This window comes from Coccinella septempunctata, chromosome 9, assembly GCF_907165205.1.
Source record: "Coccinella septempunctata chromosome 9, icCocSept1.1, whole genome shotgun sequence".
Taxonomy (NCBI): domain Eukaryota; kingdom Metazoa; phylum Arthropoda; class Insecta; order Coleoptera; family Coccinellidae; genus Coccinella; species Coccinella septempunctata.
The window spans coordinates 7,185,173-7,254,712 of record NC_058197.1 but is presented as its reverse complement, the minus strand read 5'-3'; the positions used below and the strand labels follow the sequence as shown (position 1 = coordinate 7,254,712).

Below are 69,540 nucleotides of genomic sequence, written 5' to 3'. Positions count from 1 at the left end.
TTCAGCTCTAGAGCCAGCTGATCCCATTTATCCTGCAAATAAGTTGGTCCCAAGGTAGGATTAATTGTATTGCTTCGGAGAACATAATCGTTCTCCATCGCTTGTAGATAAATTTCCATCTGCTCACGACTAGTATTTTTGGTGCGTTTTCTTTTAGTGCCTATTGAAATATCAACGCTGAAATGTTGAAATAGCAATAAGTATCACATAATGATTAATCACGAATAAACTTACCATGGACTAGACATTTTTTCTTACCTATTTTTGATTAACAAAGAGACGAAACAACTGGTACTCAACAATAACATTCAAATTGAAATCATAGACTTAAAACATATGGGTTCTATGATCAAAACTTACGATTGCAGGTTATATTTATCGATAAGTAGTTCAAAAGTAACACTGTAACTGAGATAGTTACAGGAACAATTCCAGAATAGCAATATTTACGAATCTGTAAGTGGGCCATTTACAGATCGATCGTACGCTACAGAATCGTAGCTTACAGATGAAAAGCAGAATACCACCATTAAATCTCCTCTTCTGGATTTTGACATTCCGTTACAACCAGACTATTATCGTCAGGAATTATGTCTATGTCTTTTATCTGTTCATGCTTTTTGAAAATGACGACATCTCTGCTGGTGTGTACTTTGCCCGTTCTTGGATTGTATAGCCTGTATCCCTTTGTAGTTTCTGGAAAACCCACTAAAATTGATTTTTCTGACTTTTTATCCCACTTTCCCCTTTTTTCTTTCGGTATGTGGGTTATGGCAGTGCTTCCGAAAATCCTAACATGACTAACAGTCAGGTTTTCGTTTGTAGAAAATTTCATATGGTGTTTTAGGCACATTTGCCACAGCTGACCTGTTTCTTAGATAGCAAGCTGTGTTTATCGCCTCTGCCCAGAAGCGTTTATCCAAACCTGCTTCATATTATAAACACCTGGCTTTCTCTATTGAGGAACGATTCATTCTTTCAGCACAACCATTTTGTTCTGGGGATAAGTATTAGATGTTTGATGGACTATCCCCTGATTTTTCAAATATTGCTTGAATTCAGTACATACTTTCATTTCACCGCCATTGTCTGTGCGCAGGATTTTGATCTTCTTATTCAGTTGGTTCTCAACTAAACATTGAAACTCCCTGAACTTCCTAAAAGTTTCATTCTTTGTTTTCATAAAGTAGACAAAACACATTCTACTGAAATCATCCTGAAATTGAACGTAATATTTGGATCCGCCAATGGAAGCAGTCTCCATGGGTCCTGCAACATCACTGTGAACCAACTCTATCAATTATGTTGCCCTATTACCATTAATTCTGAAAGGCTGCCGTGTTTGCTTACCTCCACAGCAAATTTCGCAGTTTTCACTCTGCGTGTTCCCATTATAAGTAATACCCTGGACCAATCCGTCTTTCATCTTACTCAGGTAATTGTAGTTAATGTGTCCTAACCTTTTGTGCCAAGTTTCACAAGTTTCCACTGCATGAGCTCCAAACACATTTTTATTTGAGACATCTAGCTTATATATCCCATCATTTAAGAAGCCACCAGAACCTTCTTCGCATTGTATATTTTGCAATAGTCCATGTCAAATTTAACAAAGTTTTCATTTTTTATAAGTTCAGTTACACTTAACAAATTCGTAGTTAATTGAAAACATAATGCACTTTCTGTACATCCACTTTGAATTCATCATTTCCAACTTTGGTGGTGAGTTCAACTATTCCACTATTTTCAACTGGAATTTTTGTGTTATCTGCTACGGTAATTTCTCGAATCAATGGTTCCATTTTATTAGTTAGCCAATCCTGCCTGCACGTCAAGTGCACACTGGCGCCAGAATCGAGGTACCAATCCTTACTAAGAAAAACTGCTGTGAGAGCACTTTTGGATTTATCTTCGCCTCTATTCTGATTCTGATTGTTTCTAGGGCATTTTGACATGTAATGACCCGGTTGTTTACACATGTAGCAGATAATTTCACTTTTGTCCTTGTTTTTGATGTTTTTGTTGTCAAAATGACGGCGACCTTTCGGTTGACTTTGACATTTCGATGGTTGATTTGATCTACTCGCAAAAGCGCCACCTGTCGAGTTGGTTTGAGTGCTACCATCTTCCTGCATAACAAGAAGTTTAGTCTTGATTGCTTCAGTAGTAATGTCGATTCCGCCATGTTCCAAGGCCATCACCATAGGGGCAAAGCGTTCTGGCAATCCCGCCAAAAGCAAATTGCCAACTAACATCGAATCGAGTTCAAGACCCGTCCTTGCAAGCTTCTGCGATGTTTCAATTACAGTATTCACATATTCTTGCATAGATGAACAGTTTTCAAGTCTCAAATTAATCAATGCCCTGAGTAAACCAATTTTTCTTGTAACTCCTTTGTTTTCGTAAAGTTCTTTCAGTGTATCCCAAACTTCCTTCGCAGTTGTGAGATCCCTCACATGAACGTACGTGTATGATAGCACAATTTTGGCCTTTGTCTTAGCTATTGACTCCGCTTCGGTTTCTGCAGTTAGTGTATTTACTTAATCTTTCCAGCACTAGAACGTTCTCCATTGCATAAGACCATTCTTCATAATAAGATAATTGACGGCCATATTGGTTTTCACTCCCGCACAACTGTACTGTTCAATCAAAAAAAATAAAAATTTTTTTTATCAGTAATAAGGTTAACTAACACTTTGTCTATATCTGCGTAGCAACACGGAACTATCTTATTTTTTACACTTTTCACGTCCTGAGCACCATAACCTATTAAAAATCTAGGATCGGGTGGAATCAGATCCGAATTGCTATCTCGCCAAAGACTAATATTAATAATAAAAGTTTACTTTTATTCAAGTGGAAGCATGGACAACCAACAAAACAATGACAAGTCATGGTTTCCCACATAATCTCACAGATGGCGTTACATTACAAATCAAATTAATTTTTGATAATGACAATATGCTCTACAAACAAATGGACACATGATGCAATGAATAAGTGCACAATTCATTTGAATCTCCACTTGAAAATTATCCAATTTACGTAAACAGTCGTCTTTTAGTTTTCGGTCAGTTATGGTATCAAACAATTGATTTGGCAGGATCTCACTATTTTTGTAATATGTGATATTTCTGTATCATTGTCGGAGATTTAAATGGTTTTTTTTCCCATTTTTGGGGCTTTAAGTGAGCTCGAAGATGAACCATAATCCTCAGAAAACAATTTTCTTTTATTTTGTTTAACATTCAAACGTTGTTCCAAGCATTGCTTTTTCTTATGCTGTTTTTTTCCCTGTAAGTATTTTTTGCAATGCTCTGATGAAATTTTCAAAAGTTTTTTATGTCCTGGTTGTATTCTAAACAGTTCCATGTTTCCTGAAAATATTCCGAAAATTTCTTTTTTTTTGCATCTTCCTTCATCATTTTATCCAATGTATTTTTTGCAAATAATTCCATTTCTTCGAAATCTTCTTCGGTTAATGACGCTAACGCAGGAACATTGTTGGAGCCGGCATAAGTCAAAAGTTTTGAAACGCAAATTGGTAACTGAAATGCTTCTTGCCCTTTTCTTCCCAACATTTTGCCCAGTTCTGTGTCTTCCATTTTTATTTTCTGAAACAATTATGTAAGTTATCTTTCTTCTATAACCTCTTGGAAACATTCTAATGGGTTTCTTTGAAGATCAAAGTTTTTGTTTCCCCAAATACTTCGCTGTGGATATACATATTGTTTCATTAAATATCAAGTATCGTTGGGTTTCTTATTTTTCAGGTTATATTTCGGAAATCTGGTAATTAAGATCACAAACCGAAATGAAAAAATACAATGTTACCTCCCTGTACATTTCCGAAATCACTCGGCAAACTAGATGACGCAAATCAACGCCTCGTAAAACGCATTCTAGGGATTCTAATATCTTTAAAACCATTCAAAACTGAATAACATTTTTAACTCTCAGTATGTCGGTAACGAAGTGATGCGACTTATTTCGACATGAAAAATATAAGCCGAAAATCTTGTTTCTGAAATTTTAGACACCCTGTATATTATGGAAAAACCTATATTAGACTAAACAATTACAATAGTACAATAATTACTTCTTTTCGCATTGATGATAATTCGTATTTGTGAATATCCATCACTCAATACCGGTAAAAAATTTATCCATTACTTCTATTCAATAGAATGATTGGAAACATTAAATTGTAAATATGTACTTACTTCATAAATAGTTCACACCAGTTCACACTTTTTCTAATTATTATTTTCATTTGATTCACTCAAGAAAGAGACAAATCGCGGTAAAGTGTTACATAACCTATGAATATACAACGCAAACGTGGAGCATGGACAGCATGCACGAGACTGAATAGGTCAGTGCGCAGACTCTATTGATTGCGAGAAATGCGATTTTGATGATTGCGGGATTTCGGTGTGGATTGAGAGATTTCGGAATTGCGGCCTTCAAAGGTACATCGATTTCGGAAGTGATTACCCCCTCGATTTTCTCTAATATCTCGTTCAATTTGCAATGTCTTAATTTCTTAATAATTCTATGCTCTCATTTTCGCACTAATTGATTATCCATAATATTTTATTGATAATAATCTTGATATTATTGAACAATTTGATTAGAATTGTAGAAGACATTAGGCCAGATAGCAGTAGGTCACATAGTAGTAGTTCCGTCATACTTACGCGGAGATGCCCGCCTTAATGAACGGGGGAATCAGTCAGGCTTGGGAGAGCGTCAGGCTAGGTATGTAAGCTGATTGTAATACGATTGTGTGAGTCTCAATAAATGTGTGAAGTACAAAGGCATTTTATTTAAGTAAGTTATCTACAGTATATATCTTCACATTTCAATACCTCATGTAAGGTGCCATACTGCTTCAGAATTCTTATTTTAAAGATTTTTGCTCTTCTTGTACATGAAAAACCTTCTTTTGTGAGGGAGATGTTGCCACCCATCATAAAAAGGCCCCATTGTTAACACATTCTTGCTCAAGTCAGCATTTTCCAAAACAATATATAAGAAGCAGCATGACACTCTCAGTTCAGTTCTGATTATAATATCATCATAATATAATCACTGATACTTTTGCTTTTCTGAATGAATATTGAAGGAGTAATAGAAAATCATTGAATGGACATCTTCGGAATGAGTTCCGAACCACATTACCAACTCAGCAATGAGGAATTCGAAATGATTTTGCGTATGGGAGGAGCCAGAGTCGTTGCTGAATCGAACTCATAAATTAACCTATTTGATTCTTGCTTGTTTGACATCTTAGGAATGAGTTCCGAACCACATGACCAACTCAGCAATAGGAATTCGAAATGTTTTGGCGTAAGGGAGGAGCCAGAGTCGTTGCCGAATCGAACTCACGAATTAACCTATTTGATTCTTGCTTGTTTGACATCTTCGGAATGAGTTCCGAACCATATTACCAACTCAGTAATGAGGAATTCGAAATGATTTTGCGTATGGGAGGTGCCAGAGTCGTTGCTGAATCTAACTCACAAATTAACCAATTTGATTCTTGCTTGTTTGACATCTTCGGAATGAGTTCCGAACCACATTACCAACTCAGCAATGAGGAATTGGAAATGACTTTGCGTATGGAAAGAGCCAGAGTCGTTGCTGAATCGAACTCACGAATTAACCTATTTGATTCTTGCTTGTTTGACATCTTCGGAATGAGTTCCGAACCATATTACCAACTCAGTAATGAGGAATTCGAAATGATTTTGCGTATGGGAGGAGCCAGAGTCGTTGCTGAATCGAACTCATAAATTAACCTATTTGATTCTTGCTTGTTTGACATCTTAGGAATGAGTTCCGAACCACATGACCAACTCAGCAATGAGGAATTCGAAATGTTTTGGCGTAAGGGAGGAGCCAGAGTCGTTGCCGAATCGAACTCACGAATTAACCTATTTGATTCTTGCTTGTTTGACATCTTCGGAATGAGTTCCGAACCATATTACCAACTCAGTAATGAGGAATTCGAAATGATTTTGCGTATGGGAGGTGCCAGAGTCGTTGCTGAATCTAACTCACAAATTAACCAATTTGATTCTTGCTTGTTTGACATCTTCGGAATGAGTTCCGAACCACATTACCAACTCAGCAATGAGGAATTGGAAATGACTTTGCGTATGGAAAGAGCCAGAGTCGTTGCTGAATCGAACTCACGAATTAACCTATTTGATTCTTGCTTGTTTGACATCTTCGGAATGAGTTCCGAACCACATTACCAACTCAGCAATGAGGAATTCGAAATGATTTTGCGTATGGGAGGAGCCAGAGTCGTTGCTGAATCGAACTCATAAATTAACCTATTTGATTCTTGCTTGTTTGACATCTTAGGAATGAGTTCCGAACCACATGACCAACTCAGCAATGAGGAATTCGAAATGTTTTGGCGTAAGGGAGGAGCCAGAGTCGTTGCCGAATCGAACTCACGAATTAACCTATTTGATTCTTGCTTGTTTGACATCTTCGGAATGAGTTCCGAACCATATTACCAACTCAGTAATGAGGAATTCGAAATGATTTTGCGTATGGGAGGTGCCAGAGTCGTTGCTGAATCGAACTCATAAATTAACCTATTTGATTCTTGCTTGTTTGACATCTTAGGAATGAGTTCCGAACCACATGACCAACTCAGCAATGAGGAATTCGAAATGTTTTGGCGTAAGGGAGGAGCCAGAGTCGTTGCCGAATCGAACTCACGAATTAACCTATTTGATTCTTGCTTGTTTGACATCTTCGGAATGAGTTCCGAACCATATTACCAACTCAGTAATGAGGAATTCGAAATGATTTTGCGTATGGGAGGTGCCAGAGTCGTTGCTGAATCTAACTCACAAATTAACCAATTTGATTCTTGCTTGTTTGACATCTTCGGAATGAGTTCCGAACCACATTACCAACTCAGCAATGAGGAATTGGAAATGACTTTGCGTATGGAAGGAGCCAAAGTCGTTGCTGAATCGAACTCACAAATTAACCTATTTGATTCTTGCTTGTTCAACATCTTCGGAATGAGTTCTGAACCACATTACCAACTCAGTAATGAGGAATTCGAAATGATTTTGCGTAAGGGAGGAGGCTTACTGAACTGAAAATCTGAATCTCATTCCAGCAGAGCGATTCGGACTCAGAAGAGATCACTCAACAGAACAGCAATTACTGAGACTCACAGAATACATAACAGAAGGATTCCAAAATAAACAAGCAACTGGTCTTGTACTACTAGATGTCGCCAGAGCATTCGACAGAGTATGGCATGAAGGATTGATTTACAAAATGAGATATGCTGGACATTCAATCAAACTGTGCAAGTTGATTAGGAATTATTTGAGGAACAGAAGATTCTACGTGGAAGTGGAAGGAGAAAACTCCACAACCAGATATATGGAAGCAGGGGTGCCTCAAGGGGCCGTTACTGTATAACATATATATTCACGGTATACCAAAATTTCCAAGGACTATGCTGACACTATATGACGACGACATGGGCATCGCAAGCCAGAAATCATAAAAGGAATATTACAAGAAGCTATAGATGAAATAAATGACTGGTGTATTAAATGGAAAATAAAGCTCAACAGACAAAAGAGCCAAGTGATATTACTGCAAAAGAGGAGGCTTAGAACTACAACAAATCTAGAGGTACATGGAGAAGAAATCGAATGGAAAAACGAAGCGAAATATTTAGGTATCGCCCTAGACAAAGGTCTAACTTGGAGAAGCCATATCAAACAAGCCGTTGACAAAACCAAGGCAGTGATGAATATGCTCTACCCGCTGATAGGTAGAAAGAGCCACATGTCAAATGAGACAAAATTGAAAATAATCAAAGCCGTTGCTATACCGCAACTGCCTTATGGATCAGGTGCTTGGGGATTCGCGGCAAAGAGCCATATACAAAGAATTCAGGGAACATAAAACAAGCTACTACGATGTGCCATAGATGCGCATTGGTTTGTCAGGGACAAACAGAAGTGGGAAACCATCACCGAATTTATGAAGGGGAAAGCTGAAAAGTTATTCGAAACAGCGAAGGAACATCCAAACGAAGAACTCAAGAAGTCTCTTGAGGATCGTAGTCCACTAGTCAGTGGACTACGATCCGGAGGAAGACAGAGGTAGAATGAGAATTTACAAAAGGAGACCACGAGATCAATTGAGGAGAAATTAAAATGAGAAAGGAAACTTATTGAAACTATACTAAGAAGAGATATCCGAAATGGACGAACATGAAAACCCAAGCACGACAATGTGCAAAAAGAAATTAACCGATCAAGGGATAATTTATAGGCAAATTCCCGGAACCAACAAAAAGCAGGTTAGGTTTAGTGGGTCTCGAACTCGGAAGAGTGAGTAACCCCACAGTGTTCCCTAGAAATGGGTTCCTCTGGGCGAGAGATAGAGCCCCGTGTTTTTCACGGTCGCAGATTCCCCCTGCTATATAAAAAAAAACATCATCGGAATGAGTTCCGAATTACATTACCAACTCAGCAATGAGGAATTCGAAGTGATTTTGCTTATGGGAGGTGCCAGAGTCGTTGCTGAATCGAACTCACAAATTAACCTATTTGATTCTTGCTCCTTTGACATCTCTAGAATGAGTTCCGAATCACATTACCCTCAGTAATGATGAATTGGAAATGACTTTGCGTATGGAAGGAGCCAGAGTCGTTGCTGAATCGAAGTCACAAATTAACCTATTTGGTTCTTGCTTCTTTGACATCTTCGGAATGAGTTCCGAACCACATTACCAACTCAGCAATGAGGAATTGGAAATGACTTTGCGTATGGAAGGAGCCAGAGTCGTTGCTGAATCGAACTCGCAAATTAACCTATTTGATTCTTGCTTGTTCAACATCTTCGGCATGAGTTCCGAATCACATTACCAACTCAGCAATGAGGAATTCGAAATGATTTTGCGTATGGAAGGAGCCAAAGTCGTTGCTGAATCGAACTCACAAATCAACCTATTTGATTCTTGCTTGTTCAACATCTTCGGAATGAGTTCCGAACCACATTACCAACTCAATAATGAGGAATTCGAAATGATTTTGCGTATGGAAGGAGCCAAAGTCGTTGCTGAATCGAACTCACAAATCAACCTATTTGATTCTTGCTTGTTCAACATCTTCGGAATGAGTTCCTAACCACATTACCAACTCAATAATGAGGAATTCGAAATGATTTTGCGTATGGAAGGAGCCAAAGTCGTTGCTGAATCGAACTCACAAATCAACCTATTTGATTCTTGCTTGTTCAACATCTTCGGAATGAGTTCCGAACCACATTACCAACTCAATAATGAGGAATTCGAAATGATTTTGCGTATGGAAGGAGCCAAAGTCGTTGCTGAATCGAACTCACAAATCAACCTATTTGATTCTTGCTTGTTCAACATCTTCGGAATGAGTTCCTAACCACATTACCAACTCAATAATGAGGAATTCGAAATGATTTTGCGTATGGAAGGAGCCAAAGTCGTTGCTGAATCGAACTCACAAATCAACCTATTTGATTCTTGCTTGTTCAACATCTTCGGAATGAGTTCCGAACCACATTACCAACTCAATAATGAGGAATTCGAAATGATTTTGCGTATGGAAGGAGCCAAAGTCGTTGCTGAATCGAACTCACAAATCAACCTATTTGATTCTTGCTTGTTCAACATCTTCGGAATGAGTTCCGAACCACATTACCAACTCAATAATGAGGAATTCGAAATGATTTTGCGTACGGGAGGAGCCGGAGTCGTTGCTGAATCGAACTCACAAATTAACCTATTTGATTCTTGTTTGTTGTCTTCAAAACTTTCAATCTACTCTGCTATAGCCTTCCTCCACAGATCTGCATCTGCTCTTAACATAGCTTGCTACACAGATTCTGGATCGCCATTTATGTTGAAACCAAAATCTTTTACACATGCATAGGTAACATAGTCGTCAAACTGTTTTGTCTTAATTGTCCTTTGAGACCTTCTAATTCCCAAACTATCTGTTTGTAGGGAATTGTCAGTTATGTCCATGACAAAATCTTCATCACTTGAGTTGTCTATCTCATCTCTATTTGAGTCTAATGCTGATGAACCCCGAGGAACATTGCTTGAACTTGAAGAGGTTTCAGTCACATTTTGCGGACTCTCTTCATCCCCCAGTGAATCAGTTGATTCCAGAGATTCACAAGATAGAACTGTTTCGGTTTATCTCGTTCTTCAACAACAACTTCTCTACTTGGTATTATCGTTCTTTCATCAGGATCATACATTCTCTATCCTACTGAAGCCTACTTAAATCATTCTTTTTGACTTATTTTCCCACTTCAGACGTTTTTCTTTTGGAATTAGGACCATACCTTTGCTACCAAATATTCTTATTTGACTCACGTCTGGTTTTCTATCGTACCACTTTTCATAAGGAGTTGTTTCGAGTCCAGAAACTGCAGAACGATTCCTTAGGTACACGGCAGTAGCTACAGCTTCAGCCCAAAAAATTGTTCCAAGGTTTGCATCATATAACAAACATCGAGCTTTTTCAACCAAAGTTCGGTTCATGCTCAGTCATGCCATTCTGTTGCGGAGTATATTTATAGAAGTCTTTGAATTTTTTGCAGTTAAATCACTCTTAGTCAACGAGCCTTTGAATTCAAGTCTCGGTAGTTCAGGTGCCCAAATCGCCTATGCCAGACTTCTTTAGAAGCTATAAAGCCTGCCAAATTCAAGTGTGGTTTTTAAAGTCGAATTAATGAACGTTATTTACCAAATCAGCCTTGGCAATCAATTGTCCATTTCTGTCATGAATAGTACAACCATTTTCCTTGAAAATTACTTTGTTATGGTTCTAAAGGCGGAAACAGATTGCTATCACGTCACGTGATATCATGGAAAGTCACGTCACGTCAAAAAAGTGTTGTTCAAAGTAAGTCTATTCCCCGGTTTCACAAAGCTTGATCGAGGAATCAACGCTTGATTGCCGGATTAACGTCAATTTGTTTTCAATCGATAATTCAGTCATAAACATTCAGAATATCATTGTCGCATCAAATAATGATCTATATACGTTCATTCAATAATTCTCAATTGATACTTCTTTAATACATTCAAAAATTAAAAAGTGTTAGTGATTATTTTTGGAAAATCGAGTGACTGTCAAATCGTGGATTTGGCAATCAAAGTTTTGTGAAACCCGCCATATGTATTTTATGGGTAAAAAATTGTCCAGAGACACACTGACGGTACCTCACACTATCATATTCACTCACGTGAGGAGCACGCGTGATATGACGTGATAACAAAGTTGTAAACAGACTACTATCACGTCACGTGAGCTCACGTATTATCATGCGAAGTCACGTCACGTCAAAAATATTGTAATAAAACACACTATAAGATAGTTAATCTATCGGCTCTCGATTTCGGCGTTACGCCATCATCAGGCCAGCTGAAAAATATAATTAATGTAGTTTTACATATTCTACATATGATACGATCTCTTTAAAATTGTCTCTCAATAAACTAAATACAATAAAACATACAACTTTTTCTCAAAATATTCTAATTTTTAGGTTAGGTCAGAGGTATGCTCACCGTCTCTGTAGTATATTATTCTTCTTAAACAGTGAATTTATTGTTCTGAATTATGTTTTTCTTGATAATGTCCAGAAATGAAAAGGTCCACAATCAAATTGAAATTTTTATGATATACTTTTCGTCGTCTATTTACTGCGTCGTGAATCGGAGAGCGCTATGGAAAATCATGGAACGTCTTGGAGTACCCGAAAAATTCTTAGCAGTGTGTGAAAGCCTTCATACCAACAACACCGCTAGAATACAGCATAATGGCTCTACAACCGACCATTTCTCAACAAACTCCGGAATAAAACAAGGCTGCGTATTAGCGCCTTTACTGTTCAATATTTTCGCCATAGCTGTATCGATAATTGCAGATATGAGTATGCCCGTAAGAGGTGTCGGGATAAGATTCAGATTTGATGGAGGCCTGTTTAACCTAAAGCGCCTCAGAGCAAAAACCAGTACCAAGTTTATCACTGAACTTCAATATGCAGACTACTGTTCACTCATCGCTAGCAGCTCAGAGGATCTACAGATAATGATGGACACCTATAAACATATATGCGAAGCCTTAGGCCTTAGACTCAATATCGACAAGACCAAAATCCTGATAAGTCCGCCAGAAAGCCTTCAAACAGATTTCAGCCTGGAGGGCGGATCCAGGATTCTTTTCTGGGGGGGCACAACGGGCAGACGAGCAAGAAAATCAACAGTAACTGTGAGAAATGAACATCAAGTTTATTTTTAAGAGTTTTTAAGTATGCATAGAAAGATCCGTCCGTCTATGGGGGGGGGGCTCCATTATAACTGTGTACCAAAGACCTCCACTGTGACCTGTCTAATGCTAGTTGTTCCCAGTTATGATTGGCATTAACTAATTTTAGGGATTGATGTAGTGTATCCTTGAAGCGCTTGTACTGGCCTCCTGGTTTCCGGGCTCCCTCAGTGAATTCGCCATATAGAGCTATTTTGGGGAGTCTTACATGACTATGTCTTGCATCCTCAGAATGTGGCCGCTCCATCTGAGTCGGGCCCTCGTTACTTGAGTCTCAATTGTTGTACAACTCGCGCGCTGCAAGACTGTTGGCAAATAAGAACGCAACCATGTTTATTTTGTAAGTTGGCAACATTGATCATTTTACTTTACTGTGTGCATATGGTTGGTAATAATACACTTCAGTTTTTGTAACCTATGTGCCAAGAATATACGATCGTTGCATTTTCATAGTAATCATTATTTTATTTCCACCTAAATATCAACATGGTAGCAGAGCGTGGTTGATTGCCACTTGTGGAAATAAAAAAAAAGTAAAAACAGTGAAAACTAAGAAAAACGGCCGGCGTTTTTTGTCTGTCATACATTTTGAGGTTGCCGGGGCGGCGTGCTCGGTCAGAAGAAATCACGTAAAAGCCACAAATACGCATAGAAAATGTCGAATTCGGGGTACAATCCATTCCATATCGACAGACTAGTTGGAAGAGATAACTATGCCAGTTGGAAGTTTGCAGTCCAAGCATATTTCGAACTCGACGATTTATGGGGTTGTGTCACAGGTACCAATACCGATCAGATAAAAGAAACCAAGGCGAAATCTAAGTTGATTTTATTACTGGACCCTATCATTTACGTACATGTACAGAATGCAACTACTTGTAAAGAAGTCTGGGAGAGTTTGGAACAGGCTTTTGATGACATCGGGTTGTACAGGAGAGTAGCCTTGTTGAGAGACCTGATAACAACTACATTGGAATCTTCTCGAAGCGTAGATGATTATGCGAATAAAATAATGTCGACTGCCCACAAGCTCAGGAATATTAACTTTGACATTGATGACGAATGGCTTGGTACGCTCATGTTAGCTGGCCTCCCTGAAGTCTATAAGCCCATGATCATGGGGCTGGAGAGCTCTGGCATTAAGATAAGTGCTGATTCTATTAAATCTAAACTCCTGCAGGAAGTACAATGCTCAGATAGTTCAGCATTCTTCACAAGGAAAAAGGTCACTCAAAGAAATCAAAATGAATCAACAAAGGTCAACAAAGGACCCCGATGTTATAATTGTAACAAGCATGGACACTTTGCTAGGAATTGTCGTGCTCCGAAAAAGAAGAATACAGAAAATAAGGAAGAAAATAAAGGTTTTGTTGCAGCTTTTTCAGCATCTCCTCAGACAATGAATCCGGACCTGTGGTATGTGGACTCAGACGACTCCATGCATATGACAAATAGATGTGACTGGATGTATGATGTTACAAATCCACCGATACCCACCATAACTGTTGCCAGTAAGACACCGCTACCTGTGGAAAGTATGGGAAAGGTCAATTTATTGCTAAATGGTAATAAACTTGCTGCAAACCTCCTGTCAGTCAGTGCTATGGTGAAAAGTGGCTGTAATGTCAATTTTAGAGATGAAGGTTGTGATATCTATGATAAAAATGGCAAGCTCCTGTGTTCAGCCACACTAGTAAACAATTTATATTTACTAAATACACACAGAGAAGTATTTTCTAACCTGTCTTGTTCAGATAACTTGAACGATTTTGTCCTGTGGCATAGACGCATGGGACACCTGAATTTTTCAGATGTTAACAAGCTTCCGGAGTGTGCAGAGGGAGTTCAGCCATTTTCAGACAAAAATAAAGGACCTATCACATGTGCTACCTGTCTCTCGGGGAAACAGACCAGATTGCCCTTTAACAACATTGGTTCAAGATCTTCACAACCACTGCAGCTGGTCCACACTGATTTATGTGGACCAATGGAGCAAGAATCTTTGGGAGGTATGAAATATTTTATCACCTTTATTGACGATTACACAAGACGAGTTCATGTCTATTTTTTGAAAAATAAATTGAATGTTGTAGAAGTTTTCAAGGATTACAAAAACAAAGTAGAGAATGAACATGAAAGAAAAATAAAAGTAATTCGTTCTGATAATGGAGAAGAATACTGCAATAGAGAATTTGAAAACTTTTTGAACAAACACGGGATTGAACATCAAACAAGTGCTCCGTACTCACCCCAGCAGAATGGTCTTGCTGAACGAATGAACAGGACCCTGGTGGAAAGAGCAAAATGTATGTTGTTTGATGCTCAGCTTGCAAAACAGTTCTGGGCAGAAGCCCTTGCAACGGCAGCATATACAATTAACAGGTCACCTACAAAATCAATTGATGGTAAAACCCCTATGGAGATGTGGACTGGTAAGAAACCTAATTTGTCTAATTTAAAAGTATTTGGCTGTGAAGTAATGACACAAGTTCCAAAGGAAAAACTCCTCAAATGGGACTCCAAATCCGGAAAGTTATTATTCGTTGGTTATTGTGAATCTACCAATGGATACCGAATATTTGATCCAGTTACCAATAGAATCATAAAAAGTAGAGATGTGGTATTTTTAGAAAATATGAAAAAGTATGATAATAATATATACTTACCTTGTACATCCAACAGCAGCAGTCCAGAGGTACAGTCACTCGAAGCCTGTAAAGAAGAATTAGACGACAGCACGGACCATTTTACTGGCGAGTCAAGCAAAGGCTATCAGTCTGGCGAGAATGATGATCCATCTTACATACCAGAGGAATCCATTGATCATGAGTCACTGATAAGAGACCTAAATTTACGTCCACGGAGACCTGTTCGGTATGCAGAAACAGATGAACATGATGTAAGTTACTTCTGTCCAATACCTAATTTAAATGATCCTCAAACAGCAGATGAAGCATTATCATCGTCTCATGCTGACCAATGGAAAAGGGCGATGCAAGAAGAGTATGACTCTCTGATCAAAAACAAAACTTGGTCACTGGTTGATGCACCGTCTGGGAAATGGGTCTATAAAACGAAAACTAATGAAAAAGGTGAGATTATCCGTTTCAAAGCAAGACTGGTTATCAAAGGGTATGCTCAGAGAAAGGGATGTGACTATGATGAGACCTATGCTCCTGTTGTACGATACACATCTGTTCGATTCTTACTTACACTGGCTTCAAAGTATGATTTAGAAATGTTTCAGATGGATGCCATAAGTGCTTTTCTTCAAGGTGACATGGATACTGAGATATACATGTCACAACCAGAATACTACAAAAAAAATGATCAAGTATGCATTTTACATAAATCAATTTATGGACTCAAGCAAGCTAGCCGGCAGTGGAATCTTAAATTGAACAATATTTTATTAAAAATTGGCTTACAAAGATCACATGTAGATCCATGTATTTATTATTTGGTAAATGAGTCTACAACTATATTCATTGCAGTGTGGGTGGATGACCTGTTGATATTCACAAATAATAAGGATAAAACAACAGAGATTAAAAAACAAGTTGAAAGGAGAATGCAGTATGAAAGACCTAGGTGAAATGAAGAATTGTATTGGCATAAACATAAATAGGAACCGAGAGGCAGGTATGATCATGTTAGATCAAGAAAAGTACATCAACCTGATATTGGACCGCTTTAATATGTCTGATTGCAAACCAGTTTGCACCCCGATAGAGGTAAATGCGAAATTTGAGAAAAATCCTGGAGATGTAAACAAAAATATCCCATATAGGGAAGCAGTGGGATGTCTGATATATCTGGCACATGATATCACCTATGCAGTTAATAAATTGAGTCAATACTGTAATAATCCAGGGAATCAACACTGGCTTGGAATAAAAAGGATTATGAGGTATCTTTAAGGAACCAAGGATCTAAAGCTATGCTATGTCAAAGATGATTCAATGGAAATAACTGGATATTGTGATGCTGACTGGGCGAGTGACCCTGTAGACAGACGATCGTGTACGGGTTATACTTTTCTGTTTCAGAATGCCTGTTTGTCTTGGAATTCGTGTAGACAGCAAACCGTGGCACTCTCTACGGCGGAGGCCGAATATATGGCGATGGCGGCGGCGACCCAGGAGGCCTTGTGGCTGCGGCAGCTGCAGGCCGAACTCATTCAAGGCGAAGCCAGCGCGCTACTTATCCACTGTGACAACCAAAGTGCAATAAGACTGGCATCAACAGACTGTTATAAACCAAAAACCAAACATATTGATATTCGTTTGCATTTTCTTAGAGAAAACATTGTTAATTCTAAAGTTAAATTTAAATTTGTTAATGGTTGTAACATGGTAGCTGATAACTTGACTAAAGGCACTACTTATGAAAAACATTTGTTCTGTATAAATAAAATGGGTCTGCGTTCTGTGGGGAGTGTTGGCAAATAAGAACGCAACCATGTTTATTTTGTAAGTTGGCAACATTGATCATTTTACTTTACTGTGTGCATATGGTTGGTAATAATACACTTCAGTTTTTGTAACCTATGTGCCAAGAATATACGATCGTTGCATTTTCATAGTAATCATTATTTTATTTCCACCTAAATATCAACAAAGACTTCTGCATTTGAAACTTTGTGGAACCATCTTATGTGCATTATCTGTCTTAGATGACGTTGTTGCGTTTGTTCAAGCTGTTTGATATGTCGCCTGTAGGGCGTCCAGCTTTCGCTTTCGTAAAGAAGCGTTGGGAGGACCACTGCTCTGTAAACAGCTGTCTTGGTCTTCAGATTGAGGTCGTGATTTTGAAACACTCTATCTTTTAGCTTCCAGAATGCCGTCTAGACCAGGTGACTTATCATTTTTCATATTTTTAATCGCACTTATGATTTTCCGACATTGAGATTTCGTCATCAAGCGATGTCATCGGACTATACGAGGGGAGCAGGTCTAAAATAGACAAATCCGAGTCGTTATTTTGATTCAAGACCTGTGAGTAATGCTCCTTCCATCTTTCGAGAATTTTTCTGTCATCAGTTAGAATAGCTCCATTAGTATCTCTTATAGGAAAGTTAGCTTTTCTGCTTGGACCATAAACAGTTTCAATAGCTTCGAAAAAACGCCTGTAATCATGGTTATCGGCGTAAGCTTGTATTTCCCTAGCTTTTTCTTTCCACCAGCTGTCCTTGATTTTTCTTATTTCTTGACGGACCTCGCGTTTTATGTTATTAAAACATTTTTGGGCTGCAACATCGCTAGGCTTGTTAATTGCTGTTTTCATCGCTTTGTGTTTTGCCTCCAGAAGGGGTGCGATATGAGTTTCTTTCTCGGCGAACCAGTCTGGGGATTTTCGGGAGCGTTCTGTGCCCAGTATTTTTTTCGCTGAATTTGTAAGAGATGATTTGAAGCGGAGCCAATGACTCTCAATGTCGTCGTCATAATCCGGTGGTGTTAGGCTATCTTTGACGGCAGCTGTGAAGCTTTCCTTTGTAGAAGGGTTATGTAGTTTCGAGATTTGAAGGCGCTCTCTTAGTAACTTTGGCCTGCGTTGGTATTTTGGGAGCATTGAGATCTTCATTCTCGAGATTACCAGCCTATGATCAGTCCAGCACTCCAGATCTGCTCTGGGTTTAGTGACCAACACCTCTTTGAGATCTTTTCTTCTCACGATCACATAGTCGAGAGTATGCCAATGCCCTGAGCGCGGGTGGCGCCAGGTCCCCCTTGAATTGGGTCTCGTAATAAAGAAGGTGTTCGTTATACAAAGGTTGTGTTCTGCACAAAGAGCCAGCAGACGTTCTCCGTTCGAATTAATGCTATCTGTGCCGTGTTTCCCTATTATTCCCGGCCATAGTTCTGTGTCTTGACATCTGCCCACTCTGGCGTCTCCAAGTAGGATAATACGTTCCCGTTTTGGTATTTTACTTAATGTAGCAACGAGTGATTCGTAGAAAGTGTCCTTTGAGTTGTCAGAGGAGTTCAAAGTGGGTGCGTATACTGCAATGATGTTCACAAACGTGTTGTATGCTGCAGGAAAGCGTAGAGTCATTAAACGTTCTGAGATGCCAACTGGATTTTCGGTTAGTTTGGCGGCCAGGTCGTTTCTAATGGCAAAGCCTACACCATGTTATCTCATTTGGCCTTCTGGCAAGCCCTTCCAGAAAAAAGTATACGCTTGTTCTACCAAGCTACCTTCGTCCGAAAAGCGTGTCTCGCTTAAGGCAACTATTGCAATGGATGTTCGTTGCAGTTCCTTATCGATTAGGGCAGTACGCCTCTCTGGTCGGTCGGCCTTGGGGTTGTCTAGCAAGGTTCTGACATGCTGCAAAAGCTATGTGCTTTTCATTGGTATTTGTTCGATGATTCACTCGCTCAGGCACCCTCCCCCGGAGATCCGAATGGGAGGGTATTTTACCTCCGGATACAAATTTTGTCCTGTTCGACTGATCCATCTTTTTGTAGGAGCTGCGTTAGAAGGTGTTTTAAAACTGCACTGGTAACGCTGTCAGTGCAACTTTGGTTGCGGTTGCGACTAGATTATCTTGTGGCACAGGTAACCTGAGACGACAAGGTCTGAGACGTAACTTAAGCAACGCAGAGAGCCATTTCCTGCTCAAGCCAATATTTTGGCTAGGTGATTGTGGAAAACAGAGATATACCGCTCATGTTCGGTCGCCAGAGCCTCGTTCGTAAGAACAGGGTGCACCGCGAGAAGGTGAGGTTGGCATTTGAGAGGAGAGGCTATAAAACGCATCCTTCCCCTTACATATAATGCACATCAGATGGTTCCACAAAGTTTCGAATGCAGAAGTCTTGCAACGGGCGAGTTGTACAACAATTGAGACTCAAGTAACGAGGGCCCGACTCAGATGGAGCCACATTCTGAGGATGCAAGACATAGTCATGTAAGACTCCCCAAAATAGCTCTATATGGCGAATTCACTGAGGGAGCCCGGAAACCAGGAGGCCAGTATAAGCGGTTTAAGGATACACTACATCAATCCCTAAAATTAGTTAATGCCAATCATAACAGGTCACAGTGGAGGTCTTTGGTACACAGTGAATGAATGAATGAGCGTCGTGGAAACTTCTCTAGAGGGAATTTCGGAAAAGGAAGGCGGGGGAAGGCAGTCGATGTGTCAGTGCTATGTAGAAGGCGTGAAGTTTGAACTGATCAATGGTGAATCTATAATTTTGAAAATGTTTACGTTCCCGTCGAAATCCGAGAGGTCGTTCAATAGATGTTGGTTGTTTCTATGTTTGATAATTTCATGTTGTTCAAGTAATGTAAGTTTTCCGAAATTATTTCCCTTGTGGAATATCTCCAAGTTGTCCAGTGCTGTCCTATGGTGTTGTTCCATCAAATGGTTTCCCAACGCGGAGTTTGGTCGGTTCTTTTGATGTTTAATGAATCTTTTCCTCATGGTTCGTGTCGTCATGCCAATATAGAAACAGGGGCAATCTGAGCATGTTATTTTGTATATGCCACTAAGTTTGTCTTTTTCAATTTTTGACTTGTTGTTGATCAGAAAGTTTTCTAAGGTTTTGTGTCGCCTGTTTACTACGCTGTAATTGTATTCATCCATGATTTGAATGAACTTTTTGTTGAATTTATGATAGAAAGAAATGGAAATGAAGTGCCTTTGAACTGAATAATGGGGGTATACTTTGTTGATAATATTTTTTCTTTTTATTGAAGTAAGAACATCATCTATGAATTCTCTGGGATATTCGTTATTCTCACCGATTTGATAAATGATCTTGAGCTCTTCATTATAATTATCTTCTGAGAGTGGGATGTTGAGGAGTCTGTTAAACAAAAACCTGAAAACCGTTCTTTTTATTGGGGGAGCATGGTACGAGTGAAAGGGTATTATTGTGTCTGTCTGCGTGGTTTTTCTATAAATATCGTAGGAAATATTACATTCAGTGTAATATTGAGATCTAGGAAGTTGATAGAGTTATTAATCGCTTTTTCAAGGGTAAACTTCCTCGTCAGTTCTTGCCCATATGCAGAAAATGTCGTCCACATATCTTTTCCCAACAATGATCACTTATGCATGGATGGTGAATAGAGATATTCATTCATCTTTTTGACAAAAACCTCTGCACGTTTAACTGAAAATCTTTTTCGTGGAATTTGTGAAATTCTTCATTCTCGCATACATGATAGAACACAATTCAGACCAGAATTGCCCTAAAAAATGGTGAACAAGAAAGTCAAGTCTTATACATTTCCGAATTGATGCGAAAGATTTCAATGGGTGATTCTTTAGCGGAAATTAAGAATACTCTTTCATGTAACTTTTTCCTCCAAGTTACAGCCATTTAAAATTGGCTAAAAATTGTTTTTATTCAATATATCCACTTTGGAAAAATTCAGAAGAATGAAATTCGGCAGATAACTGATGCTAATAAAATGGCAGTTTTTGAGTGATTTTGTTTCCCTGAATTGTAATCACAAGGGGCTGAGAAAAACGACCCCTATAATATTTTGCTGAGAACTTTTCAATGCGCCTATATGTTCCTATTTAAACAATCGATTCAAAAAGTCAAACACAGTCTGCAACTTTTTTATGTCTTGACTTTTCATCCTACATTTGTTAGCTTGATTGAAAAAGAATAAAATACTGCTCAGACTCTTTCACCATAAATTCAGAGTCAGAGAGGTTGTCATATATATAGAAAAAAAACAGTAGCTGCTGTCAAATGAGAATAGTTATTTTCCTATCAAGTGCGGAAAGTGATACTTGCCCGCACGAAACTGCCGTTGCCCGAACGATGCGAAGCAGAGTTCGGGTAAGCAGTTGAGTGCGGGCAAGACACTTTCCGCAAGAGTTTGGAACAATATTTTTTCTACAAGCGCTTGAAATATATAAATATATCAATTGCACGATACAAATCATATCTCATTTGATTAATTTATATAAAATGACAGACGTAATTCTGCATGTCGTTACCATGGGTTACTCATCGTTGACGTTCGGTGCATAGAGACATGATAGAATTTAATTTATTCTATAAGATTTGCGTGCGGGAAAAACCCCTGCTAATCCATTCCCGCACGCATTTGCGTGCGAGAAAGAAATAGCAGGCGTTTTTCCCGCACGTTTTGGAAAAGTGACTCTTTGCAACTTGAAATGCGTGCGGGAAAAAGGTTGAACGCGCACGCTTGTAGAAAAATACCTTTATTGTACTGATTTCATCTTATTTTTAAGGTGGTATATTAAATAAAAACTATTTTTTTTGCCTAATTTTAAAAGGCTATAACTTGGAAGGAAAAGGGTGCTGAACAAAAAAAGTTATATGTTATATGAAACACCCCCCTTAATTTTTGCCAAAGAATCGCCCTTTGAAATCTTTCGGATCAATTTAGAAACACTCTGTGTAAGCCGTACACATCCTTGGTACTTGCAGATCAGACTCTCCCTGAACACCTCAGGTATATTTGTACCTGTCAAGAGGCAGGTAACAGGTCACAGTAACAAGTAACAGCAACTCATTTAGAGATGAGTTTCTGTTTCTCCGAATAGGACCTTCAAATGGGTGTTCCATAAAAGCATTGAGTATTGAACCCCTTCATGGTAATAGACTTTTGAAAGATGTTCACACAACAATGTCATTTTGATGATTGCCAACTGAAAGGTTACTTGTTTGGTACTCATAAAGTGATTAGGTAGATTTTGAGTAATTGATTATTGAAACGATTTTAATGAAGGTTATTATTTATGCTTATGCAGGTAGTGTAGCAAGTATTTTCAAGAAGCGCAATACTTTCCCAAGCTAAGGACTAAACTTTTGTCAATTTTTCTTATACCAAAGAGATGATGATTGAGCCTCACCAACTTTCATAAATAACCATGAATTTCATGGAATTTTTCCTAACAATCTCAAATATTGCATGGATTATTTTGAGTCTTCATTAAAAATTCACTTAATTTCACCAGCATCTACACAAAAAACTAGCCACAGGTTTCATAAAGCTTGATCAGGGAATCAACGCTTAATTGACGAATAGACGTCAATTTATTTTCAATAGATATCTCATATTTCTTTCAGAATATCATTCTTGAATCAAATTATGTTCATAGGTGCATTCATTCATTCTCAATTGCTATTTCTTCAATATTCAGAAATGGAAAGGTTTCAGTGATTTCGTTTTAGAAATCGATTGACTGTCAAATCGTTTATCGGACAATCTTAGTGTTATGAAACCCGCTGTTAAAGTATCAAATCCAGTGGTTTCGCTGCATTCATCCTAGATGAACGCAAAAGATGAATAAATTATTCGGAATATCAGAAAATTTAAGCAGAATTTATAATATTTATGGGACTCATTGAATAGTATTTAGATTCAAATATTGATTCTAGGTTTCTTGTTACTTCCATCCAAAAAATTATTTCCTGATTTTGAATTATTCGAAATAAGTCTTCTTCTATTCAATTTCAAGGGTTTACGTGTAACTGTAAATTGATTATTGCGATCATCTGTTTTTTTCCCGAAAATATGTCAGACACATATAAAAATGTCAGGGTTCTTAGTAGAAACGGGACAAATTAACTAAAATAAATTGGCAATCAGCTATTATTGGGCTTCTTGTTTGTTTCATTTCAATTTTTATTTTATAATAACTCTAAGTTTATGAATATGCTATTATGAATGCCTAAATTCAATTACCTACTCCTGCAGATTTCTCGGCCACAATTTCCAATGAAGCATGTATCTCTCGAGATTTCAAACTGAAAATTTTTGGTTTTTTAGCATCTTATTTTTCCAATTGAGTTATATCAATAATTTCATTTTTGTGCAATGTCCGAATTGAATATTTAAGTCTACTGATGATTCTCTTCAGTTACATTTGAAATTCTTCTTCTTTTGTTGTTATTCCTCGAGCCTTATATTCTGTGGTCCCAAATTTATATACCAATGTTCGATAGGTTTGCTTATCATTCTTGTCCTGACTTCCAACGGAGAACCTAGTCTGTTGTTAAGTGACGGTTAATTTGGTTTTACTCTAGTGACTGCTAAAACTGTTATTACCAGTGCTGAAACATTTGTTTGCCACAGTCCTGTATATCAACACAAATCCTGCCACTATGATTGCTGATGAAGAATATTTAGGTGAGTAATCAAATACTTATGTTCGTGAATGTATAATAGCTCAATATAGACTATACAGAGTGAGTAAAAATTTTGGTACAGAATTAACATTTTCGGTGTTGACTATTTTTTTGAAAATCTCTGAACATTGATTTTTTTGAATGGAAACTCTAACGCTTTGTGCCAAAAATGGATAGAACTTCTGTTGTTTAGGATGATTCGGTCTTTGGTGAGGCTTTTTATGTAGCCTTTTTTTATTGTAGGGATGAAATGGTTAAACTTGAAGGGTATTTTTACTTTCTGTTACTTTGTGTTATCGAGAACATGCCATTTTCTAAGGAAGTACCTACTTCAGGAAATATCAAGGAACATTCCAGATAATTAATGAATTACCACCCTACAGAGAGTGCTTATTTTTGACAATCACTTCTAAAGCGTATGTTATCGACCTCAAAATCCCTAAGAATGTGGAGTTTTGAGTTCAATAAGTTTCATCAATGTTATAAAAGAGGCCTCTACAAGAAAATTCCATCAACAAGCAAATAATCCTCATATTAACAAAATGTCTATTCATGTCTGGTATAAAAAGTTATGGTTGCAATTTAAAAAAAAATCAACTTCCCTGTACCCATCATCCATGAAAAAATCTCAATTTATACCATGAAAATTTGCGTATTTCAAAAAAGAATTGTCCAGTATTTTTCTACAAAATAGGTAATACCGAAGGTATGAATTTTGTCCGTTACTCCTCTGTAATAACATCCTGAAATTCAATCAGGTTTTTACATGAATGAATCTTTTCCCATCAATTTAGATGTTAAGTGTACCAAATAAAACATTTAATATTTTCAGATGATAATGTGGCTCAAACTATTATGAAAAGCATAAGGAATGCCATGAAATGCTGCTGTTGTGGAAAGACCATGGAACTACCAATATGGACTTGTTTGTCTGGCCACAATATATGTTCCAAATGCACTAAATCGAACGAAGTATGTCCGCAATGTTTCGGTAATACCAAGGAACGTTTGAGGAATTTCGAATTAGAAAAAATCTATAATATCTGCATAGGTAAAAGTGAGTAAAATAATAATTTTTTTAATTAGCCTTAGCCATATCGTTTTATACTATAACCTACTAGCTAGATTTTAAAATCAACGGTATTATTTGAAGCATTTTCAATTCCAAATTTTTCACCATTTTTGAAAATAATTTCCTCCTCAACCTTTGCTTCGAACATTTTCTCTCTCTACCTATAATAGTAAGGCGAAACTGGATTCTACTCAGCGCCATTGTTTATGAATTCTGTATTATACTCTTGAGTAACAACTGCAGAAATAGTATAAAAGATATTGAATTCCGAAAAAAAAAGATTTTAAGAAATACAATAAATATTTATCATTCAATAATTTTTCTCGAAAATTTTGAGCAATAGACCTATTGTTCAAAAATTCCATTATGCACTTTCTATTCCAGTATTCAAGGAGATAACCAAAATATTACCCTTTAAATTTTTTTCCAGGTCCAACATTCTTTGAAGAAGAATAGAAGAGAGGGTTTAATTCCATGTTATCACTGAGGCTGACAAGGAGCAAGTTAAAACTGTGATTAATTTTCTGTGAATACCACTATTTATAGAAAAGATTCATTTTATACATACGTATAATGAAAGAAATGTATTTAATATTTCAAAATATAAAGTTTCGAGTAACTCCAACCATTTATCACTAGTTAATCCCAATGAATAAAAAAATTACAGGAACATAGGAAAGTAAAATTATACTTTTGATGAAATTGATCAGGTAAAATGGCTCAGGTGTAACAAACAATCTAAAGTTAGAAAGTTGGATCAAAATTCATGGTATATCCAAAAATGTTGTGTTCAACGAAGGAGAAGAGAAAAATAATACAAGCTCTTTAAAAATTATTGTAATGTTGCAGTGGTTCCCGGAATATTTTCAGATTTCAATAATATTTACGGTTTGAACACAGAAAGATAAACAAAATAAAAAAGATGATAATAAACAAACGGCTTATTATGCCTTCATATCGAGGAGAAAATAATTATAAAAATTATTTCAGATATACTTAGAGCACCCTGTTCAAATGAATCTAGACCGCAAACATTAGCTGGAGGAAACCATATAAAGGACACAGACACATTTGATTTATTGAAACAATAATTTCCTGGATGAATAATCTCCAGAAACGCTGATGTCAATTGGCAACCAAGATCATGTGATTTGACACCGTTGGACTTTTTTCTTTGGGGGTTATGTGAGAAGCCAGGTCTATAAGAATAATCCACAATCGATTCCTGAACTAAAGAATAAAATAATTCGTGTCATAAGTGAGTTAGAGCCTTGATTATGTCAAAATTTCATTGAAAATTTAAACAAAGGAGTAGACGTCCGTAGAGCTGCAAGAGGAGGCCATTTGGCAGCTTTATTTTCCGTACATAAATGTCATAACTGATACTTCAATTACCAATAAACATTTCTGGAAAACGATTGCAAATTATGTGTTTTATTTATTTAAAAAAAAAACCGCGTAATTTGAAACACCCTTTATATATAGTTTCGGCTAGTATAGCCGAAACTATAAATCAACAAATGTGACAAGATCTTGTGCTTCTTTGCCTAATAAAAATTTATACCAAAAATGCTAAAATAAATTGTTTTTTCTCCTTGACTTTCACGAGAGTATAGTGTTCCATGTGTGTAATTTTTTTCTGTTTATAACTCCTTAATACGATCCTGCTTCCTTTTTTTTTACAATGAATATAAAAAAAAACGAATACTCAAACTGTTTTTCCTTTCAATGAATGTCTCAATCATTGTTTGCTTGGTGTTTGTGATGATCACCTTAATGCCTCAATTTTTCGTATATTTCTTATTACTTCTTATTTTTATCATATTCGGAATCATCTTCATTAAAAATGTTTTCATGGCTCGTAGATCATCTGACTGCAGAAAAAGGAATTCTTCACACTGGTTTAATTTGAAAAATTATGAATATTTAAAGAACTTATTTTGGAGTCGTGGAATTTGTGAAATTCTTCATTCTCGCATACATGATAGAACACAATTCAGACCAGAATTGCCCTAAAAAATGGTGAACAAGAAAGTCAAGTCTTATACATTTCCAAATTGATGCGAAAGATTTCAATGGGTGATTCTTTAGCGGAAATTAAGAATACTCTTTCATGTAACTTTTTCCTCCAAGTTACAGCCATTTAAAATTGGCTAAAAATTGTTTTTATTCAATATATCCACTTTGGAAAAATTCAGAAGAATGAAATTCGGCAGATAACTGATGCTAATAAAATGGCAGTTTTTGAGTGTTTTTGTTTCCCTGAATTGTAATCACAAGGGGCTGAGAAAAACGACCCCTATAATATTTTGCTGAGAACTTTTCAATGCGCCTATATGTTCCTATTTAAATAATCGATTCAAAAAGTCAAACACAGTCTGCAACTTTTTTATGTCTTGACTTTTCATCCTACATTTGTTAGCTTGATTGAAAAAGAATAAAATACTGCTCAGACTCTTTCACCATAAATTCAGAGTCAGAGAGGTTGTCATATATATAGAAAAAAAACAGTAGCTGCTGTCAAATGAGAAATACCTTTATTGTACTGATTTCATCTTATTTTTAAGGTGGTATATTAAATAAAAACTATTTTTTTTGCCTAATTTTAAAAGGCTATAACTTGGAAGGAAAAGGGTGCTGAACAAAAAAAGTTATATGTTATATGAAACACCCCCCTTAATTTTTGCCAAAGAATCGCCCTTTGAAATCTTTCGGATCAATTTAGAAACACTCTGTGTAAGCCGTACACATCCTTGGTACTTGCAGATCAGACTCTCCCTGAACACCTCAGGTATATTTGTACCTGTCAAGAGGCAGGTAACAGGTCACAGTTACAAGTAACAGCAACTCATTTAGAGATGAGTTTCTGTTTCTCCGAATAGGACCTTCAAATGGGTGTTCCATAAAAGCATTGAGTATTGAACCCCTTCATGGTAATAGACTTTTGAAAGATGTTCACACAACAATGTCATTTTGATGATTGCCAACTGAAAGGTTACTTGTTTGGTACTCATAAAGTGATTAGGTAGATTTTGAGTAATTGATTATTGAAACGATTTTAATGAAGGTTATTATTTATGCTTATGCAGGTAGTGTAGCAAGTATTTTCAAGAAGCGCAATACTTTCCCAAGCTAAGGACTAAACTTTTGTCAATTTTTCTTTTACCAAAGAGATGATGATTGAGCCTCACCAACTTTCATAAATAACCATGAATTTCATGGAATTTTTCCTAACAATCTCAAATATTGCATGGATTATTTTGAGTCTTCATTAAAAATTCACTTAATTTCACCAGCATCTACACAAAAAACTAGCCACAGGTTTCATAAAGCTTGATCAGGGAATCAACGCTTAATTGACGAATAGACGTCAATTTATTTTCAATAGATATCTCATATTTCTTTCAGAATATCATTCTTGAATCAAATTATGTTCATAGGTGCATTCATTCATTCTCAATTGCTATTTCTTCAATATTCAGAAATGGAAAGGTTTCAGTGATTTCGTTTTAGAAATCGATTGACTGTCAAATCGTTTATCGGACAATCTTAGTGTTATGAAACCCGCTGTTAAAGTATCAAATCCAGTGGTTTCGCTGCATTCATCCTAGATGAACGCAAAAGATGAATAAATTATTCGGAATATCAGAAAATTTAAGCAGAATTTATAATATTTATGGGACTCATTGAATAGTATTTAGATTCAAATATTGATTCTAGGTTTCTTGTTACTTCCATCCAAAAAATTATTTCCTGATTTTGAATTATTCGAAATAAGTCTTCTTCTATTCAATTTCAAGGGTTTACGTGTAACTGTAAATTGATTATTGCGATCATCTGTTTTTTTCCCGAAAATATGTCAGACACATATAAAAATGTCAGGGTTCTTAGTAGAAACGGGACAAATTAACTAAAATAAATTGGCAATCAGCTATTATTGGGCTTCTTGTTTGTTTCATTTCAATTTTTATTTTATAATAACTCTAAGTTTATGAATATGCTATTATGAATGCCTAAATTCAATTACCTACTCCTGCAGATTTCTCGGCCACAATTTCCAATGAAGCATGTATCTCTCGAGATTTCAAACTGAAAATTTTTGGTTTTTTAGCATCTTATTTTTCCAATTGAGTTATATCAATAATTTCATTTTTGTGCAATGTCCGAATTGAATATTTAAGTCTACTGATGATTCTCTTCAGTTACATTTGAAATTCTTCTTCTTTTGTTGTTATTCCTCGAGCATTATATTCTGTGGTCCCAAATTTATATACCAATGTTCGATAGGTTTGCTTATCATTCTTGTCCTGACTTCCAACGGAGAACCTAGTCTGTTGTTAAGTGACGGTTAATTTGGTTTTACTCTAGTGACTGCTAAAACTGTTATTACCAGTGCTGAAACATTTGTTTGCCACAGTCCTGTATATCAACACAAATCCTGCCACTATGATTGCTGATGAAGAATATTTAGGTGAGTAATCAAATACTTATGTTCGTGAATGTATAATAGCTCAATATAGACTATACAGAGTGAGTAAAAATTTACGTACAGAATTAACATTTTCGGTGTTGACTATTTTTTTGAAAATCTCTGAACATTGATTTTTTTGAATGGAAACTCTAACGCTTTGTGCCAAAAATGGATAGAACTTCTGTTGTTTAGGATGATTCGGTCTTTGGTGAGGCTTTTTATGTAGCCTTTTTTTATTGTAGGGATGAAATGGTTAAACTTGAAGGGTATTTTTACTTTCTGTCACTTTGTGTTATCGAGAACATGCCATTTTCTAAGGAAGTACCTACTTCAGGAAATATCAAGGAACATTCCAGATAATTAATGAATTACCACCCTACAGAGAGTGCTTATTTTTGACAATCACTTCTAAAGCGTATGTTATCGACCTCAAAATCCCTAAGAATGTGGAGTTTTGAGTTCAATAAGTTTCATCAATGTTATAAAAGAGGCCTCTACAAGAAAATTCCATCAACAAGCAAATAATCCTCATATTAACAAAATGTCTATTCATGTCTGGTATAAAAAGTTATGGTTGCAATTTAAAAAAAAATCAACTTCCCTGTACCCATCATCCATGAAAAAATCTCAATTTATACCATGAAAATTTGCGTATTTCAAAAAAGAATTGTCCAGTATTTTTCTACAAAATAGGTAATACCGAAGGTATGAATTTTGTCCGTTACTCCTCTGTAATAACATCCTGAAATTCAATCAGGTTTTTACATGAATGAATCTTTTCCCATCAATTTAGATGTTAAGTGTACCAAATAAAACATTTAATATTTTCAGATGATAATGTGGCTCAAACTATTATGAAAAGCATAAGGAATGCCATGAAATGCTGCTGTTGTGGAAAGACCATGGAACTACCAATATGGACTTGTTTGTCTGGCCACAATATATGTTCCAAATGCACTAAATCGAACGAAGTATGTCCGCAATGTTTCGGTAATACCAAGGAACGTTTGAGGAATTTCGAATTAGAAAAAATCTATAATATCTGCATAGGTAAAAGTGAGTAAAATAATAATTTTTTTAATTAGCCTTAGCCATATCGTTTTATACTATAACCTACTAGCTAGATTTTAAAATCAACGGTATTATTTGAAGCATTTTCAATTCCAAATTTTTCACCATTTTTGAAAATAATTTCCTCCTCAACCTTTGCTTCGAACATTTTCTCTCTCTACCTATAATAGTAAGGCGAAACTGGATTCTACTCAGCGCCATTGTTTATGAATTCTGTATTATACTCTTGAGTAACAACTGCAGAAATAGTATAAAAGATATTGAATTCCGAAAAAAAAAGATTTTAAGAAATACAATAAATATTTATCATTCAATAATTTTTCTCGAAAATTTTGAGCAATAGACCTATTGTTCAAAAATTCCAATATGCACTTTCTATTCCAGTATTCAAGGAGATAACCAAAATATTACCCTTTAAATTTTTTTCCAGGTCCAACATTCTTTGAAGAAGAATAGAAGAGAGGGTTTAATTCCATGTTATCACTGAAGCTGACAAGGAGCAAGTTAAAACTGTGATTAATTTTCTGTGAATACCACTATTTATAGAAAAGATTCATTTTTACATACGTATAATGAAAGAAATGTATTTAATATTTCAAAATATAAAGTTTCGAGTAACTCCAACCATTTATCACTAGTTAATCCCAATGAATAAAAAAATTACAGGAACATAGGAAAGTAAAATTATACTTTTGATGAAATTGATCAGGTAAAATGGCTCAGGTGTAACAAACAATCTAAAGTTAGAAAGTTGGATCAAAATTCATGGTATATCCAAAAATGTTGTGTTCAACGAAGGAGAAGAGAAAAATAATACAAGCTCTTTAAAAATTATTGTAATGTTGCAGTGGTTCCCGGAATATTTTCAGATTTCAATAATATTTACGGTTTGAACACAGAAAGATAAACAAAATAAAAAAGATGATAATAAACAAACGGCTTATTATGCCTTCATATCGAGGAGAAAATAATTATAAAAATTATTTCAGATATACTTAGAGCACCCTGTTCAAATGAATCTAGACCGCAAACATTAGCTGGAGGAAACCATATAAAGGACACACACATTTGATTTATTGAAACAATAATTTCCTGGATGAATAATCTCCAGAAACGCTGATGTCAATTGGCAACCAAGATCATGTGATTTGACACCGTTGGACTTTTTTCTTTGGGGGTTATGTGAGAAGCCAGGTCTATAAGAATAATCCACAATCGATTCCTGAACTAAAGAATAAAATAATTCGTGTCATAAGTGAGTTAGAGCCTTGATTATGTCAAAATTTCATTGAAAATTTAAACAAAGGAGTAGACGTCCGTAGAGCTGCAAGAGGAGGCCATTTGGCAGCTTTATTTTCCGTACATAAATGTCATAACTGATACTTCAATTACCAATAAACATTTCTGGAAAACGATTGCAAATTATGTGTTTCATTTATTTAAAAAAAAAAACGCGTAATTTGAAACACCCTTTATATATAGTTTCGGCTAGTATAGCCGAAACTATAAATCAACAAATGTGACAAGATCTTGTGCTTCTTTGCCTAATAAAAATTTATACCAAAAATGCTAAAATAAATTGTTTTTTCTCCTTGACTTTCACGAGAGTATAGTGTTCCATGTGTGTAATTTTTTTCTGTTTATAACTTCTTAATACGATCCTGCTTCCTTTTTTTTTACAATGAATATAAAAAAAAACGAATACTCAAACTGTTTTTCCTTTCAATGAATGTCTCAATCATTGTTTGCTTGGTGTTTGTGATGATCACCTTAATGCCTCAATTTTTCGTATATTTCTTATTACTTCTTATTTTTATCATATTCGGAATCATCTTCATTAAAAATGTTTTCATGGCTCGTAGATCATCTGACTGCAGAAAAAGGAATTCTTCACACTGGTTTAATTTGAAAAATTATGAATATTTAAAGAACTTATTTTGGAGTCGTGGAATTTGTGAAATTCTTCATTCTCGCATACATGATAGAACAATTCAGACCAGAATTGCCCTAAAAAATGGTGAACAAGAAAGTCAATTCTTATACATTTCCGAATTGATGCGAAAGATTTCAATGATTCTTTAGCGAAAATTAAGGATACTCTTTCATGTAACTTTTTCCTCCAAGTTACAGCCCTTTAAAATTGGTTAAAAATTGTTTTTATTCAATATATCCACTTTGGAAAAATTCAGAAGAATGAAATTCGGCAGATAACTGATGCTAATAAAATGCCAGTTTCTGAGTGTTTTTGTTTCCCTGAATTGTAATCACAAGGGGCTGAGAAAAACGACCCCTATAATATTTTGCATGAGAACTTTTCAATCCGCCTATATGTTCCTATTTAAACAATCTATTCAAAAAGTCAAACACAGTCTGCGTCTTTTTTATGTCTTGACTTTTTATCCTACATTTGTTAGCTTGATTGCAAAAAAATAAAATACTGCTCAGACTCTTTCACCATAAATTCAGAGTCAGAGAGGTTGTCATATATATATAAAAAAAAAACAGTAGCTGCTGTCAAATGAGAAATACCTTTATTGTACTGATTTTATCTCATTTTTTAAGTAGTATATTAAATAAAAACAATTTTTTTTGCCTAATTTTAAAAGGCTATAACTTGGAAGGAAAAGGGTGTTGAACAAAAAAAGTTATATGCTATATGAAACATACCCCTTAATTTTTGCCAAAGAATCACCCTTTGAAATCTTTCGGATCAATTTAGAAACACTCTGTGTAAGCCGTACACATCCTTGGTACTTGCAGATCAGACTCTCCCTGAACACCTCAGGTATATTTGTACCTCATTTGCAACTCATTAAGAAATGAGTTTCTGTTTCTCCGAATAGGACCTTCAAATGGGTGTTCCATAAAAGCATTGAGTATTGAACCCCTCCATGGTAATGGACTTTTGAAAGATGTTCGCAGAACAATGTCATTTTGATGATTGCCACTGAAAGGTTACTGGTTTGGTACTCATAAAGTGATTAGGTAGATTTTGAGTAATTGATTATTGAAACGATTTTAATGAAGGTTATTATTTAGGCTTATGCAGGTATTGTAGCAAGTATTTTCAAGAAGCGCACTACTTTCCCGAGCTAAGGACTAAACTTTTGTCAATTTTTCTTATACCTAAGAGATGGTGATTGAGCCCCACCAACTTTCATAAATAACCATAAATTTCATGGGAATTTTGCCTAACAATCTCAAATATTGCATGGATTATTTTGAGTCTTCATTAAGAATTCACTTAATTTCACCAGCATCCACACAAAAAACTAGCCCCAGGTTTCATTAAGCTTGATCAGGGAATCAACGCTTGATTGACGAATAGACGTCAATTTATTTTCAATAGATATTTCATATTTCATTCAGCATATCATTCTTGCATCAAATTATGATGTTCATAGGTGCATTCATTCATTCTCAATTGCTATTTCTTCAATATTCAGAAATGGAAAGGTTTCAGTGATTTCGTTTTAGAAATCGATTGACTGTCAAATCGTTTATCGGACAATCTTAGTGTTATGAAACCCGCTGTTAAAGTATCAAATCCAGTGGTTTCGCTGCATTCATCCTAGATGAACGCAAAAGATGAATAAATTATTCGGAATATCAGAAAATTTAAGCAGAATTTATAATATTTATGGGACTCATTGAATAGTATTTAGATTCAAATATTGATTCTAGGTTTCTTGCTCGGTTTCTTGTTACTTCCATCCAAAAAATTATTTCCTGATTTTGAATTATTCGAAATAAGTCTTCTTCTATTCAATTTCAAGGGTTTACGTGTAACTGTAAATTGATTATTGCGATCATCTGTTTTTTTCCCGAAAATATGTCAGACACATATAAAAATGTCAGGGTTCTTAGTAGAAACGGGACAAATTAACTAAAATAAATTGGCAATCAGCTATTATTGGGCTTCTTGTTTGTTTCATTTCAATTGTTATTTTATAATAACTCTAAGTTTATGAATATGGTATTATGAATGCCTAAATTCAATTACCTACTCCTGCAGATTTCTCGGCCACAATTTCCAATGAAGCATGTATCTCGAGAGATTTCAAACTGAAAATTTTTGGTTTTTTAGCATCTTATTTTTCCAATTGAGTTATATCAATAATTTCATTTTTGTGCAATGTCCGAATTGAATATTTAAGTCTACTGATGATTCTCTTCAGTTACATTTGAAATTCTTCTTCTTTTGTTGTTATTCCTCGAGCATTATATTCTGTGGTCCCAAATTTATATACCAATGTTCGATAGGTTTGCTTATCATTCTTGTCCTGACTTCCAACGGAGAACCTAGTCTGTTGTTAAGTGACGGTTAATTTGGTTTTACTCTAGTGACTGCTAAAACTGTTATTACCAGTGCTGAAACATTTGTTTGCCACAGTCCTGTATATCAACACAAATCCTGCCACTATGATTGCTGATGAAGAATATTTAGGTGAGTAATCAAATACTTATGTTCGTGAATGTATAATAGCTCAATATAGACTATACAGAGTGAGTAAAAATTTACGTACAGAATTAACATTTTCGGTGTTGACTATTTTTTTGAAAATCTCTGAACATTGATTTTTTTGAATGGAAACTCTAACGCTTTGTGCCAAAAATGGATAGAACTTCTGTTGTTTAGGATGATTCGGTCTTTGGTGAGGCTTTTTATGTAGCCTTTTTTTATTGTAGGGATGAAATGGTTAAACTTGAAGGGTATTTTTACTTTCTGTTACTTTGTGTTATCGAGAACATGCCATTTTCTAAGGAAGTACCTACTTCAGGAAATATCAAGGAACATTCCAGATAATTAATGAATTACCACCCTACAGAGAGTGCTTATTTTTGACAATCACTTCTAAAGCGTATGTTATCGACCTCAAAATCCCTAAGAATGTGGAGTTTTGAGTTCAATAAGTTTCATCAATGTTATAAAAGAGGCCTCTACAAGAAAATTCCATCAACAAGCAAATAATCCTCATATTAACAAAATGTCTATTCATGTCTGGTATAAAAAGTTATGGTTGCAATTTAAAAAAAAATCAACTTCCCTGTACCCATCATCCATGAAAAAATCTCAATTTATACCATGAAAATTTGCGTATTTCAAAAAAGAATTGTCCAGTATTTTTCTACAAAATAGGTAATACCGAAGGTATGAATTTTGTCCGTTACTCCTCTGTAATAACATCCTGAAATTCAATCAGGTTTTTACATGAATGAATCTTTTCCCATCAATTTAGATGTTAAGTGTACCAAATAAAACATTTAATATTTTCAGATGATAATGTGGCTCAAACTATTATGAAAAGCATAAGGAATGCCATGAAATGCTGCTGTTGTGGAAAGACCATGGAACTACCAATATGGACTTGTTTGTCTGGCCACAATATATGTTCCAAATGCACTAAATCGAACGAAGTATGTCCGCAATGTTTCGGTAATACCAAGGAACGTTTGAGGAATTTCGAATTAGAAAAAATCTATAATATCTGCATAGGTAAAAGTGAGTAAAATAATAATTTTTTTAATTAGCCTTAGCCATATCGTTTTATACTATAACCTACTAGCTAGATTTTAAAATCAACGGTATTATTTGAAGCATTTTCAATTCCAAATTTTTCACCATTTTTGAAAATAATTTCCTCCTCAACCTTTGCTTCGAACATTTTCTCTCTCTACCTATAATAGTAAGGCGAAACTGGATTCTACTCAGCGCCATTGTTTATGAATTCTGTATTATACTCTTGAGTAACAACTGCAGAAATAGTATAAAAGATATTGAATTCCGAAAAAAAAAAGATTTTAAGAAATACAATAAATATTTATCATTCAATAATTTTTCTCGAAAATTTTGAGCAATAGACCTATTGTTCAAAAATTCCATTATGCACTTTCTATTCCAGTATTCAAGGAGATAACCAAAATATTACCCTTTAAATTTTTTTCCAGGTCCAACATTCTTTGAAGAAGAATAGAAGAGAGGGTTTAATTCCATGTTATCACTGAGGCTGACAAGGAGCAAGTTAAAACTGTGATTAATTTTCTGTGAATACCACTATTTATAGAAAAGATTCATTTTATACATACGTATAATGAAAGAAATGTATTTAATATTTCAAAATATAAAGTTTCGAGTAACTCCAACCATTTATCCCCAGTAAACACGATACATATATGAAATATTTCAAATTTAACCTATTTGATACTTTTTGGAACGTTTATCTGCAATATTTCAGTAATGTTGTTTGAACAATCTGTTGAAATGTGACCTACATGAAACATTTCAAATGAAATCTATTTGATACTTTCTGACACATTTCGTCATATGTATCAGAAATGTAGATGAAATGTTTGGCGGAAGTGCGCAGGCGCGATATCATTCTAATGCCAAGATGCTGTAAACCGCAAACTCCGCTGACATTCATTAGATAGCTGGGCATGTGTATTTTTGGTGATGTTGTGTCTAGTCTAGTTGTGTTAGATAGTGCTATGAATCATGTCTGAAAAATCAAAGGTAAGTTATTTATTAGATTACATTTCATAAGAACAAATATTCTGGATTCGGTAAAGCCGTTACTTCAAGATAACCTCAATTTTCGTTCATTGTGGGTTACGCTAATCTACCCCACGCTAGGTTTTATAGTTGATTGTACTGATATAATAAGAGTTTCGTGAAAATACAATGGATAGAAGGAAAAATAAATTTCGTTTATCCAAACGCCACATAAGAAGGTTGGTTAATGAAAATTTAAAACGGCTCAGATGTACAAATGAGAATTTAAATACGCTACGACTTGAAAATGAAAACCCATCGAATCAGAGCGAATTGCAATCAACAAATGCTGAGACAATAACATCAGATATACCAGTTGAGATAGTTACAGATATGCCAGTAAATATTGCTGAATTATTAACTAACGGGGTGTCTACACAAATTGAAAATATTCCGGATGTTCCTTTTACTGCTCAAGATGAGCGGAAGAATAATGATAGGGCGTCTTCTGCAAGTGAAACCATAGACAAAAATTTGTTCATCAACAACATCCGTGAATGGATAATTAAAGTTCGAAATGTTTTATCTCAGAATGCTATCAATGAATTGCTAGGTATACTGAAAGAAGCAGGTTACAATTTTCCGAAGGATGTGAGAACATTATTGAAAACTCCTAAATCTCACGAAATAAAGATAATTGGTCCCAATGAATCTTATTGTTATTTAGGCTTGCAGAATAATTTGAAGAGAATAATTCAGAAGAATAGAAACGAATTTTCTAACGCTACTTTGAAAATAGACATAAATATTGACGGTCTACCATTGACAAAGGCTTCAACAAGCCAGTTTTGGCCTATTTTGGTTTCTGTGGAATCGGATAAATTTCATATAAGTAAACCTTTCATAGCTGGTTTATTCCATGGTTTCAAAAAACCTTCTGATATTCATGAGTATTTGAGACCATTCATTGAAGAAATGAAATTTCTGGGAACTGAAGGACTCAAAATCGATAATGATGTCTTTTATCCTGTTCTGAATAGAATCATTTGCGACGCACCTGCAAAATCATATGTCTTGTGTGTCAAAGGACATAGTGGATACTTTAGCTGCACTTAATGTACCATAGAGGGTGATTATTGTGGGCGTGTTTATTTTCCAGAGCTGCATTCACAACCCAGAACTGATGTCGACTTTAGAAATAAAGTCGACGAAGAATACCATCAGGGCGTTAGCCCCTTCGAAGAACTTGATATAGATTTAGTAAACCAAGTTCCCCTTGATTACATGCACCTTGTATGTCTGGGTATAATGAAACGTTTAGTGCAATTTTGGATCAAGGGGAATAAAAAGGTCAGAATCATTCAGCAAAACTTATCGAAATCAGAAGAGGTGATTGAGAAACTGAAAAAGTGTATTCCAGCAGAATTTGCTAGAACACCGCGGTTTTTTACTGACGTAGATCGATTCAAGGCAACAGAATTCCGACTACTTCTGTTATATACTGGCCCCCTAGTTTTATCTAAAATTATTTCACCTTCCCAATATAAACATTTTATGTCACTACATGTATCTATTAGATTATTATGTACCAAAAATTTGAGTGAAGAAAAATTACAAGTAGCTTCCTCATTACTACTATATTTTGTAAAATATTATAAGGACTTATATGGCCAGGAACATATGTCATACAATGTGCATAATTTATTACATTTATGTGGCGACTGTAGGATACATGGAAGCCTTGATAACTTTAGTGCTTTCAAATTCGAAAATTATTTATACCAAGTGAAAAAACTTGTGAAATTCTCAAGAAATCCACTTCAGCAAGTGCTCAATAGGCTTAAAGAGAGAGACATATTAACGGAGGATATTAATTTGAAGTATCCCAGACTTGAATGTAGTATTGGAGAGGTTAATGGTGTTAACTACTTTAAGAGGATTGTGTTGGAAAATTATATATTAGTAGCTAATGAAAAAGATTGTTGTGTTTTGTTGAAAAACAGTTGCGTTTTCATCATTGAAACTATTTTTGAAAAAAATCAAGAAACATTCCTTTATGGGGAGTGCTTTAATGAAATTTCACCTCTATATACAAATCCTTGTAATTCTTGGGATACATTCAAAATAGGTATTGTAGATTCAAATAGAAAAGAAAAAAAACAAATTTTATCTACTGAAGTTTTGAAAAAATGTATGAAATTTCCTGACGATGAAAAATTCATCGTTTTTCCATTAATCCAAAATGAAACATCGAATTGATAGTGCTTTCATCTTATCTTGTATTATTCTCGAAAACAAATGAAGTAAATTCACATGCATAACACCCGCTGATAATTAAATCAACACATGTTACGACCTAAATCGAACTAACAAAGTACCATATCACTCAAAGTATTGACAGAAATACCATTTCATCGAAAAAGGGTGAATGCTGACCATGGTTTCGGTCTCATTTGACCTCGTCAGAGCAACAACTCATTCCACTACGAAATTGGAATCAATTGACGGCCTTTTATCAGCGGGTGCTTTGAATCTGAATTAATTTCGTTTATTATTTACCTGCCTTACTATTAAATGCGTTAACCATTTATGATTTTCGAAAACATGAGCAGATCACCCCTTCTTGTTTGTATCTTCAATTTAGGAACACCTTCTGTTAGTGTTAGATCCTTTGATAATTCTAAATTTCTATAGAAGCATTAGCCGGATATGTGAATCAATTATTTCTGCAATTTCAATCATTACATTTCATCCGAAATTCATTATTGTTTTATTTATACCTGCCTAATGTTCTATTTTATGTCCCAGTGGACAGTTGTTGAGTTTATTGGCGAAGATAAAACAATCTCAACAATTCCAACAAAATGGCTTATAAAAGAAAATGGAATAAGTACCAGTACTTGGTGGCCTAAGGAGAGAACGCGAAAACATATACAACGAGCATCCTCTCCAGATTATGCAACGTGGGAGAAATTTGGAGTTGTAAATCTCATCAATGCACCAAGTGAGGAAATTGATAGAAATTAATATGAATGGAAATCTACATAATATGTAGATTTCTATTGATATCGATGAAAATGAAATGAAAAATAATATTATAATTTAGTGAATTTATTGATTGGAATTATATATTTCAGTGACCTACGAAGAAGCGATTGCTTATGAAAAAAAAAAGAAATGAGTGAAGGGACAGATGAAAACGATAAAAATAATAATTCTAGTCGACTAAGGAAGAGGAGGGATAATAGAAAACAAGAATTCTCATATTCTTCCAATGAGGAGGACGGCAATATACCTAATCCTCCAAATTTCACATTGACAGAAGATCAAGAATCACTTGCAGATACTGGTACATTTATACTTTGTTGATTTATATGAGTTTAAAGCTTATGAATAATTAAACATTTTAGTGTCGTTCACATCAACAGAATTGATGCCACCACCCCCAGTTCCTGCTCCTTATGAATTAACGAATAATCATGAAATTCAATTAGGGGTACCTGAAGAAGAACCTGCTAACAGAAATTTTGAGATAATAGCAACATATGAAGGTAAAAACATATATATTATTTTCTTGATGAATGGATTTTTCACATCTTTTGCTTTTTACAGATTCCGTTGATTGCGGCACAGACACAGCAAACTCTGGTATGTAGATATTTTATGAATTATACATTTATTCTGTAGAAAATATATTAAGGCAGCGCTTTTTTAGAAACTCTAGGGAAAATCTTGAAACAGGTTACAGAGAACCGAGTCCTACTTGAGAGAATTCTGAATTATCTCCCACAGCAAAACCTCCCACAAAGCTCTATTCAATATAAAAATATTGATCATTCATCTGTTCCAACTGAGCAATTCAAAAAATTCAAAGAACTTTTGAAGTTTGACAAAAAGCTTATGGAGAACAGTTTCATGCAAGAACAACTGGTAAATACAGATAGATGAGTTCTTACACAATATTTTATTCATTTATTTTTTTAGCAATCATTCTTTAGATTGTCGGGGGGAAATAATGGGAAAGAGAATGTTTTGCGGGGTTTGAAAAAGATTCTGTCCGACAAGCTAGCAAGAAAATGTTCCCTGCTAGGTAGAAAAGGGAACTTCGCCATCGGGCAAATGCTATGGCTGAAAACATTAAAAGGTAATTATTCGAATTTCAGTTATAGATACACTGCATGGAAATATTTCATATCAACAGAAACCGACTTAAATCTCATATTGAGCGAAATAGAGTCATTTTCGTAACACGCCAATTTGATCTGAAATTTCGAAAAATAATTAATAACTCAATAAACGTTAAAGATAGGTATGAAAAAGTAAGAGTGAATAGATTTAATATTTTATGGAGTATCATAAAAAAATAGAAATACCGGATGTCCCATTTAAAATAACAAAGTTGTTGCCAAATTGTCATACATCGGGCAACACTGAAGATGGTAAATTATTTTAAAAATGACCTTGCATGAACAAATATCGATCCACAAAATTTGAAATCTTTACCATCAATAGTTTCCATAATAATCTGATAGGCCACTCACCTTGGGACACCAGATATTATATTTCTTTTCAGGAAAGATATGAGGACTTAGAATTTGTATAGCAAGCAAATACATAAAACAAAGACATAAAAGTACCGAATTGAGCGGTGAACACATATGAGCGGCCGCGGCCGCGATCACGTTCACGATCGAGAAATGATCGAACTCGTCCCATGCAAATTGTATTCAATGTATTCGGGTTCGGCTTTCTGACAGTCCGAGAATTGTTCTAGGACTGCGCAAAACTGTTGCGCCCTAGTATTAAATCCTCTGCGCAGTTCTAGAACATAATATCACGATCTGTTCAGCGATATAGCGGGGTTCAGTCGCGGTTGTCACGATCGTGATCGTGGCCGCGGCCGCTCATATGTGTTCACCGCTTTATTCAACCTGATCGACTTTTACTGTAAAATTTTATATTTTTCAGATGCAGCTATAAGAGGCTATCAAACAACAGATAAGGAATTTGAGGGTGTTGTCAGCAGCTGGTTACGGCAGGCAAACCTCCGGTACATCAGGAAAAAGCATCAGGCAGAAATGAAATGAATGATTATACTAGAAAAATTATTGTTCTGTGCATTTGATTATAAAAATATAAGTTTCTTTGAATTTATTATCAGGTGTTTTCATTTCACAATATTTCGTTGTTTGAAGTAGAATATAGTGCACAGAAAAGTTACAACCGATACATTTCATGCAAATGTGTTGATTATATAAACTAAGTGGATATTTCAGAAACATTTGAAAAACACATTCCGTTGCGAACGTTCCAACAACGTTTCATTAACCTATTTCTAATTATATTCCAGAAATGATTCGAAAACGTTTCGTAGATATATTCTTTTTCCATGTCTTTGAAATGTTCTATTGATGTTTCGTTGGTACGTCTATGAAACGTAAAAATCGGCGGACATTAAGGATCTCATACATGTGTCGTATATAGTTCAGAGCTTTACTTTGAAATATTTCATGTTTCAATGCAATGTTTTGGAAACATTTGGTAAATATAAAATTGTTTACTGGGTCACTAGTTAATCCCAATGAATAAAAAAATTACAGGAACATAGGAAAGTAAAATTATACTTTTGATGAAATTGATCAGGTAAAATGGCTCAGGTGTAACAAACAATCTAAAGTTAGAAAGTTGGATCAAAATTCATGGTATATCCAAAAATGTTGTGTTCAACGAAGGAGAAGAGAAAAATAATACAAGCTCTTTAAAAATTATTGTAATGTTGCAGTGGTTCCCGGAATATTTTCAGATTTCAATAATATTTACGGTTTGAACACAGAAAGATAAACAAAATAAAAAAGATGATAATAAACAAACGGCTTATTATGCCTTCATATCGAGGAGAAAATAATTATAAAAATTATTTCAGATATACTTAGAGCACCCTGTTCAAATGAATCTAGACCGCAAACATTAGCTGGAGGAAACCATATAAAGGACACACACATTTGATTTATTGAAACAATAATTTCCTGGATGAATAATCTCCAGAAACGCTGATGTCAATTGGCAACCAAGATCATGTGATTTGACACCGTTGGACTTTTTTCTTTGGGGGTTATGTGAGAAGCCAGGTCTATAAGAATAATCCACAATCGATTCCTGAACTAAAGAATAAAATAATTCGTGTCATATGTTGTTTCTTTGGTTGAAACAACACTTGCTTGAAGTTTTTAGGGGCAACTGAACGACCAGACTCAGAACGTTCAAGGGAATGTCTTAACTCCACAGTTGCCCAAGAGGTATATTGATCAAACTGAAGATGAATGATGATTTTATTAATTACAGTCTAAGCTTATATACTAAATTGAATAATGACGATAGAAATAACATTGCCATATTTGGTATCACTGCACTGACGGAGTCCCCGGTTGCATCAATTGTTTCTAGCCAGTCAGCAGAATTCGGTAGATCGACGGCTCGCTCGGCGTGACCCAGTTTTGTGAATAATTCAGATGGAATTTTCCATATTATTGAACTTGATTATTTTTTAGAATAATGTTCGAATTTCGAACATTACTCCCAAGGCCGAAATGCTGCAGGCTATGATGTTGGAGCTCCAGTGTTGGTAATCTGTTACTTCTATTGTCCTATTTCCTAATTTCCTATTTCTAACTTGTGTGACACTCGATCGAGTGCTTTATTGGGCATGGTCATGAATGGGAGCTGACGTCCGGAGTTGGTCTCTCGTCTGGAATTCTTTATTTTTCGAGGAAGGTCCGACTTTGTTAGTCTTATCGTTTCTTCTTTCTTCTTGCTCGACCGGGAGTATGCAGATTTTGGTTATAGGTCTTCTGATCTCTTTCCCATCTTTGCATCGTATCGTAGCCACTCTCACAAGTCCGTCGTTTCCTGGGTGACACTGCGTCACTCTTCCCAAGGGCCAATAGTTGGGATTAACGTTGTCCTGTTTGACTAGTACGATATCTCCTATTTTCATGTTTTCTTTTCTATTCGTCCATTTGCTTCTTTGTTGCAATCTGGAGAGATATTCCGATGTCCATTTCTTCCAGAAGTCTTGTTTCATTTTTTGTATAAGCCTCCATCTATCTTGTAGGGTGATATTCTTTTCATTGATCTCTGGTTCAGGGATTGAATGTAGTGATTTTCCTATGAGAAAATGTCCAGGCGTCAGCACATCTAATTCTTGTGGATTTTCGGTGATTGGGATAAGAGGGCGAGAGTTGAGGCATGCTTCTATTTGACATAGGAGTGTACTCATTTCTTCAAAGGTCAGTTTGTGGTCTCCAACAATTCTTCGTAGGTGAAACTTCGTAGATTTTACGCCAGCTTCCCATAGTCCGCCGAAATGAGGGCTGCCAGGTGGTATGCGGTGCCATTTTATCGATTTTTCTGCTAATGCCTTCTCTATTGAACTTTCATTAATGGCTTCTTGATATTCTTTGTCAAGTATACGTTTAGCTCCGATGAAATTGGTTCCATTGTCACTGAATATTGCAGAGCATAACCCACGTCGCGAGGTGAATCTTCTGAATGCAGCCATGAATGCTTCTGTAGAAAGGTCACTTACTGCTTCCAGATGTATTGCCTTTGTTGCGAGACAGACGAAAATGGAGATGTATCCCTTGAAGGATTTGGATCCTCTACCTCTGGATAATCTCATTTGTATCGGGCCGGCATAGTCTATCCCAACATTAGTGAATGGGTTGGAGGGATTAACTCTTTCTCTCGGTAGATTTCCCATTTTCTGGACACATGGAGTGGAACGATATCGAGTGCATATAACACAACTCCTTATTATGTGTTTGATTTTATTTTTTCCATGTGGTATCCAGTATTCTTGTCTAACTTGACTTAATGTCAGTTGTGTTCCTCCATGCAGGGTTTCGTAGTGTGCGTTTCGGATAATTATGTCAGTCAGATGGCATTTTGTTGGTAGAATTATTGGGTGTCTTTGGTTGAAGCTCAGAGATGAGTTTTGTAGTCTACCTCCAACACGAAGCACTCCCTCTTCGTCTATGTAGGGGTCCAAGTTTTTAAGGTGATCAGTCCTTTTGATAGTTAGATTGTTGTTTAATCGGGTTAATTCCTCTTGAAAATGTTCATTCTGGACCAATTTTATGAGTGTTGTTTTCGCCCATTGAAGTTCGGTCGGTGTGATGAATGGGGGTGCTCGCTTTTTTGGTAACTCGGTCGCATTCCTGGATCTGCAATTGTTTATGAACCTTTTGCAATAGGCCATCACTCGTTTTGTCTTCTTCCAGGATGAGAATTTTGTTAACAATTCTAGAGGTCCATTGGTCTTGGTGGTAAACACCGTTAGTTCTTGAAATTCTTCGTTATTCATTACGATTTCTTTCGGAATCCCTTCAGTTCTCTTGATTTCACTACTTGATGTTTTGAGCCATGCAGGTCCATTCCACCATAATGTGTTTTTCTGGAGTTTACTTGGTAGCGCGCCTCTGGATAGTAAATCAGCTGGATTCTCCTCCGATTTCACGTAGTTCCATTGAACTTGACCTAGTAAGCGATGAACTTCGTTGACTCGGTTGACTATGAAGACGTTTTGCTTATTCGGAGTTTTCTGTAACCAGGCTAATACAACTTTTGAGTCTGACCATGTGTAAATATTTATGTCGGCGATCTTCAGGGCTGTAATTGTTCGTTTCATCAGTTTCGCCAATAATGTTGCGGCACAAAGTTCCAATTGCGGGATAGTTAATTTGTTTTTTACAGGTGCAACTTTTGTTTTGGCTACTAGCAATGTTGTCTGGGTTTTGTCCTTCACGACTGCTTTGGTGTATATTGCTGCTCCATAGGCTCTTTGCGATGCATCACAGAATCCGTGTAGTTCAATGGGCTGCTCTGGATTATACTGGAACCATCGTGGTAGTTGCAGGTTTTCTATTATTGGCAGTTCTTCTTTGAATTTGTCCCATGCTGTTTGGATTTCTGTAGGAATAGCTTCATCCCATTTTTTACCAGTTTTCCATATGTCTTGCATAATTATTTTCGCCTTGATTACAATTGGAGCCATGAGACCTAATGGATCGAATATTGAAGCAATTTCAGATAGCACTTGTCTTTTTGTGTTTGTTCGATTGGAAGTTTGTTTAATAGTGTATTGGAAGTTATCATTTTGTGGTGACCATTTAATTCCCAGAATTTTGGTTATGTCCTCTCTGCTGTTGAAATCTTGAAAGGACGTATCATCATTTAATGTGAGATTGCTTTTCCATTTTCGAATGTTGAATCCTCCCTTGAGAAGTAGCGTTTTAACTTCTTGTCTGATTTTTTGTGCCTCTTCTTTATTGTGGGCGCCGGAGAGAAAATCATCGACGTAGAAATCTTCAAGTATCAGTTCCGCAGCTCTCGGGAATTTGTCGCATTCATCCATGGCTAATTGGTGCATGGTTCTTATAGCAAGGTAGGCAGCGGGAGCGGTTCCGTAGGTGACTGTCGTGAGTTGATATTCCTGGATTGGGTCATTTTTGTTGAACCTCCATAAAATAGTGTGGAATGTTTGATCATCTTCATGTAGTTTGACCTGCCTGTACATTTTTTCCACATCTGCAGTCAACGCGATTTCGTATTTTCGCCATCTCAATAATATATCAATCAAGTCTTGTTGAAGCTTGGGACCAGTGTGTAATATATCATTTAAACTGATTCCGGTACTGGTCTTCTGGCTCGCGTCGAATACGACACGCAGTTTTGTTGTTTCTCTGTCCTCTTTTATTACTGCTTGATGCGGAATGTAGTATCTTGTGCTGGTCGTCTGATTTGCTGGAGTCATGTGTTTTAGTTCGATATATTCCCACATGAATTCTTTGTACATTGCTTCCAATTTCTCGTCCTTTTCGAACTTCTTCTCTATCTGCAAAAGTCGAGCGATGGCGGTTTTTCTTGATTGTCCTAGCAATTGTTCCTTCTCCTTGAATGGCAGTCGTACAGTATATGTGCCATCCTGATTTCTTGTGTAAGTTTTCTTGAAGAATTCTTGGCAGGGACTTTCCTGGCTGTTGTTGTTTGTGAGGGTATCTGCTTCTTCTATTTCCCAGAATTTTGTTATCTGTATTTCCGGTGCAGTGGTGGCGATCATACTGGTTATTTGGAGTTGTGGACCAGCTGATGTGCTACCGGAGAGAATCCATCCTAACTCAGTGTTTTGTGCAAGCAGACCATTTTTAGATTTTTTAACACCATCCTGTACGATTTCCGTATATAAGTCGATTCCTAGGAGAATGTCGATTTTTCCGGGTTTGTAGTAAGTGGGGTCGGCAAGGATTACGTTGTTCCAATTTTCGTCAGCAGTTATCGATTGTTGAGGCATGGAGCTGGTCAATTTTGGTAGGATGTATAGCTCGGCTTGTAATTTGAAGTCGCTTGAAAGTCTTGGTTTCATCACGGTGTGGATTTTCCATTTTGAAGTCCCTGCGTCGCAAGATCCTAACCCTGTTATGTTCGCATGATGCCTTTGCTTGGGCATTCCTAAGGTATTTGCGGCTCCTTCAGTTATAAATGATACTTGGGAGCCTGGATCAATAAGAACTCGCATAAGTTCATGGTACCCTTTGTTGTTTTCAACATTAACGAATGCTGTGGCCAGGATGGGGATGGTTGGTCCATCATTGTTATTTGAAGCTTTTCCTAGATGGGACTCGAATCCATTTGCATGCTCTCTTGTGCGTTGACTTTTGGAGGTATCTTGCTTCTGTCCTTGCTGATTTAAATTTGTTTTGAAGTTCCGATAATTTTCCCAATGCAATGATGAGTGATGAAAGTTGTTACATTTGAAGCAGAGATTCTTGCTCGGGCATTTCGTATTGCTCGGATGCTTCAAACAATTCTTGCAGAGGTGTTGTTTTCGTACAAAATCGTTTCGTTCTTTTACTGACATATCCTTGAATTTTTGGCAACGGAAAATTTCATGGTTGCTGTCACATAAACTGCATGATTGTAAGTCGGTGTGGTAGTTTTGAAATTTATGTCTTTGTCCTGTTGATGGATGATCTGATTTTTTAATTGTGCCTCGAAGTGCTTCGAGGGATTGGAATCGATTTTCTAGAAACTCCAAAAGATCTGCCAGTTCTTGAATATCCTTGTGTGTTGTGGTAGATTGTTCATAGAGCCTTCTTGAATCGCTGTCTAATTTCTTTAGCAGCATATGCGCTATTATGTTGCTACCCAATTGTTCGGCTGTGATTCCCATATTTTCTATGGCTCTCAGATTTTCTTGAACAGTGTCGTGAAGTTTTTTAATGGATGCTGCCGACTCTTGTTGCAAAATTGGTAGATTCAAGATGTTGTCGGCGTACTTGCTGAAGAGAAGTCTGTTGTTGTTGTACCTCCTCTTTATCAATTCCCAGGCGATAGGGTAGTTTCTTGATGATACTTCTAAATGTTGAATGAGCTTCGCTGCTTCACCCCTGGTTTGGCTCTTCAGGTATTGCATTTTTTCAGCGTCCCCTAGTTCATGGTTTTGGTGTATGGTTTGAATGAATATATCTCGGAATGTGATCCAGGTCTCGTAGTCACCAGTGAAGATAGGGATGCTGATCCGTGGTAAATTTATGGAAATGTTTTTGTTTTGGAACTGTTTAGTATCAGTCGGAGAAGCAGTGATTATTTCTTCTATGATTTCCTCATATTTGGTTCTAAATTTTTCGAAGATTCCGGTTTTCTTGTATTTGATTACTTCTTCTTCATTGATAGCTAGCATCTGTTCATAGAGTGCTTCTATGTCCCGCCAGATCCTGGTTAGGTTTGCTTCGAGGAAGTTGTATATTTTGGGATGTAGTTGGCACTGTATTTTTGCTTGGGCCCTTTCCATTTCCCTTTTGAATAAATCCAATTTTATTTGAATTTGAAGGATGGAAGGGTGGTGGTAGTTGACTTCTTCTGACATCGGAGAGGACTTCTGCCATGTATTGATATAGTTCTTGATTTCTTGGTAGCATTTGGATATCTGACTATGTAAATCTTGTTTGAAGTAGGAATGCTCTTCATCAAGGGATTTCCGGAGTTCGTTATGATTTTCTTGGAATTTGTTCAGTAGATCTGCGGCCATCATGGATTTTTTCTTGAAGTATTCCTCTGTTTTGCGTGCGGACCCGTCTTTCTTGAGTGAAGATAATATTTTGCACAGGTCTTGGCCGATAGTCATTTGTTCTCCCAATTTTTCTTCCATGTTGGTTGAAGGTTTCATGAAATCTCTGCTTTGAAGATTTTTTTTTTTTGATTTTCCGGAAGGCTAGTTCACGGGCTCGTAGTTGGCGCTGGAAGGCTTCTTCGCGGATGCGGGTGTTGGCTCTGGAGGGCTTCTGCTGGCGCTGGATTTGGCTCTGGAAGGCTTCCCCACAGGCGTTGATGATTTAATTGAGATAAGGGTCGTAAATCCTTAGCTCTGATTTTTTCCAGTGGACTCGGTGTGTTCCCTGGCTTCTTTGAATTTTTGATCCGGAAGGCTTGTTCACGGGCTCGGATTTGGCGCTGGATGGCTTCTTCACGGATGCTGTTGTTGGCTCTGGAGGGCTTCTGCTGGCGCTGGATTTGGCTCTGGAAGGCTTCCCCACAGGCGTTGATGATTTTGATCGAGATTAGGGTCGTAAATCCTTTCTCTCGATCCGGCTCGAAGGACCAAAAAATGTTGTTTCTTTGGTTGAAACAACACTTGCTTGAAGTTTTTAGGGGCAACTGAACGACCAGACTCAGAACGTTCAAGGGAATGTCTTAACTCCACAGTTGCCCAAGAGGTATATTGATCAAACTGAAGATGAATGATGATTTTATTAATTACAGTCTAAGCTTATATACTAAATTGAATAATGACGATAGAAATAACATTGCCATATTTGGTATCACTGCACTGACGGAGTCCCCGGTTGCATCAATTGTTTCTAGCCAGTCAGCAGAATTCGGTAGATCGACGGCTCGCTCGGCGTGACCCAGTTTTGTGAATAATTCAGATGGAATTTTCCATATTATTGAACTTGATTATTTTTTAGAATAATGTTCGAATTTCGAACATGAGTTAGAGCCTTGATTATGTCAATAAACCAATAAACATTTCTGGAAAACGATTGCAAATTATGTGTTTTATTTATTTAAAAAAAAACCGCGTAATTTGAAACACCCTTTATATATAGTTTCGGCTAGTATAGCCGAAACTATAAATCAACAAATGTGACAAGATCTTGTGCTTCTTTGCCTAATAAAAATTTATACCAAAAATGCTAAAATAAATTGTTTTTTCTCCTTGACTTTCACGAGAGTATAGTGTTCCATGTGTGTAATTTTTTTCTGTTTATAACTCCTTAATACGATCCTGCTTCCTTTTTTTTTACAATGAATATAAAAAAAAACGAATACTCAAACTGTTTTTCCTTTCAATGAATGTCTCAATCATTGTTTGCTTGGTGTTTGTGATGATCACCTTAATGCCTCAATTTTTCGTATATTTCTTATTACTTCTTATTTTTATCATATTCGGAATCATCTTCATTAAAAATGTTTTCATGGCTCGTAGATCATCTGACTGCAGAAAAAGGAATTCTTCACACTGGTTTAATTTGAAAAATTATGAATATTTAAAGAACTTATTTTGGAGTCGTGGAATTTGTGAAATTCTTCATTCTCGCATACATGATAGAACACAATTCAGACCAGAATTGCCCTAAAAAATGGTGAACAAGAAAGTCAAGTCTTATACATTTCCAAATTGATGCGAAAGATTTCAATGGGTGATTCTTTAGCGGAAATTAAGAATACTCTTTCATGTAACTTTTTCCTCCAAGTTACAGCCATTTAAAATTGGCTAAAAATTGTTTTTATTCAATATATCCACTTTGGAAAAATTCAGAAGAATGAAATTCGGCAGATAACTGATGCTAATAAAATGGCAGTTTTTGAGTGTTTTTGTTTCCCTGAATTGTAATCACAAGGGGCTGAGAAAAACGACCCCTATAATATTTTGCTGAGAACTTTTCAATGCGCCTATATGTTCCTATTTAAATAATCGATTCAAAAAGTCAAACACAGTCTGCAACTTTTTTATGTCTTGACTTTTCATCCTACATTTGTTAGCTTGATTGAAAAAGAATAAAATACTGCTCAGACTCTTTCACCATAAATTCAGAGTCAGAGAGGTTGTCATATATATAGAAAAAAAACAGTAGCTGCTGTCAAATGAGAAATACCTTTATTGTACTGATTTCATCTTATTTTTAAGGTGGTATATTAAATAAAAACTATTTTTTTTGCCTAATTTTAAAAGGCTATAACTTGGAAGGAAAAGGGTGCTGAACAAAAAAAGTTATATGTTATATGAAACACCCCCCTTAATTTTTGCCAAAGAATCGCCCTTTGAAATCTTTCGGATCAATTTAGAAACACTCTGTGTAAGCCGTACACATCCTTGGTACTTGCAGATCAGACTCTCCCTGAACACCTCAGGTATATTTGTACCTGTCAAGAGGCAGGTAACAGGTCACAGTTACAAGTAACAGCAACTCATTTAGAGATGAGTTTCTGTTTCTCCGAATAGGACCTTCAAATGGGTGTTCCATAAAAGCATTGAGTATTGAACCCCTTCATGGTAATAGACTTTTGAAAGATGTTCACACAACAATGTCATTTTGATGATTGCCAACTGAAAGGTTACTTGTTTGGTACTCATAAAGTGATTAGGTAGATTTTGAGTAATTGATTATTGAAACGATTTTAATGAAGGTTATTATTTATGCTTATGCAGGTAGTGTAGCAAGTATTTTCAAGAAGCGCAATACTTTCCCAAGCTAAGGACTAAACTTTTGTCAATTTTTCTTTTACCAAAGAGATGATGATTGAGCCTCACCAACTTTCATAAATAACCATGAATTTCATGGAATTTTTCCTAACAATCTCAAATATTGCATGGATTATTTTGAGTCTTCATTAAAAATTCACTTAATTTCACCAGCATCTACACAAAAAACTAGCCACAGGTTTCATAAAGCTTGATCAGGGAATCAACGCTTAATTGACGAATAGACGTCAATTTATTTTCAATAGATATCTCATATTTCTTTCAGAATATCATTCTTGAATCAAATTATGTTCATAGGTGCATTCATTCATTCTCAATTGCTATTTCTTCAATATTCAGAAATGGAAAGGTTTCAGTGATTTCGTTTTAGAAATCGATTGACTGTCAAATCGTTTATCGGACAATCTTAGTGTTATGAAACCCGCTGTTAAAGTATCAAATCCAGTGGTTTCGCTGCATTCATCCTAGATGAACGCAAAAGATGAATAAATTATTCGGAATATCAGAAAATTTAAGCAGAATTTATAATATTTATGGGACTCATTGAATAGTATTTAGATTCAAATATTGATTCTAGGTTTCTTGTTACTTCCATCCAAAAAATTATTTCCTGATTTTGAATTATTCGAAATAAGTCTTCTTCTATTCAATTTCAAGGGTTTACGTGTAACTGTAAATTGATTATTGCGATCATCTGTTTTTTTCCCGAAAATATGTCAGACACATATAAAAATGTCAGGGTTCTTAGTAGAAACGGGACAAATTAACTAAAATAAATTGGCAATCAGCTATTATTGGGCTTCTTGTTTGTTTCATTTCAATTTTTATTTTATAATAACTCTAAGTTTATGAATATGCTATTATGAATGCCTAAATTCAATTACCTACTCCTGCAGATTTCTCGGCCACAATTTCCAATGAAGCATGTATCTCTCGAGATTTCAAACTGAAAATTTTTGGTTTTTTAGCATCTTATTTTTCCAATTGAGTTATATCAATAATTTCATTTTTGTGCTATGTCCGAATTGAATATTTAAGTCTACTGATGATTCTCTTGTTACATTTGAAATTCTTCTTCTTTTGTTGTTATTCCTCGAGCATTATATTCTGTGGTCCCAAATTTATATACCAATGTTCGATAGGTTTGCTTATCATTCTTGTCCTGACTTCCAACGGAGAACCTAGTCTGTTGTTAAGTGACGGTTAATTTGGTTTTACTCTAGTGACTGCTAAAACTGTTATTACCAGTGCTGAAACATTTGTTTGCCACAGTCCTGTATATCAACACAAATCCTGCCACTATGATTGCTGATGAAGAATATTTAGGTGAGTAATCAAATACTTATGTTCGTGAATGTATATTAGCTCAATATAGACTATACAGAGTGAGTAAAAATTTTGGTACAGAATTAACATTTTCGGTGTTGACTATTTTTTTGAAAATCTCTGAACATTGATTTTTTTGAATGGAAACTCTAACGCTTTGTGCCAAAAATGGATAGAACTTCTGTTGTTTAGGATGATTCGGTCTTTGGTGAGGCTTTTTATGTAGCCTTTTTTTATTGTAGGGATGAAATGGTTAAACTTGAAGGGTATTTTTACTTTCTGTTACTTTGTGTTATCGAGAACATGCCATTTTCTAAGGAAGTACCTACTTCAGGAAATATCAAGGAACATTCCAGATAATTAATGAATTACCACCCTACAGAGAGTGCTTATTTTTGACAATCACTTCTAAAGCGTATGTTATCGACCTCAAAATCCCTAAGAATGTGGAGTTTTGAGTTCAATAAGTTTCATCAATGTTATAAAAGAGGCCTCTACAAGAAAATTCCATCAACAAGCAAATAATCCTCATATTAACAAAATGTCTATTCATGTCTGGTATAAAAAGTTATGGTTGCAATTTAAAAAAAAATCAACTTCCCTGTACCCATCATCCATGAAAAAATCTCAATTTATACCATGAAAATTTGCGTATTTCAAAAAAGAATTGTCCAGTATTTTTCTACAAAATAGGTAATACCGAAGGTATGAATTTTGTCCGTTACTCCTCTGTAATAACATCCTGAAATTCAATCAGGTTTTTACATGAATGAATCTTTTCCCATCAATTTAGATGTTAAGTGTACCAAATAAAACATTTAATATTTTCAGATGATAATGTGGCTCAAACTATTATGAAAAGCATAAGGAATGCCATGAAATGCTGCTGTTGTGGAAAGACCATGGAACTACCAATATGGACTTGTTTGTCTGGCCACAATATATGTTCCAAATGCACTAAATCGAACGAAGTATGTCCGCAATGTTTCGGTAATACCAAGGAACGTTTGAGGAATTTCGAATTAGAAAAAATCTATAATATCTGCATAGGTAAAAGTGAGTAAAATAATAATTTTTTTAATTAGCCTTAGCCATATCGTTTTATACTATAACCTACTAGCTAGATTTTAAAATCAACGGTATTATTTGAAGCATTTTCAATTCCAAATTTTTCACCATTTTTGAAAATAATTTCCTCCTCAACCTTTGCTTCGAACATTTTCTCTCTCTACCTATAATAGTAAGGCGAAACTGGATTCTACTCAGCGCCATTGTTTATGAATTCTGTATTATACTCTTGAGTAACAACTGCAGAAATAGTATAAAAGATATTGAATTCCGAAAAAAAAAGATTTTAAGAAATACAATAAATATTTATCATTCAATAATTTTTCTCGAAAATTTTGAGCAATAGACCTATTGTTCAAAAATTCCATTATGCACTTTCTATTCCAGTATTCAAGGAGATAACCAAAATATTACCCTTTAAATTTTTTTCCAGGTCCAACATTCTTTGAAGAAGAATAGAAGAGAGGGTTTAATTCCATGTTATCACTGAAGCTGACAAGGAGCAAGTTAAAACTGTGATTAATTTTCTGTGAATACCACTATTTATAGAAAAGATTCATTTTATACATACGTATAATGAAAGAAATGTATTTAATATTTCAAAATAAAGTTTCGAGTAACTCCAACCATTTATCACTAGTTAATCCCAATGAATAAAAAAATTACAGGAACATAGGAAAGTAAAATTATACTTTTGATGAAATTGATCAGGTAAAATGGCTCAGGTGTAACAAACAATCTAAAGTTAGAAAGTTGGATCAAAATTCATGGTATATCCAAAAATGTTGTGTTCAACGAAGGAGAAGAGAAAAATAATACAAGTTCTTTAAAAATTATTGTAATGTTGCAGTGGTTCCCGGAATATTTTCAGATTTCAATAATATTTACGGTTTGAACACAGAAAGATAAACAAAATAAAAAAGATGATAATAAACAAACGGCTTATTATGCCTTCATATCGAGGAGAAAATAATTATAAAAATTATTTCAGATATACTTAGAACACCCTGTTCAAATGAATCTAGACCGCAAACATTAGCTGGAGGAAACCATATAAAGGACACAGACACATTTGATTTATTGAAACAATAATTTCCTGGATGAATAATCTCCAGAAACGCTGATGTCAATTGGCAACCAAGATCATGTGATTTGACACCGTTGGACTTTTTTCTTTGGGGGTTATGTGAGAAGCCAGGTCTATAAGAATAATCCACAATCGATTCCTGAACTAAAGAATAAAATAATTCGTGTCATAAGTGAGTTAGAGCCTTGATTATGTCAAAATTTCATTGAAAATTTAAACAAAGGAGTAGACGTCCGTAGAGCTGCAAGAGGAGGCCATTTGGCAGCTTTATTTTCCGTACATAAATGTCATAACTGATACTTCAATTACCAATAAACATTTCTGGAAAACGATTGCAAATTATGTGTTTTATTTATTTAAAAAAAAAACCGCGTAATTTGAAACACCCTTTATATATAGTTTCGGCTAGTATAGCCGAAACTATAAATCAACAAATGTGACAAGATCTTGTGCTTCTTTGCCTAATAAAAATTTATACCAAAAATGCTAAAATAAATTGTTTTTTCTCCTTGACTTTCACGAGAGTATAGTGTTCCATGTGTGTAATTTTTTTCTGTTTATAACTCCTTAATACGATCCTGCTTCCTTTTTTTTTACAATGAATATAAAAAAAAACGAATACTCAAACTGTTTTTCCTTTCAATGAATGTCTCAATCATTGTTTGCTTGGTGTTTGTGATGATCACCTTAATGCCTCAATTTTTCGTATATTTCTTATTACTTCTTATTTTTATCATATTCGGAATCATCTTCATTAAAAATGTTTTCATGGCTCGTAGATCATCTGACTGCAGAAAAAGGAATTCTTCACACTGGTTTAATTTGAAAAATTATGAATATTTAAAGAACTTATTTTGGAGTCGTGGAATTTGTGAAATTCTTCATTCTCGCATACATGATAGAACACAATTCAGACCAGAATTGCCCTAAAAAATGGTGAACAAGAAAGTCAAGTCTTATACATTTCCGAATTGATGCGAAAGATTTCAATGGGTGATTCTTTAGCGGAAATTAAGAATACTCTTTCATGTAACTTTTTCCTCCAAGTTACAGCCATTTAAAATTGGCTAAAAATTGTTTTTATTCAATATATCCACTTTGGAAAAATTCAGAAGAATGAAATTCGGCAGATAACTGATGCTAATAAAATGGCAGTTTTTGAGTGTTTTTGTTTCCCTGAATTGTAATCACAAGGGGCTGAGAAAAACGACCCCTATAATATTTTGCTGAGAACTTTTCAATGCGCCTATATGTTCCTATTTAAATAATCGATTCAAAAAGTCAAACACAGTCTGCAACTTTTTTATGTCTTGACTTTTCATCCTACATTTGTTAGCTTGATTGAAAAAGAATAAAATACTGCTCAGACTCTTTCACCATAAATTCAGAGTCAGAGAGGTTGTCATATATATAGAAAAAAAACAGTAGCTGCTGTCAAATGAGAAATACCTTTATTGTACTGATTTCATCTTATTTTTAAGGTGGTATATTAAATAAAAACTATTTTTTTTGCCTAATTTTAAAAGGCTATAACTTGGAAGGAAAAGGGTGCTGAACAAAAAAAGTTATATGTTATATGAAACACCCCCCTTAATTTTTGCCAAAGAATCGCCCTTTGAAATCTTTCGGATCAATTTAGAAACACTCTGTGTAAGCCGTACACATCCTTGGTACTTGCAGATCAGACTCTCCCTGAACACCTCAGGTATATTTGTACCTGTCAAGAGGCAGGTAACAGGTCACAGTTACAAGTAACAGCAACTCATTTAGAGATGAGTTTCTGTTTCTCCGAATAGGACCTTCAAATGGGTGTTCCATAAAAGCGTTGAGTATTGAACCCCTTCATGGTAATAGACTTTTGAAAGATGTTCACACAACAATGTCATTTTGATGATTGCCAACTGAAAGGTTACTTGTTTGGTACTCATAAAGTGATTAGGTAGATTTTGAGTAATTGATTATTGAAACGATTTTAATGAAGGTTATTATTTATGCTTATGCAGGTAGTGTAGCAAGTATTTTCAAGAAGCGCAATACTTTCCCAAGCTAAGGACTAAACTTTTGTCAATTTTTCTTATACCAAAGAGATGATGATTGAGCCTCACCAACTTTCATAAATAACCATGAATTTCATGGAATTTTTCCTAACAATCTCAAATATTGCATGGATTATTTTGAGTCTTCATTAAAAATTCACTTAATTTCACCAGAATCTACACAAAAAACTAGCCACAGGTTTCATAAAGCTTGATCAGGGAATCAACGCTTAATTGACGAATAGACGTCAATTTATTTTCAATAGATATCTCATATTTCTTTCAGAATATCATTCTTGAATCAAATTATGTTCATAGGTGCATTCATTCATTCTCAATTGCTATTTCTTCAATATTCAGAAATGGAAAGGTTTCAGTGATTTCGTTTTAGAAATCGATTGACTGTCAAATCGTTTATCGGACAATCTTAGTGTTATGAAACCCGCTGTTAAAGTATCAAATCCAGTGGTTTCGCTGCATTCATCCTAGATGAACGCAAAAGATGAATAAATTATTCGGAATATCAGAAAATATAAGCAGAATTTATAATATTTATGGGACTCATTGAATAGTATTTAGATTCAAATATTGATTCTAGGTTTCTTGCTCGGTTTCTTGTTACTTCCATCCAAAAAATTATTTCCTGATTTTGAATTATTCGAAATAAGTCTTCTTCTATTCAATTTCAAGGGTTTACGTGTAACTGTAAATTGATTATTGCGATCATCTGTTTTTTTCCCGAAAATATGTCAGACACATATAAAAATGTCAGGGTTCTTAGTAGAAACGGGACAAATTAACTAAAATAAATTGGCAATCAGCTATTATTGGGCTTCTTGTTTGTTTCATTTCAATTTTTATTTTATAATAACTCTAAGTTTATGAATATGCTATTATGAATGCCTAAATTCAATTACCTACTCCTGCAGATTTCTCGGCCACAATTTCCAATGAAGCATGTATCTCTCGAGATTTCAAACTGAAAATTTTTGGTTTTTTAGCATCTTATTTTTCCAATTGAGTTATATCAATAATTTCATTTTTGTGCAATGTCCGAATTGAATATTTAAGTCTACTGATGATTCCCTTCAGTTACATTTGAAATTCTTCTTCTTTTGTTGTTATTCCTCGAGCATTATATTCTGTGGTCCCAAATTTATATACCAATGTTCGATAGGTTTGCTTATCATTCTTGTCCTGACTTCCAACGGAGAACCTAGTCTGTTGTTAAGTGACGGTTAATTTGGTTTTACTCTAGTGACTGCTAAAACTGTTATTACCAGTGCTGAAACATTTGTTTGCCACAGTCCTGTATATCAACACAAATCCTGCCACTATGATTGCTGATGAAGAATATTTAGGTGAGTAATCAAATACTTATGTTCGTGAATGTATAATAGCTCAATATAGACTATACAGAGTGAGTAAAAATTTTGGTACAGAATTAACATTTTCGGTGTTGACTATTTTTTTGAAAATCTCTGAACATTGATTTTTTTGAATGGAAACTCTAACGCTTTGTGCCAAAAATGGATAGAACTTCTGTTGTTTAGGATGATTCGGTCTTTGGTGAGGCTTTTTATGTAGCCTTTTTTTATTGTAGGGATGAAATGGTTAAACTTGAAGGGTATTTTTACTTTCTGTTACTTTGTGTTATCGAGAACATGCCATTTTCTAAGGAAGTACCTACTTCAGGAAATATCAAGGAACATTCCAGATAATTAATGAATTACCACCCTACAGAGAGTGCTTATTTTTGACAATCACTTCTAAAGCGTATGTTATCGACCTCAAAATCCCTAAGAATGTGGAGTTTTGAGTTCAATAAGTTTCATCAATGTTATAAAAGAGGCCTCTACAAGAAAATTCCATCAACAAGCAAATAATCCTCATATTAACAAAATGTCTATTCATGTCTGGTATAAAAAGTTATGGTTGCAATTTAAAAAAAAAATCAACTTCCCTGTACCCATCATCCATGAAAAAATCTCAATTTATACCATGAAAATTTGCGTATTTCAAAAAAGAATTGTCCAGTATTTTTCTACAAAATAGGTAATACCGAAGGTATGAATTTTGTCCGTTACTCCTCTGTAATAACATCCTGAAATTCAATCAGGTTTTTACATGAATGAATCTTTTCCCATCGATTTAGATGTTAAGTGTACCAAATAAAACATTTAATATTTTCAGATGATAATGTGGCTCAAACTATTATGAAAAGCATAAGGAATGCCATGAAATGCTGCTGTTGTGGAAAGACCATGGAACTACCAATATGGACTTGTTTGTCTGGCCACAATATATGTTCCAAATGCACTAAATCGAACGAAGTATGTCCGCAATGTTTCGGTAATACCAAGGAACGTTTGAGGAATTTCGAATTAGAAAAAATCTATAATATCTGCATAGGTAAAAGTGAGTAAAATAATAATTTTTTTAATTAGCCTTAGCCATATCGTTTTATACTATAACCTACTAGCTAGATTTTAAAATCAACGGTATTATTTGAAGCATTTTCAATTCCAAATTTTTCACCATTTTTGAAAATAATTTCCTCCTCAACCTTTGCTTCGAACATTTTCTCTCTCTACCTATAATAGTAAGGCGAAACTGGATTCTACTCAGCGCCATTGTTTATGAATTCTGTATTATACTCTTGAGTAACAACTGCAGAAATAGTATAAAAGATATTGAATTCCGAAAAAAAAAGATTTTAAGAAATACAATAAATATTTATCATTCAATAATTTTTCTCGAAAATTTTGAGCAATAGACCTATTGTTCAAAAATTCCATTATGCACTTTCTATTCCAGTATTCAAGGAGATAACCAAAATATTACCCTTTAAATTTTTTTCCAGGTCCAACATTCTTTGAAGAAGAATAGAAGAGAGGGTTTAATTCCATGTTATCACTGAAGCTGACAAGGAGCAAGTTAAAACTGTGATTAATTTTCTGTGAATACCACTATTTATAGAAAAGATTCATTTTATACATACGTATAATGAAAGAAATGTATTTAATATTTCAAAATAAAGTTTCGAGTAACTCCAACCATTTATCACTAGTTAATCCCAATGAATAAAAAAATTACAGGAACATAGGAAAGTAAAATTATACTTTTGATGAAATTGATCAGGTAAAATGGCTCAGGTGTAACAAACAATCTAAAGTTAGAAAGTTGGATCAAAATTCATGGTATATCCAAAAATGTTGTGTTCAACGAAGGAGAAGAGAAAAATAATACAAGTTCTTTAAAAATTATTGTAATGTTGCAGTGGTTCCCGGAATATTTTCAGATTTCAATAATATTTACGGTTTGAACACAGAAAGATAAACAAAATAAAAAAGATGATAATAAACAAACGGCTTATTATGCCTTCATATCGAGGAGAAAATAATTATAAAAATTATTTCAGATATACTTAGAACACCCTGTTCAAATGAATCTAGACCGCAAACATTAGCTGGAGGAAACCATATAAAGGACACAGACACATTTGATTTATTGAAACAATAATTTCCTGGATGAATAATCTCCAGAAACGCTGATGTCAATTGGCAACCAAGATCATGTGATTTGACACCGTTGGACTTTTTTCTTTGGGGGTTATGTGAGAAGCCAGGTCTATAAGAATAATCCACAATCGATTCCTGAACTAAAGAATAAAATAATTCGTGTCATAAGTGAGTTAGAGCCTTGATTATGTCAAAATTTCATTGAAAATTTAAACAAAGGAGTAGACGTCCGTAGAGCTGCAAGAGGAGGCCATTTGGCAGCTTTATTTTCCGTACATAAATGTCATAACTGATACTTCAATTACCAATAAACATTTCTGGAAAACGATTGCAAATTATGTGTTTTATTTATTTAAAAAAAAAACCGCGTAATTTGAAACACCCTTTATATATAGTTTCGGCTAGTATAGCCGAAACTATAAATCAACAAATGTGACAAGATCTTGTGCTTCTTTGCCTAATAAAAATTTATACCAAAAATGCTAAAATAAATTGTTTTTTCTCCTTGACTTTCACGAGAGTATAGTGTTCCATGTGTGTAATTTTTTTCTGTTTATAACTCCTTAATACGATCCTGCTTCCTTTTTTTTTACAATGAATATAAAAAAAAACGAATACTCAAACTGTTTTTCCTTTCAATGAATGTCTCAATCATTGTTTGCTTGGTGTTTGTGATGATCACCTTAATGCCTCAATTTTTCGTATATTTCTTATTACTTCTTATTTTTATCATATTCGGAATCATCTTCATTAAAAATGTTTTCATGGCTCGTAGATCATCTGACTGCAGAAAAAGGAATTCTTCACACTGGTTTAATTTGAAAAATTATGAATATTTAAAGAACTTATTTTGGAGTCGTGGAATTTGTGAAATTCTTCATTCTCGCATACATGATAGAACACAATTCAGACCAGAATTGCCCTAAAAAATGGTGAACAAGAAAGTCAAGTCTTATACATTTCCGAATTGATGCGAAAGATTTCAATGGGTGATTCTTTAGCGGAAATTAAGAATACTCTTTCATGTAACTTTTTCCTCCAAGTTACAGCCATTTAAAATTGGCTAAAAATTGTTTTTATTCAATATATCCACTTTGGAAAAATTCAGAAGAATGAAATTCGGCAGATAACTGATGCTAATAAAATGGCAGTTTTTGAGTGTTTTTGTTTCCCTGAATTGTAATCACAAGGGGCTGAGAAAAACGACCCCTATAATATTTTGCTGAGAACTTTTCAATGCGCCTATATGTTCCTATTTAAATAATCGATTCAAAAAGTCAAACACAGTCTGCAACTTTTTTATGTCTTGACTTTTCATCCTACATTTGTTAGCTTGATTGAAAAAGAATAAAATACTGCTCAGACTCTTTCACCATAAATTCAGAGTCAGAGAGGTTGTCATATATATAGAAAAAAAACAGTAGCTGCTGTCAAATGAGAAATACCTTTATTGTACTGATTTCATCTTATTTTTAAGGTGGTATATTAAATAAAAACTATTTTTTTTGCCTAATTTTAAAAGGCTATAACTTGGAAGGAAAAGGGTGCTGAACAAAAAAAGTTATATGTTATATGAAACACCCCCCTTAATTTTTGCCAAAGAATCGCCCTTTGAAATCTTTCGGATCAATTTAGAAACACTCTGTGTAAGCCGTACACATCCTTGGTACTTGCAGATCAGACTCTCCCTGAACACCTCAGGTATATTTGTACCTGTCAAGAGGCAGGTAACAGGTCACAGTTACAAGTAACAGCAACTCATTTAGAGATGAGTTTCTGTTTCTCCGAATAGGACCTTCAAATGGGTGTTCCATAAAAGCGTTGAGTATTGAACCCCTTCATGGTAATAGACTTTTGAAAGATGTTCACACAACAATGTCATTTTGATGATTGCCAACTGAAAGGTTACTTGTTTGGTACTCATAAAGTGATTAGGTAGATTTTGAGTAATTGATTATTGAAACGATTTTAATGAAGGTTATTATTTATGCTTATGCAGGTAGTGTAGCAAGTATTTTCAAGAAGCGCAATACTTTCCCAAGCTAAGGACTAAACTTTTGTCAATTTTTCTTATACCAAAGAGATGATGATTGAGCCTCACCAACTTTCATAAATAACCATGAATTTCATGGAATTTTTCCTAACAATCTCAAATATTGCATGGATTATTTTGAGTCTTCATTAAAAATTCACTTAATTTCACCAGAATCTACACAAAAAACTAGCCACAGGTTTCATAAAGCTTGATCAGGGAATCAACGCTTAATTGACGAATAGACGTCAATTTATTTTCAATAGATATCTCATATTTCTTTCAGAATATCATTCTTGAATCAAATTATGTTCATAGGTGCATTCATTCATTCTCAATTGCTATTTCTTCAATATTCAGAAATGGAAAGGTTTCAGTGATTTCGTTTTAGAAATCGATTGACTGTCAAATCGTTTATCGGACAATCTTAGTGTTATGAAACCCGCTGTTAAAGTATCAAATCCAGTGGTTTCGCTGCATTCATCCTAGATGAACGCAAAAGATGAATAAATTATTCGGAATATCAGAAAATATAAGCAGAATTTATAATATTTATGGGACTCATTGAATAGTATTTAGATTCAAATATTGATTCTAGGTTTCTTGCTCGGTTTCTTGTTACTTCCATCCAAAAAATTATTTCCTGATTTTGAATTATTCGAAATAAGTCTTCTTCTATTCAATTTCAAGGGTTTACGTGTAACTGTAAATTGATTATTGCGATCATCTGTTTTTTTCCCGAAAATATGTCAGACACATATAAAAATGTCAGGGTTCTTAGTAGAAACGGGACAAATTAACTAAAATAAATTGGCAATCAGCTATTATTGGGCTTCTTGTTTGTTTCATTTCAATTTTTATTTTATAATAACTCTAAGTTTATGAATATGCTATTATGAATGCCTAAATTCAATTACCTACTCCTGCAGATTTCTCGGCCACAATTTCCAATGAAGCATGTATCTCTCGAGATTTCAAACTGAAAATTTTTGGTTTTTTAGCATCTTATTTTTCCAATTGAGTTATATCAATAATTTCATTTTTGTGCAATGTCCGAATTGAATATTTAAGTCTACTGATGATTCCCTTCAGTTACATTTGAAATTCTTCTTCTTTTGTTGTTATTCCTCGAGCATTATATTCTGTGGTCCCAAATTTATATACCAATGTTCGATAGGTTTGCTTATCATTCTTGTCCTGACTTCCAACGGAGAACCTAGTCTGTTGTTAAGTGACGGTTAATTTGGTTTTACTCTAGTGACTGCTAAAACTGTTATTACCAGTGCTGAAACATTTGTTTGCCACAGTCCTGTATATCAACACAAATCCTGCCACTATGATTGCTGATGAAGAATATTTAGGTGAGTAATCAAATACTTATGTTCGTGAATGTATAATAGCTCAATATAGACTATACAGAGTGAGTAAAAATTTTGGTACAGAATTAACATTTTCGGTGTTGACTATTTTTTTGAAAATCTCTGAACATTGATTTTTTTGAATGGAAACTCTAACGCTTTGTGCCAAAAATGGATAGAACTTCTGTTGTTTAGGATGATTCGGTCTTTGGTGAGGCTTTTTATGTAGCCTTTTTTTATTGTAGGGATGAAATGGTTAAACTTGAAGGGTATTTTTACTTTCTGTTACTTTGTGTTATCGAGAACATGCCATTTTCTAAGGAAGTACCTACTTCAGGAAATATCAAGGAACATTCCAGATAATTAATGAATTACCACCCTACAGAGAGTGCTTATTTTTGACAATCACTTCTAAAGCGTATGTTATCGACCTCAAAATCCCTAAGAATGTGGAGTTTTGAGTTCAATAAGTTTCATCAATGTTATAAAAGAGGCCTCTACAAGAAAATTCCATCAACAAGCAAATAATCCTCATATTAACAAAATGTCTATTCATGTCTGGTATAAAAAGTTATGGTTGCAATTTAAAAAAAAAATCAACTTCCCTGTACCCATCATCCATGAAAAAATCTCAATTTATACCATGAAAATTTGCGTATTTCAAAAAAGAATTGTCCAGTATTTTTCTACAAAATAGGTAATACCGAAGGTATGAATTTTGTCCGTTACTCCTCTGTAATAACATCCTGAAATTCAATCAGGTTTTTACATGAATGAATCTTTTCCCATCGATTTAGATGTTAAGTGTACCAAATAAAACATTTAATATTTTCAGATGATAATGTGGCTCAAACTATTATGAAAAGCATAAGGAATGCCATGAAATGCTGCTGTTGTGGAAAGACCATGGAACTACCAATATGGACTTGTTTGTCTGGCCACAATATATGTTCCAAATGCACTAAATCGAACGAAGTATGTCCGCAATGTTTCGGTAATACCAAGGAACGTTTGAGGAATTTCGAATTAGAAAAAATCTATAATATCTGCATAGGTAAAAGTGAGTAAAATAATAATTTTTTTAATTAGCCTTAGCCATATCGTTTTATACTATAACCTACTAGCTAGATTTTAAAATCAACGGTATTATTTGAAGCATTTTCAATTCCAAATTTTTCACCATTTTTGAAAATAATTTCCTCCTCAACCTTTGCTTCGAACATTTTCTCTCTCTACCTATAATAGTAAGGCGAAACTGGATTCTACTCAGCGCCATTGTTTATGAATTCTGTATTATACTCTTGAGTAACAACTGCAGAAATAGTATAAAAGATATTGAATTCCGAAAAAAAAAGATTTTAAGAAATACAATAAATATTTATCATTCAATAATTTTTCTCGAAAATTTTGAGCAATAGACCTATTGTTCAAAAATTCCATTATGCACTTTCTATTCCAGTATTCAAGGAGATAACCAAAATATTACCCTTTAAATTTTTTTCCAGGTCCAACATTCTTTGAAGAAGAATAGAAGAGAGGGTTTAATTCCATGTTATCACTGAAGCTGACAAGGAGCAAGTTAAAACTGTGATTAATTTTCTGTGAATACCACTATTTATAGAAAAGATTCATTTTATACATACGTATAATGAAAGAAATGTATTTAATATTTCAAAATAAAGTTTCGAGTAACTCCAACCATTTATCACTAGTTAATCCCAATGAATAAAAAAATTACAGGAACATAGGAAAGTAAAATTATACTTTTGATGAAATTGATCAGGTAAAATGGCTCAGGTGTAACAAACAATCTAAAGTTAGAAAGTTGGATCAAAATTCATGGTATATCCAAAAATGTTGTGTTCAACGAAGGAGAAGAGAAAAATAATACAAGTTCTTTAAAAATTATTGTAATGTTGCAGTGGTTCCCGGAATATTTTCAGATTTCAATAATATTTACGGTTTGAACACAGAAAGATAAACAAAATAAAAAAGATGATAATAAACAAACGGCTTATTATGCCTTCATATCGAGGAGAAAATAATTATAAAAATTATTTCAGATATACTTAGAACACCCTGTTCAAATGAATCTAGACCGCAAACATTAGCTGGAGGAAACCATATAAAGGACACAGACACATTTGATTTATTGAAACAATAATTTCCTGGATGAATAATCTCCAGAAACGCTGATGTCAATTGGCAACCAAGATCATGTGATTTGACACCGTTGGACTTTTTTCTTTGGGGGTTATGTGAGAAGCCAGGTCTATAAGAATAATCCACAATCGATTCCTGAACTAAAGAATAAAATAATTCGTGTCATAAGTGAGTTAGAGCCTTGATTATGTCAAAATTTCATTGAAAATTTAAACAAAGGAGTAGACGTCCGTAGAGCTGCAAGAGGAGGCCATTTGGCAGCTTTATTTTCCGTACATAAATGTCATAACTGATACTTCAATTACCAATAAACATTTCTGGAAAACGATTGCAAATTATGTGTTTTATTTATTTAAAAAAAAAACCGCGTAATTTGAAACACCCTTTATATATAGTTTCGGCTAGTATAGCCGAAACTATAAATCAACAAATGTGACAAGATCTTGTGCTTCTTTGCCTAATAAAAATTTATACCAAAAATGCTAAAATAAATTGTTTTTTCTCCTTGACTTTCACGAGAGTATAGTGTTCCATGTGTGTAATTTTTTTCTGTTTATAACTCCTTAATACGATCCTGCTTCCTTTTTTTTTACAATGAATATAAAAAAAAACGAATACTCAAACTGTTTTTCCTTTCAATGAATGTCTCAATCATTGTTTGCTTGGTGTTTGTGATGATCACCTTAATGCCTCAATTTTTCGTATATTTCTTATTACTTCTTATTTTTATCATATTCGGAATCATCTTCATTAAAAATGTTTTCATGGCTCGTAGATCATCTGACTGCAGAAAAAGGAATTCTTCACACTGGTTTAATTTGAAAAATTATGAATATTTAAAGAACTTATTTTGGAGTCGTGGAATTTGTGAAATTCTTCATTCTCGCATACATGATAGAACACAATTCAGACCAGAATTGCCCTAAAAAATGGTGAACAAGAAAGTCAAGTCTTATACATTTCCGAATTGATGCGAAAGATTTCAATGGGTGATTCTTTAGCGGAAATTAAGAATACTCTTTCATGTAACTTTTTCCTCCAAGTTACAGCCATTTAAAATTGGCTAAAAATTGTTTTTATTCAATATATCCACTTTGGAAAAATTCAGAAGAATGAAATTCGGCAGATAACTGATGCTAATAAAATGGCAGTTTTTGAGTGTTTTTGTTTCCCTGAATTGTAATCACAAGGGGCTGAGAAAAACGACCCCTATAATATTTTGCTGAGAACTTTTCAATGCGCCTATATGTTCCTATTTAAATAATCGATTCAAAAAGTCAAACACAGTCTGCAACTTTTTTATGTCTTGACTTTTCATCCTACATTTGTTAGCTTGATTGAAAAAGAATAAAATACTGCTCAGACTCTTTCACCATAAATTCAGAGTCAGAGAGGTTGTCATATATATAGAAAAAAAACAGTAGCTGCTGTCAAATGAGAAATACCTTTATTGTACTGATTTCATCTTATTTTTAAGGTGGTATATTAAATAAAAACTATTTTTTTTGCCTAATTTTAAAAGGCTATAACTTGGAAGGAAAAGGGTGCTGAACAAAAAAAGTTATATGTTATATGAAACACCCCCCTTAATTTTTGCCAAAGAATCGCCCTTTGAAATCTTTCGGATCAATTTAGAAACACTCTGTGTAAGCCGTACACATCCTTGGTACTTGCAGATCAGACTCTCCCTGAACACCTCAGGTATATTTGTACCTGTCAAGAGGCAGGTAACAGGTCACAGTTACAAGTAACAGCAACTCATTTAGAGATGAGTTTCTGTTTCTCCGAATAGGACCTTCAAATGGGTGTTCCATAAAAGCGTTGAGTATTGAACCCCTTCATGGTAATAGACTTTTGAAAGATGTTCACACAACAATGTCATTTTGATGATTGCCAACTGAAAGGTTACTTGTTTGGTACTCATAAAGTGATTAGGTAGATTTTGAGTAATTGATTATTGAAACGATTTTAATGAAGGTTATTATTTATGCTTATGCAGGTAGTGTAGCAAGTATTTTCAAGAAGCGCAATACTTTCCCAAGCTAAGGACTAAACTTTTGTCAATTTTTCTTATACCAAAGAGATGATGATTGAGCCTCACCAACTTTCATAAATAACCATGAATTTCATGGAATTTTTCCTAACAATCTCAAATATTGCATGGATTATTTTGAGTCTTCATTAAAAATTCACTTAATTTCACCAGAATCTACACAAAAAACTAGCCACAGGTTTCATAAAGCTTGATCAGGGAATCAACGCTTAATTGACGAATAGACGTCAATTTATTTTCAATAGATATCTCATATTTCTTTCAGAATATCATTCTTGAATCAAATTATGTTCATAGGTGCATTCATTCATTCTCAATTGCTATTTCTTCAATATTCAGAAATGGAAAGGTTTCAGTGATTTCGTTTTAGAAATCGATTGACTGTCAAATCGTTTATCGGACAATCTTAGTGTTATGAAACCCGCTGTTAAAGTATCAAATCCAGTGGTTTCGCTGCATTCATCCTAGATGAACGCAAAAGATGAATAAATTATTCGGAATATCAGAAAATATAAGCAGAATTTATAATATTTATGGGACTCATTGAATAGTATTTAGATTCAAATATTGATTCTAGGTTTCTTGCTCGGTTTCTTGTTACTTCCATCCAAAAAATTATTTCCTGATTTTGAATTATTCGAAATAAGTCTTCTTCTATTCAATTTCAAGGGTTTACGTGTAACTGTAAATTGATTATTGCGATCATCTGTTTTTTTCCCGAAAATATGTCAGACACATATAAAAATGTCAGGGTTCTTAGTAGAAACGGGACAAATTAACTAAAATAAATTGGCAATCAGCTATTATTGGGCTTCTTGTTTGTTTCATTTCAATTTTTATTTTATAATAACTCTAAGTTTATGAATATGCTATTATGAATGCCTAAATTCAATTACCTACTCCTGCAGATTTCTCGGCCACAATTTCCAATGAAGCATGTATCTCTCGAGATTTCAAACTGAAAATTTTTGGTTTTTTAGCATCTTATTTTTCCAATTGAGTTATATCAATAATTTCATTTTTGTGCAATGTCCGAATTGAATATTTAAGTCTACTGATGATTCCCTTCAGTTACATTTGAAATTCTTCTTCTTTTGTTGTTATTCCTCGAGCATTATATTCTGTGGTCCCAAATTTATATACCAATGTTCGATAGGTTTGCTTATCATTCTTGTCCTGACTTCCAACGGAGAACCTAGTCTGTTGTTAAGTGACGGTTAATTTGGTTTTACTCTAGTGACTGCTAAAACTGTTATTACCAGTGCTGAAACATTTGTTTGCCACAGTCCTGTATATCAACACAAATCCTGCCACTATGATTGCTGATGAAGAATATTTAGGTGAGTAATCAAATACTTATGTTCGTGAATGTATAATAGCTCAATATAGACTATACAGAGTGAGTAAAAATTTTGGTACAGAATTAACATTTTCGGTGTTGACTATTTTTTTGAAAATCTCTGAA

The 69,540-nt window shown here is 34.8% G+C and overlaps 11 protein-coding genes across 14 annotated transcripts in view; 9 read left to right on the top strand and 2 right to left on the bottom strand.

Annotated features, from left to right (window-relative positions):
• LOC123321074 (myb/SANT-like DNA-binding domain-containing protein 4) overlaps positions 1-312 on the bottom strand; it is a 903-nt gene extending 591 nt beyond the window's left edge. Inside the window, exons 1-2 of the mRNA XM_044908578.1 lie at positions 235-312; positions 1-177 (exon numbers count right to left, since the gene is read on the bottom strand). The exon at positions 1-177 is cut by the window's left edge and continues 46 nt beyond it. Coding sequence (XP_044764513.1) covers positions 1-177; positions 235-248 — 191 coding nt within the window. The 5' untranslated portion in view covers positions 249-312. The remainder of the gene's footprint in view (positions 178-234) is intronic.
• Positions 313-22,777: 22,465 nt separating this feature from the next.
• LOC123320908 (E3 ubiquitin-protein ligase siah-1-like) lies at positions 22,778-26,547 on the top strand. 3 transcript variants are annotated; one of them, XR_006538820.1, is made up of 4 exons: positions 22,778-23,504; positions 24,336-24,560; positions 25,006-25,285; positions 25,566-26,547. XR_006538820.1 is itself a non-coding variant. In XM_044908399.1 (3 exons), the coding sequence occupies exons 1-3, from the start codon at positions 23,480-23,482 to the stop codon at positions 25,664-25,666; spliced, it is 351 nt and encodes a 116-aa protein (XP_044764334.1). In that variant the 5' UTR covers positions 22,778-23,479; the 3' UTR covers positions 25,667-26,547. The 3 variants fall into 3 exon arrangements, 2 of the variants coding, with proteins under 2 accessions (XP_044764334.1, XP_044764336.1); XM_044908399.1 differs by lacking the exon at positions 25,006-25,285; XM_044908401.1 differs by having other exon boundaries at positions 25,006-26,547.
• Positions 26,548-28,319: 1,772 nt separating this feature from the next.
• LOC123320913 (E3 ubiquitin-protein ligase siah-1-like) lies at positions 28,320-30,671 on the top strand. The gene is made up of 3 exons (XM_044908406.1): positions 28,320-29,046; positions 29,878-30,102; positions 30,548-30,671. Exons 1-3 carry the CDS (start codon positions 29,022-29,024, stop codon positions 30,571-30,573), a joined length of 276 nt encoding a protein of 91 aa, XP_044764341.1. The 5' UTR covers positions 28,320-29,021; the 3' UTR covers positions 30,574-30,671.
• A 3,518-nt stretch (positions 30,672-34,189) lies between these two features.
• Positions 34,190-36,253, top strand: LOC123320909 (E3 ubiquitin-protein ligase siah-1-like). The gene is made up of 3 exons (XM_044908402.1): positions 34,190-34,564; positions 35,396-35,620; positions 36,067-36,253. The coding sequence occupies exons 1-3, from the start codon at positions 34,540-34,542 to the stop codon at positions 36,090-36,092; spliced, it is 276 nt and encodes a 91-aa protein (XP_044764337.1). The 5' UTR covers positions 34,190-34,539; the 3' UTR covers positions 36,093-36,253.
• Positions 36,254-39,067: 2,814 nt separating this feature from the next.
• Positions 39,068-41,697, top strand: LOC123321073. Its single transcript, XM_044908577.1, has 7 exons — positions 39,068-39,614; positions 39,748-39,959; positions 40,021-40,161; positions 40,223-40,258; positions 40,326-40,540; positions 40,595-40,754; positions 41,579-41,697. The coding sequence occupies exons 2-7, from the start codon at positions 39,788-39,790 to the stop codon at positions 41,695-41,697; spliced, it is 843 nt and encodes a 280-aa protein (XP_044764512.1). The 5' UTR covers positions 39,068-39,614; positions 39,748-39,787.
• A 1,607-nt stretch (positions 41,698-43,304) lies between these two features.
• Positions 43,305-48,815, bottom strand: LOC123321072. The gene has a single exon (XM_044908576.1). The coding sequence runs from the start codon at positions 48,813-48,815 to the stop codon at positions 43,305-43,307; it is 5,511 nt and encodes a 1,836-aa protein (XP_044764511.1).
• A 3,690-nt stretch (positions 48,816-52,505) lies between these two features.
• Positions 52,506-54,340, top strand: LOC123320914 (E3 ubiquitin-protein ligase siah-1-like). The gene is made up of 3 exons (XM_044908407.1): positions 52,506-52,757; positions 53,589-53,813; positions 54,259-54,340. Exons 1-3 carry the CDS (start codon positions 52,733-52,735, stop codon positions 54,282-54,284), a joined length of 276 nt encoding a protein of 91 aa, XP_044764342.1. The 5' UTR covers positions 52,506-52,732; the 3' UTR covers positions 54,285-54,340.
• Positions 54,341-58,041: 3,701 nt separating this feature from the next.
• Positions 58,042-59,893, top strand: LOC123320912 (E3 ubiquitin-protein ligase siah-1-like). Its single transcript, XM_044908405.1, has 3 exons — positions 58,042-58,309; positions 59,142-59,366; positions 59,812-59,893. The coding sequence occupies exons 1-3, from the start codon at positions 58,285-58,287 to the stop codon at positions 59,835-59,837; spliced, it is 276 nt and encodes a 91-aa protein (XP_044764340.1). The 5' UTR covers positions 58,042-58,284; the 3' UTR covers positions 59,838-59,893.
• Positions 59,894-63,594: 3,701 nt separating this feature from the next.
• LOC123320911 (E3 ubiquitin-protein ligase siah-1-like) lies at positions 63,595-65,446 on the top strand. Its single transcript, XM_044908404.1, has 3 exons — positions 63,595-63,862; positions 64,695-64,919; positions 65,365-65,446. The coding sequence occupies exons 1-3, from the start codon at positions 63,838-63,840 to the stop codon at positions 65,388-65,390; spliced, it is 276 nt and encodes a 91-aa protein (XP_044764339.1). The 5' UTR covers positions 63,595-63,837; the 3' UTR covers positions 65,391-65,446.
• A 3,176-nt stretch (positions 65,447-68,622) lies between these two features.
• Positions 68,623-69,540, top strand: part of LOC123320910 (E3 ubiquitin-protein ligase siah-1-like) — a 7,938-nt gene continuing 7,020 nt past the window's right edge. The window contains exon 1 of the mRNA XM_044908403.1: positions 68,623-68,664. The gene's annotated coding sequence lies outside the window, so the exon portion shown is untranslated. The remainder of the gene's footprint in view (positions 68,665-69,540) is intronic.
• Positions 69,148-69,540, top strand: part of LOC123320907 (E3 ubiquitin-protein ligase siah-1-like) — a 2,768-nt gene continuing 2,375 nt past the window's right edge. For both annotated transcript variants that reach the window (XM_044908397.1, XM_044908398.1), the window contains exon 1: positions 69,148-69,415. In XM_044908397.1, the coding sequence (XP_044764332.1) occupies positions 69,391-69,415 (25 nt within the window). In that variant the 5' untranslated portion in view covers positions 69,148-69,390. The remainder of the gene's footprint in view (positions 69,416-69,540) is intronic.

Excerpts from the sequence above, each read along its gene's own strand:
- LOC123320909 (XM_044908402.1), top strand. The coding sequence starts at position 34,540 with ATGATTGCTGATGAAGAATATTTAG. Across the intron at positions 34,565-35,395 it reads TGCTGATGAAGAATATTTAG|ATGATAATGTGGCTCAAACT; the intron begins GTGAGTAATCAA and ends TAATATTTTCAG. Across the intron at positions 35,621-36,066 it reads TAATATCTGCATAGGTAAAA|GTCCAACATTCTTTGAAGAA; the intron begins GTGAGTAAAATA and ends ATTTTTTTCCAG.
- LOC123321072 (XM_044908576.1), bottom strand. The coding sequence starts at position 48,815 with ATGGAAGAAAAATTGGGAGAACAAATGACTATCGGCCAAGACCTGTGC.
- LOC123320913 (XM_044908406.1), top strand. The coding sequence starts at position 29,022 with ATGATTGCTGATGAAGAATATTTAG. Across the intron at positions 29,047-29,877 it reads TGCTGATGAAGAATATTTAG|ATGATAATGTGGCTCAAACT; the intron begins GTGAGTAATCAA and ends TAATATTTTCAG. Across the intron at positions 30,103-30,547 it reads TAATATCTGCATAGGTAAAA|GTCCAACATTCTTTGAAGAA; the intron begins GTGAGTAAAATA and ends ATTTTTTTCCAG.
- LOC123320908 (XM_044908399.1), top strand. The coding sequence starts at position 23,480 with ATGATTGCTGATGAAGAATATTTAG. Across the intron at positions 23,505-24,335 it reads TGCTGATGAAGAATATTTAG|ATGATAATGTGGCTCAAACT; the intron begins GTGAGTAATCAA and ends TAATATTTTCAG. Across the intron at positions 24,561-25,565 it reads TAATATCTGCATAGGTAAAA|ATATACTTAGAGCACCCTGT; the intron begins GTGAGTAAAATA and ends AAATTATTTCAG.
- LOC123320914 (XM_044908407.1), top strand. The coding sequence starts at position 52,733 with ATGATTGCTGATGAAGAATATTTAG. Across the intron at positions 52,758-53,588 it reads TGCTGATGAAGAATATTTAG|ATGATAATGTGGCTCAAACT; the intron begins GTGAGTAATCAA and ends TAATATTTTCAG. Across the intron at positions 53,814-54,258 it reads TAATATCTGCATAGGTAAAA|GTCCAACATTCTTTGAAGAA; the intron begins GTGAGTAAAATA and ends ATTTTTTTCCAG.
- LOC123320912 (XM_044908405.1), top strand. The coding sequence starts at position 58,285 with ATGATTGCTGATGAAGAATATTTAG. Across the intron at positions 58,310-59,141 it reads TGCTGATGAAGAATATTTAG|ATGATAATGTGGCTCAAACT; the intron begins GTGAGTAATCAA and ends TAATATTTTCAG. Across the intron at positions 59,367-59,811 it reads TAATATCTGCATAGGTAAAA|GTCCAACATTCTTTGAAGAA; the intron begins GTGAGTAAAATA and ends ATTTTTTTCCAG.
- LOC123321073 (XM_044908577.1), top strand. The coding sequence starts at position 39,788 with ATGAGTGAAGGGACAGATGAAAACGATAAAAATAATAATTCTAGTCGA. Across the intron at positions 40,259-40,325 it reads CACAGACACAGCAAACTCTG|AAACTCTAGGGAAAATCTTG; the intron begins GTATGTAGATAT and ends GCGCTTTTTTAG. Across the intron at positions 40,541-40,594 it reads GTTTCATGCAAGAACAACTG|CAATCATTCTTTAGATTGTC; the intron begins GTAAATACAGAT and ends TTATTTTTTTAG.
- LOC123320911 (XM_044908404.1), top strand. The coding sequence starts at position 63,838 with ATGATTGCTGATGAAGAATATTTAG. Across the intron at positions 63,863-64,694 it reads TGCTGATGAAGAATATTTAG|ATGATAATGTGGCTCAAACT; the intron begins GTGAGTAATCAA and ends TAATATTTTCAG. Across the intron at positions 64,920-65,364 it reads TAATATCTGCATAGGTAAAA|GTCCAACATTCTTTGAAGAA; the intron begins GTGAGTAAAATA and ends ATTTTTTTCCAG.